Here is a 67,884-nt window from a genome sequence, read left to right on the forward strand (position 1 = left end):
GGGGGGGGAGAGAGGACAGCCTGTGGGTGGGGTCTAATGTAAGTAGCACTGGTCCCCTTCTCCAGGGTGTGTGTGTGTTCCGCCCTGGCCTGAGGGTACGGGGAGACAGAAGGGGGATCCCTGAGACCCCACTCTGCAGATAGATGGACTGAGGCTGTAGTGAGCAGTGAGATCTGGAAGTGTGGAGAAGGCCTGCAGGGAGGTCTGGGTCCCTGATGGGGTGGAGGAGGGCATGGGGGTGCCGGCTCAGCCTGTCTGGGGCAGGCCTCAGTGCTCTGCAGGAATAGGATCCTTAGGTTTTTTAGGTGGGGAGCATGAGGGGAGTGGCAGCGGACAGTGGCCTATAGGAGCAGTGGCCCTTTGGGTGATCTAGAACTCTGCAGTGGTCAGGATAGTGGTGGTGGTCTTTTATGTGCGTGTGTATTTTGAGGGGGGTTTAGCTGGTGAGCGACACATCGAGAAGAGCTTTTGACAGTGAGTCGGGAAACTTAGGGCCTAGTCCTGGCTCACCTTGTGCGACCTTGGGCAAGTAAGGTGACCTCACTGTGCCTTGGTTACCCTGTCTATAAAGTAGGGTTCAGTGAGCCCGGCTCCTTCCTCGGGGTCGCTGTGAGGACAGTGGGAAACAATATAAGAGACCACGGTGCCACCGGGAAGAGAATCCTTAGAACCAGCATGAATGGGATGGAGCTGAACTTGGGATGGAACTGAACTTGGGGTTGTTTGCCGAGACTCGGGGTCAGGCTTCCATGTCTTGGGGATTCCAAGAGGAATCTAGCTGAGACCAGCCCCTCCCCCTCGCCCCTCCCTTCCCCCCCAGGGAAGGTCACACTCCCTTTCAGTGATTTGCCAACCTTTTGCAGCCATGCCTCATTTTGATAAACAAAGAGCTGCTGCCTTTAATGTTTAATTGAGATTACTTTCAACTGTACAGGAGTTTTGTTTTCTTTCTTCTTTTAAACTTTTCAAAAATATCTTTGAACCACCAGGGACCCCACCCTTCTCTCCAGATTGGGGATGCACCTACCTNCACCTCCAGCTTCTGGTTGGAGAGATAAGACATATGCAGGTGCTAACTTACAAGACTAGAAACCCCGGCATATTACCAGTTTGCATTTATTCAATGCTTTGTGTGGCAGGCTCGGTGCTTGCTGCTGGGGATAAAAGAAGGAAGCACATCTGTCCTTAAGGCATGACAGGGCCGGGAGACCGAGGTGGCATGACTGACCTTCATACAGTGTGATGACTGAAGGTCACAAGCTTGGGCCACAGGGCTCAGGAGGGGCTGGAGGGGTCAGGGAAAGTTCTAGGAGGAGGTGAAGTTGAGAAAGGCCTCGAGGAGGGGCAGGATGTGATTTAAGGGTAGAAGAGAAAGAAGGGCTTTCCGGCAGGGGAACCTGGCTTGAACAAGACTGTGGAGGGGCGGATGCTGAAGTGTGGGAGGCCAGTGCAAGGTCCAATGTCCCTGAGCTTGGAGGCCGGCTGATCCTTGGATGCCCCCACGCCTGACTCCTCTCTCTCTCTCTCTCTCTCTCTCTCTCTCTCTCTCTCTCTCTGCTTCTATCTCTCCAGGGACTGGTGACTGCGGCTGGAAGTGCCCATGACAGAGCTGGCGTCCTCAGGGGGCGGGTCCCCTGCGGGGGACGGGGAGGAGGGTCTGGGGGACGAGCAAGGCCTGGTCATCCACCACCCCGCGGAGGAGCAGCCTCACCGCTGCCCGCTGTGCGGCCAGACCTTCTCGCAGCAGCCCAGCCTGGTGCGGCACCAGAAGGCGCACGCCGGGGTGGGCCGCGCGGCCGCCTTCGTGTGCCCCGAGTGCGGCAAGGCCTTCAGCGTCAAGCACAACCTGGAGGTGCACCAGCGCACGCACACCGGCGAGCGGCCCTTCCCCTGCCCGGAGTGTGNACCACCAGCGCACCCACGCGCGCATGCCCGCCCCGCACCCGCGCCGCCCTGGCGTGTTCGGGGAGCGGCGGCCCTACTTCTGTGCCCGCTGCGGCAAGAGCTTCGCGCGCGAGGGCTCGCTCAAGACCCACCAGCGCAGCCACGGCCACGGGCCCGAGGGCCAGGCGGCCCATTTAGGCCGCGTGCTATGATGCGCGCCAGGCCTGCCGCCGCCGGTTTCCTGCCCCAGAGCTGCGTCCGGGACTCCTGGAGATGGCGCTGGGCTGCGGCCCCCGTTCTGCATTCGATCCTGAGAGACGGGGAGGGCTGGCCTGGGGTCTGGAAGGCGTGGGCGGCTGCCCAGCCTGGGCCGCCTCTTTCCGAGTCTTCTCCAGCCTACGGCGNGGTTTTCCTCCTCTGGCTCACCCGGCCTAGCGTAGGTGAGACCCAAGGTTCCGCCAGACCCCGTCTCAGGCCTGGGCAGGGGTTGGGGGGGGCGGGGGCAGGCGAGGAAGGTGGTGTGAACTGGGCTCTGGGTCTATGACAAGCTTCTTAGTAGATCTTCATTCCCAGAATGTCAGCGTCGAAAGTCACCTGGAGAGAGAGGGCCACTCTCCACCATCCCCAGCACCCCTCTCCCCGCTCAAGGTCTCTGACTCCAACACTTACTATCTGGTGTACTTGAGAAGTTATTGCACTTTATGACTCAGTCTGTTCGTCTGTTTAAGTTGTGTTTAAGAGGGACTTCTCCCTGGGATACTGTGAGGATTGTAGTCAACATTACTAGATAAAAGAAGGTGACATCGCTGGTCTGGAAACATTCATTGAGCACCCCGGTGTGCCGTGCACAGTGCTGTGCTCTTGGGAGGGGGCACTAACACAAAGCCTTGTCATCTGAGGGCTGACACTTGGTGCTCACACAGGTGATGCAGGCCATCCTAGCGGACAAACCAGAAGGTACTCTGGGAGGTGGGGGAGGTGATTGGTGGCACCCAAAGTGGTTTGATGGCTTGAACTGGGTCCGGAGGGTGAATAGAGGTGCTCTAGGGGGAGCAAGGGAGTGGGGGGCTTCCGAGGTGGGGGTCGCATAGAGGAGCCTCATATTTGCCCTACAAGGCACTTTGTGGCCATAGTCAGAGGACACCAAGGTGTTTAACGAGAAGAGCGTGGTGATTCAGACACGGGGTTCGAGGAGTAATGGAAGCACCTGAGGACAGATCCGAGTGGGCTGAGCAGGAGCCTCGAGGGTTGTGGGGTCATCTGGGCAAGAGTCCCCACGCTAAGGGGCTTCACCAAGGGGAGAGCTGGGACCATCCCCCAGGCCCCTGATTCCAAGTTGGTGCTCCGAAGCTCAGGCTGCTGCTGCTGCTTCTCCTTCTTTTCCTATTTCTACTTCTCCGTTTCTTCCAGTTAATTTTATTTATTTTTAAATATAGTTTATCATCAAATTGGTTTCCATACAACACCCAGTGCCGCACAGGCTTCTCCATCCATTTGGCAGGTGAAGAAACTGAGGCTCGCCCTGGCTTGCCCCCAATCTCAGTACTTAGTGGGGTCACGGGGCAAGCCTGGCCCCCAAGACCCTTTGTCTCTACTGCCCTGCCCGTAAGAGCGGCTCTTACTGGGGGGGAGATGGAGCGCAGAGGATGTGGGGATGTGACCAGATGCCGCGTGGTAGGTCCTGGGCGGGGGGCGCCCCTGAATGACCGAGAGGGTCTTAGCAGCCATAGTAGCAGGTTGGGAGGAAGGGAGATGGGGGGCTCGGAGGGGACCTGCACTAACAGAGCCCTTGCTCTGTGCCCAGCCTGTGTCACCATCCTGCTAGGTGCTAGAGGCCTGTCCCTGCCCTTCCTTAGGGCTTTGCGGCTCCTTGGGGATCAGTGGCCCTCGGCCTGCCACCAGGTGGCAGCTGCAGTGGGGACCAATACTTAGTGGCAGAGGTGAAGTGATTAACCCGGGACTTGGGACATCTGGAGCCCACATGCCCTAAACCCAAGTTGTGTCGGGTTCACGGGGTTGATAATCCTGGGCTGCTCCGTAGGGGGCCAAGAGGAATGGCTGCAAGCCCTGGGCAAGTGCAGCGTGGCCCCGTGGACCGCTCCCGCCCGGCCCCAGAGGGGTGGCTGAGGGGTGGCCGGGCAGGGCCGTGTCAGAGCCCCAGGCCTGACCCTGGTCTCTTTGTCTCCATGAACAGATGTGGAGTGGGCAGGACCTCCGGGCAGCGTGCGAGGCACATCTGGGCACAGACTCTGGAAATGGGGCCCTCTGGGGGCCTGCCCACCGTCATGAGGACATGTCCCCTAAGAAGACCTACCTCGGGAGGTGCCGTTCAGAGGGGACCCGTGCGGCCTGGAATTGGAGGCCGGTTCTGTGCCCTGGTGGACAAGCTTCCTGAACCTGTTGGGAGTCACGGCCAGAGAGGAGCTCGTGCCGGCTGCCTGGCCACAGACTTCCACTCCCGTGTGGCATCAGGGACAGAGCCTGCGTGGAGAGCCAGCTTCTCTGCGCCTGCCTGGCCCACCAGAGACAGCAAGTAACTGGCCTAAGAGAACACAGCAAGTCGGTAGGAGGCCTGGCTCTAGAGGCTAAGCCTTTCCCCCAGGTGTGAACCATACCTGCAAGGCTCCGCTTTCCTTTCAGAGCAACGGTTCTCGAGACTTTGGGGGTGGGAAGCCCTTGGAAACCTGACAAACGATATGAATCTTCTGGAAAACGCGCATACTCCTGTGGACCCAAGAATCTACAAGCAAGTGCAAAGCTCCTGGACCTCCTGGCCGGGAATCTCGGCCCCAGGACCTAACCCGCCAGTCCTTCCTTACCTGCGACAGATCCCTGGGTCAAGGCCACCCCATGAGTAACATTGCTCCCTCCTCCTGCTGAACTTCCTTCCCTCACTCAGGAATAAAGAATTCTGAGGAGGGGGACCCTTTTAGTCACTGTCTTCTCCCAGGCCTCATGGTGCATCAGGCTTCTAGAAGGAACCTTTCTCCCCTTCCACAGATGTTGCTGGAGGCTCCCTGGCCTGGGCTCTGATCTCACTGTGAAAGTGGCGGAGAAGCTGGAATTTCCACCATGCAGGGTGTGCATGACCTTGGGCCTACCCGGTGGCCGGGGGTCCTGCTTCCCCAGAAGCCAAGCCTCTGCCAGACCAGGTGTTAGCCAGGCCTGACATGGGGAAGGCTGAGGGAGGTGGGGACGGAGCCTGGCTCCAGGTGCCCGCCAACTCTGGGGCCGGCTGAGCTTTTCTGTGGTCCGTGCATGGACGCGGAGGGGCAGAGGCCGGGCCAGCAGCCGGGAGAGGACTTCTGTTTCACCCTGAGCGGGTTGTCCTGGCGCTCACCGGCCTCCCCAGAAGGAACCACTCATCTGAAGATGTGTGGCCGATGAGGGCCGGGCTGGGGTTTTGATGACCTCCAGACCTCTTGATGCAGGTTTTACTTAGTGAAACCCTTGCAGGGAGGGGAGAGGCCCGTAGCCATGGATTTAGATCAAGTCTCGGCAGTCAGAGTTGTGGGGGGACACTGTGGAGTGTTCTGGTGGGAGGTCCCAGGGCCAAGCTGGGCTTTGGGCAGGGTTGTCGGGAGGCCCCCCTCCTCCCCAGCTCCTGGCCTGGGATCTTGCTTGTCTCATCCCCCTTGCAGTCTGGCACAATTCTGCCGTGTGTCGTGTGCTGGAATAACTAAGCACGCTGGGGAGATCCCAGAAAGAGGAGGCACTCTGCGCTCTGGAACCTTCCATTTGCTCTGATCCTTGGCCTGCCTGGAGGGAGTCTCCCAGATGCACCCCTTCCCTGCCGATCCTCAGCTCATCTCCCTCCCGTGTAACCATGCAGCCCTCATCCACCTTTCCGGGCTCCCCCTTCCCTGGTCTCACTGTGAAATGTGCTCCTCCCCCATCCTCCCCAAGCCCTCTCCTCCAGCAGGCTCCCCACCCTCATTCTCTGAACAGTCCGTGTTAACACACCGTCTCAGCCCTGGTGGCACGTGCAGCCTTGCACTCTAGCTTTCCGTGCACACGTGTGTACATGTATGTGTGTGCGTGTGTGTGTTGAGTCTCCAGCTAGACTGTGAGCTCCCTGAGGGCAAGGGATGTGCCATTTCCTCTCGAACCCCAACAAGGTCTGGCACAGGCTGGGCTCCTAACACTCAGGATATACTTGCCTACTGGCTGACGGGTCCAGTGCTGGAGTCTATAGTGTGGCTGGTGGTGAGGAGGAGGAGGGGGAGCATGAGTTCACACGTGGGTCCGTTTCGCTGGGCCGTGAGCTGGCTCCCCTGGGGACAGTGATGACCGCAGGAGACCTCAGGTCCTCACCTACTTGGGGCAGTGGGACAGGAAGGGCACCCCCATGGCCACGCAGGAGTGCGTGCAAATGGCCGTCCAGGCTGGATATCTCCGTCGGGCACCGATGCCTGCCGGGGCTGACCAAGTGGAATAAATGTTCTCTCAACATCAGCTGGTGTGAGCGGTGGTCTTTTGGGGCTCAGCCGGGAGCAGGGTGGAGGCCTCTAGCCGAAGGAGCTATTTCCATCGTTTGCCAAAGGCTGTAGCAAGCATAGCTTGAAAGCCACAGCAATGAATAGTTTGACCCCCTCCTCCCCACTTCAATCTGGATAATGACTGTTTGGATTTGGGTAATGGATATTGGGGCCCCTTCAAGCAGCCTTGACTGTTTGCTGAGCCTAGGGTGCGGCCAGACCTGCTGCGAGGCTGCGTGGTGATCCCCAGCCCGGCCTGAGAAGTGGACTGTTAGCAGTGCTCCGTCTGAAGACCGTCCATGCTCTGCTGCTGGCCACCTGCCCCCTGGGAGCCTTGGCCAGCCACGTGTCTTTCCTGAGCTTAGTCCGCTCACCTGTGACCGTCCAGTTGTTGCTGAGGGGCTGGCCCTGATCACGGGCGAGGCTCAGCCAGCACCTTCTGTCTATGTCCTACTCTGTGTGGCAGATCTGGGGCTGCATCGATGGTCTCTGTCGGCCAAGGGAGGTCCTGCGTGCCAGGAACCCGAGGACAGGACCTGTGGAAGCTGGGTTCGTCGGGGGTGAATCAGGCAGTTGAATTTGTTCAACTCAAATTGACTAATGTCTAAATGGGGAACCGTGGACTCAGGGGGCAGAAGTGCAGTGACTTGAGGGTGACAGCCGGGACCCAGCTGTCTTGGGCTCTGCCCTCCCTCCCCGGGGGCTGCCTCCCCAGCTCGCACAGGAAGAAGCCCTCTGTCTACCGAGGCCAGGTTTCTGCCCTAAAGGTCCGAACCAGCCGCAGGGCTGATGGGGTGGCAGAGGGCAGTGATCTGAACGGCCAGGCCCCAGGGCACACAGTGCCGCTGATGGGTCAGCACCCCTGGAGCCCGTGGTCTGTGAGGGGGTGAAGGCGCGGTTGGTTCAACAGAAGACAACCAGAGGGAGAAGGCGGTGAGGGTTTCCAGGTGGGCAGACCGACATCCTGCTACTGACCAGTAACACTAAGTCCCCTGGGGGCTTGTTCTAAATGCAAAATCGCAGCCCGGCTCCAGAATCTGAGTCAGCAACTGCATTTCAATAGGATCCCCAGCCAATTGCACATGTACACACAGGTGCTCGGCACTGTCACTTGCCTGTCGAGGTGGGCCTCTGACTCAGACAGGCCATCAACTCTTCCATCTAAAGGGAGGAGACTGAGGGGCACCTGGGCAGTGCAGTCGGTTAAGCGTCTGACTTGGTTTCGGCTCAGGGCTTGATCTCAGGGTTTGTGAGTTCGAGCCCTGCGTCGGGCTCTGCACTGACAGCTGAGCCTCTGTTCACTCTCTATCTCTCAAAATAAATAAATAAACATTTTTTTTTGTTTTTAAAGAGGAGATTGGGACATGGCATTCCTCTGAGGCAGGCTTGTGGGTGTAGAGGCAAGGTGCTGTCTCCGGCAGGGTCCAGGGCCCCGGCTACCCTCACCACATCCCGGGCCTGGGGGTCAGCGCTATCGTGACCAGGCCTGCCCAGCCTGGCTTTATGCGAATGTACTGTCAGGAGAGAAAGGCCCAGAAAGTGGCCAGTCCTGGCTGAGGAAGCAGGTGGCTCACCCAGAGCGATTCCTCTTCCCTGTGTGTGCACCCTCCCCACCCTCCCCCTACCTCCATATAAGCCCCTTCCAAACGTGGCAAGGCCTCAATCTCATGGCTGTAATGATACCCAAGTGAGAGGTTGTCGGCCCTGCGAGTGACTCGTGGCATTTCAGATCCCCTTTCCAAGCTGTTGTGAGTGTGGGCAGCTAGTGGTTCACAGCTGGGTTGCTCCCTGCCACGCCCCCAGGCGGGCCAGCTCTGAAGTGTAGTCCCGAGGAATCCGATGACACTAGTTTCCAGCTGAGACCACACCACTGGCTCTTCTCGCCACCCGATCCTGCTTCCCACTCCCCTTTCTCCAGAGCACACTTCGCAATAGCGCCTGTTCTCCTTGGACAGAATCCTTGCCTCAGGCTCTGCTTCTAGGGACCCAAGCCTAGGAAATACAGGCTCAGGAATACAGGCTCAAAGCACGACCAGTATCTTTATTCACTTCTGTGTGATGCGGGTTACCTGTAGGTTTCCAGCGAAGAACTGCCAGTAGATTAATGGCTTGGGATGGCCACCTCCTTTGTGAGGGGCCAGGCCTGAGGCCCTAGGTGCTGGTGTGGCAGCTCCTCACCAGCAGCTCTGAGGCCCCTCCCAGATGGAGATAAGGCAGAAGAATCTAGATCAAGAGTCAAGGGCTGGGGTCTAGTAGAGCTGTGTGGCTTTGGCCAAGATCCTTACCTTTTTGAACCGCAGTTTTCTGATCCACGAAATGAGCAGTGTGGACTAGCCACGCACTGACATTTCTTCGAGGGGTGAGATTCTATAGTTGCTTCCTGACTGCTTGTGTGTGGGCTCTTGGGGGTTGTAAGGGGCAGACACCACTCTGTGTGGCAAGGCCTCATGAGATGTGAGGGCGCCCGTGCACTGCTGCGCCCCCCAGGGGGGCATCCCTCTCCTTGGCCCCCACACTGTCCATGTGACTCAGCCCTGCCCCTTCCTACAGCCACCAACGCCTCTACTCTCTAGCACATGCTTGTGGGATGAGACCAATTTTGTTTTGTCTTTAGGCAAGACAGCTTGCTGCAGTTTCTAGCAGCAGAGACAGAAACACACCTTGGAGCAGACCTCTGTTCTGGAAGCCCATTGGTTAAACTCATGTAAAACAAATTCCCACTGCTGGTCTCAAACTAGCCTTGGGCTTGGGTGCAGATGCTGCAGCAAGCATTCTAGCTGCTGTGTTTAACAGCAATCATTTTAATGTTTATTTTTAAAATTTATTTTGGGGGGGCACAGGTAGGGGAGGGGCAGAGAGAGAGAGGGAGGGAGAGAAAGAGAATCCCAAGCAGGCTCTGAACTGTCAGTGCAGAGTCTGACACGGGGCTCAAACTCATGAACTGTGAGATCATGACCTGAGCTGAAATCAAGAGTCTGAGGCTTAACCAACTGAGGCATCCAGGCACCCCAATAGTCAAAGGCTATTGCTGGGGCACTTGGGTGGCTCAGTCGGTTAAGAATCCGACTTTGGCTCAGTTCATCATCTTGAGGTTTGTGAGCTCGAGCCCTGCGTCAGGCTCTGTGCTGACAGCTCAGAACCTGGAGCCTTATTCGGATTCTATGTCTCCCTCCCTCTCTGCCCCTCCCCCGCTCACACTCTGTCTCTCAAAAATGAACAAGCATTAAAAAAAATTTAAAAAGCCTGTTGTTTGGCAGAGCCCCTGGGAATAGGCGCCTCTCTCAAGTGTGCAAAGGACCTGAAATTCTTTCATTCATGAGGGGCTGAGCTGGTACCTCTTCCGGGACGTGGAAACCTGGTAGGGACAAGCAGGGTCCCCAGACATTAGGTTTAAAGCATGTGGGTCCAGGAGAGCCCTCGTTTGTGGGAGCAGCATGCACGGTGTCTAGGTGTGGGGCCACAGGGGCTCTGGAGAAGGGTGGCATGGGGTGCACATGGGGTGCAGAGAGGTGCAGAAACCCTGGAGGAAGGGGGCAGGCAGCCTCCTCCACTCGTGAGCACCCCCAGAAATTACCGGGTGTATGTGTGGCGTGGGGTCCCTGGGGGAGGAATGGCTCATGCAGAATTCTCCGGATCGGGGAGGGCTCAGTCTTGATTTGATCCTAAGAAGCGTATTGCAGGCTAGTGGAGGGGGTCGCCCTGGCCATCTTTCCCACCTCCTGTCCTGTGCTCACCATGGTGCCTGTGGTCTTGTCGCTAATGCTGCTTCCCACCCCTGCCTGCGGCTTCCTCACCGCCACCACCCTGTCTTTCTCTTTGTCTCACATGCAGAGTCCCCAAAGTAGATTTCGGTGTGATTGGTCACCATCGCTTTAGGGAGTCCCTGGGACACAGTCCGTTCTTCCGGGACTGATGTTGCCAGTGAGATTTGAGATGGTGCCTGTGGCACCGCGCGTGCTGGGTCCAACAGCTACCGCCAGGGCGTAAGTGCCGGCGGCTTTTGAGGGAATGCCCGAGCACGTGTCCCCAGATGAGGGTGAGGTGACAGCAATAGGGCTGGCTGGCTGTCCTGTCCAGCCAGTTCTCTGCTTCCTCCCTAACTTTTACTGTGCAAATCTCTCATGTGGCAGATTCAGGCATATGCCTTGTGCCCTTTTTCTTCGACGCGGGGCTCGAACCCCTGAACCGTGAGATCATGACCTGAGCCAAAGCCGGACACTCAACCAACTGAGCTACCCAGGTGCCCCACCTTGTGCCCTTTTTTATACTGTTTTCTTAAGATTTAATTTCTCATGCCTTTGGCTGATCTCCAATGACAGCATTTGTACACCGTCTGATAGCCCGATTTCTTGTGCATAAAGCCCTCAAGGACTTGGGCGCAATTCTGCAGGTCTCGGACCCCGATGTCCAACACTGGAAGCCCAGGGAACAGGGCTGGGGCTTGGACTCATCAACGTTGGTTTCAACTTGGACACGATCATGCTCTGCGGATAGTGCCAGAGCTGGAGCAGAAATATCGCCATGGGAGTTTCTCTCAGTTTCCTGGCCTCCCCCAGGTTGGCATGTATTTATAGTCACTTCTAGTGCTTGGAGATGATTAGAAAGTGGGGCTGTTTTCTTGGCCGGCCCTGGAGCATATTCATGAAATCTTACAAGAAAATTGAGAAACAGGCCCATAAATACGACATGTTGTCCCATTTATTAGGCAACTCGCAAAAAAGCCCCAAATAGCACTGAAAGATCCTATCGTGTGAATGCAATGCAATAACATTAAAATAGTTTTGGGGGGGGGTCCGGGTGGCTCAGTCGGTTAAGCGTCTGATTCCGGCTCAGGTCATGATCTCTTGGTTCATGACTTCGAGCCCCACGTCAGGCTCTGCTGACAGCTCAGAGCCTGGAGCCTGCTTCGGATTCTGTACCTCCCTCTCTCTGCCCCTCCCCTTCTCTCTCTCTCTCTCTAATGAACATTAAAAAAAATTTTTTTTACAAGAAATAATTGAGGCACCTGGGTGGCTCTTTTGGTTGTACATCTGACTCTTGATTTTGGCTCAGGTCATGATCTCAGAGTCATGGTATTAAGCCGAATGTCAGGCTATGTGCTGAGGATGGAGCCTGCTTGGGATTCTCTCTCTCTCTCTCTCTCTCTCTCTCTCTCTCTCTCTCTCTCCCCCCCCACCCCGCCTCCTCTCCCACTCATGCTCTCTCTCTGTCTAAAATAAAAAAATTAAAATAAAACAATAACTAGTTAAAAAAATCACAAATAAAAGTTTCTGTACATTCAGGGACTTAAACACACACTAATAGTTCACAGAGCACAGAAGAAACTGCAATGGACATGATGCCATGTTGATACACTGATGGCTATGAAAATACTGCATTTCACAACTTGTGCCGTACAATGAAAATAGTAATTAGAAGGAAATTTTAGCCTCAAAGGCACTCATTTGAAGAGAAGAAAGTTTGAAAATCAAAAAGTGAAGAGCTCAACTAAACAGCATTAGAAAACAAACAACAGAATGTGCCCAAAAAAGAAAGATAAAAGTTAATGGGATGGGGGTGCCTGGCTGGCTCGGAGGAGCGTGCAATTCTTGACCCCGGGGTTATGAGTTTGAGCCCTATGCTGGGTGTGGAGATTGCTTAAAAGTAAAATATTAAAAAAAAAAAAGTTAATGGGCTAGCAAACAAAATACTAGTAGAGACTCAATAAAAATAAAAGAATCAAAACTGATCCTTTGAAAAGAGAAATAAGAAGGACAAACTTCTGGCTAAAAAAAAAAAAAGAGAGAGAGAGAGAGGTGGCTTCAGTCAGTTAAGCATCTGACTTCGGCTCAGGTCATCATCTTGAGGTTTGTGACTTCGAGCCCCGTCAGACTCTCTGCTGACAGCTCAGAACCTGGAACCTGCTTCAGATTCTGTCTCCCTCTCTCTCTGCCCTCCCCCACTCATGCTCTGTCTCTGTCTCTGTCTCTCTCAAAAATGAATAAATATTAAAAAATTTTAAGAAAAAGAGAAGGCACATGTAAATAACATTAGAAATGGAAGAGAGGTTGTAGCTATGGGCACAGTAGAAATTTGGAAAAATCACAAAAGAATACCATAAACAATCGGTGAATTTTACAGTCACATGAAATGGAAAAACTTCTAGAAGAACGTAAATTACCCAAAGAGACGTAAACAGTCCGAATATACCTGTGAACACGGAGTAACTGAATCAGTCATCAACTATAACCCCATTCCTCCAAATTTTTGTCAACCTTTCATGAAGAGATGATCCCTCATCTATAGTCGGTTCCAGAGAATGCGGGGAGAACATTTCCAAACTCTTAATGAGGCCAAGGAAACCTTGAAAACAAATCCAGACAAGGAATACACAAGGGAGGAAGACTTTTAGGCCAATGTCACTTAGGAATAGAATCACAAAAACCCAAAACAAATATCAGCAGCTCAAATCCTGAAATATATTTTAAAAATACATCGCGGCCAAGAAGATCATCTTGAACAAATATACGGATGTTCAACATCAGAAAAATCTGTTAGAGAAATGTACCTCTTCAACACACTGATGGAGGAAAAATAATGATGATCTCGACAGATGCAGAAAAAGCTTTTGCTAAGATTCAGTGTATTTGTAATTAAAACCTCAAGCCAAAAACAAGTAAACAGGAGAAAACAAAGCCCAAACCAACCTCTTTTTCATGGTTTCCTCTGTTGTCTGTTCCTATTAATGATTTTAAGTGTAAATATATAGTTAAAAAAAAATTTTAATGTTTTTTATTTCTGAGAGAGAGAGACAACGTGAACAGGGGAGGGTCAGAGAGAGAGGGAGACACAGAATCCAAAACAGGCTCCAGGCTCTCAGCTGTCAGCACAGAGCCCAAAGCGGGGCTCAAATCCACCAACCGTGAGATCATGATCTGAGCTGAAGTCGGACGCTTAACCCGCTGAGCCACCCAGGCGCCCCTGTAATGAAATACTTTTGAGACTACATTTCAAAGTTAGCAAAGTTGGTGGCTCCTGGCTGGCTCAGCCGGTGGAGTGTGGATTGTGAATTTGAGCCCCATGTTGGGTGTAGAAATTACTTAACAAGAAAATCTTCCAAAAAAACCCCACCAAAATTAGTAAAGTTGATACATTGCTGGTTTAGACATTTCACTGAAGACTGATTGATTTTAATTTTGCAGATTTTTGGGGTATTTTTTAAATGTTTATTTATGTACTTTTGAGAGAGAGATAGAAATCAAGCAGCGGAGGTGCAGAGACAGAAGATGCGAAGCAGGCTCTTTGCTGTCAACGTAGAGCCCCATGCAGGGATGGAACTCGCGAACTGTAACATCATGACCTGAACTGAAACCAAGAGTCGGACGCTTAACTAAATGAGACACCCATGTAGGTGCCTCGAGATTGTTTTTGGTATTTTGAAATAAAAATAATCTCCAACGTCCTCGTAATTATACAAAACCCGTAAGCCCTAGGCATTGTGCTTATGTCTAATGGTTACATGGACCTGTGTGTGTGTGTGGGTGGGGGGATTATATAATTTCTATCTTTCCCTCTTTATATATGCATCTAATAAATGGAGTTCATTTCGTTATTAAGGTGCAAAATGTGTGAGAATCTTCATTTGGTCGACTATGTGGTTAGGTATCCAGAACCTGAATAAGATAAAGGGGCTAAGATTGATGTTGTTTAAGGTCTACAAGCTTTACATGGAGTAGAAAATAAGCCACGGAGATCTAACACACACTACACTGAGTATAGACAATATTGTACTACAATTATGTAAAGCGATAGACATCAGAACTGCAGTCATATTAAAATAGAGACATATATCAAAGCGACACATTGAACATCTTAAACTTCCACATGTTATGTGTAAGAAAACCCAACAAACCCTAAATAGGCTGCATAATCACCAGACTTTTGTAGCAGAGGCCAATGGGAAAGTGGTGCCCTCTAGCGCACGTTTGGAGAACTGACGCTGAGTGCCTAAGACTGCAACCAGGGCCGTTTTTCTGAAGCCCTATAGGCACCCCTCCGTGCAAGTCCGGGAGCACGTACACCGTCAATAAATATTTCTTGACTGAATAAATATAACCATGAGGCTTTCTGGAAGGCTCTGTGAAGGTGAGTCAAAAAAGCTGGCTTGTTAAAGCCAACTTGTCAAAGTAAATTGTCCCTTTAGATATGAGTTGAAGGTTGATGGCTGACGGAGGAGACGAGAAAAATGGAGGCACAGAAACCTGATGTGTGTTTCTTTCCTGGGTTTCCAGAAGAAATAAGAAGGAAACATAGAGTAACTTTCCAAAGAGAATTAGCCAAAAAAGCCAGCAATCGGGGCCTCTGGGTGGCTCAGTCAGTTAAGTGTCCGACTTGGGCTCAGGTCATGATCTCACAGTCCATGGGTTCAAGTCTCGCATCAGGCTCTGTGCTGACAGCTCGGAGCCTGGAGCTGCTTCAGATTCTGTGTCTCCTTCTCTCTCTGACCCTCCCCTGCTCATGCTCTGTCTCTCTCTCAAAAAATAAACATTTACAAATTTTCAAAAAATCCAGCAATCAAAGTTTGCTCCAAATTGCCTAATGCGTCCTAAAAGGGAATGGTTGTGAAATCCGGAGGGGCACGGAGTCCCTGGCTGAGAGGCCCAGGACCAGAGGTAGGGAAGCTTGAAATAAGAGTGTGGAAAGCAGTTACCGACTGAAGAGCTTGGGCTCTTTTCATCTGTGAATAAATCTTCAAAATGCAGAGGCTCTGGGGGAAGTTTGACACTTACTGTGTATTCAGTGATATGGTCTATTAGCTTCTTCTTAGTAAAGTAATAATTAGGTTATTGTGCTGATGCACAATAGATTAAAGATTGAAGATCTTTAATTTCAGAGATACACAGGGAATAAAATGCTGCGATTTGCTTCCACCTGGAGTGGGGGATGGGTGTGGCGGTGGGAACAGGTGTGGGCCACAGGGAACACGTGTTGATAATCTGAAGTCAGACAGCAGGTGCCTGGGGCTCATCTCATTCGACCAGTGTCGTGTGTTAGAAAATTTCCTAAGGATAGGGGCGCCTGGGTGGCTTAGTCGGTTGAGCGTCCGACTTTCACTTAGGTCATGATCTCGCGGTTCGTGGGTTCGAGCCCCGCGTCGGGCTCTGTGCTGACTGCCAGCTCAGAGCCTGGAGCCTGTTTCAGTCTGTGACTCCCTCTCTCTCTGACCCTCCCCTGCTCACGCTGTCTCTCTCTCTCTCTCCTAGAAATAAAATTAAAAACATTTAAAAAAAAATTTCCTAAGGACGATTTAAAGTGTGCTTGTACTTAATCCTTTTGCTCTTTTAAAATTTCCCATCCCAATACTGCTAGAAGAGCCAATGTTGGTGGGGGAGAGGACACGTTTGAGTTCAGCCCCTGCGCACCGCTCGGAAGGCAGGCTCGGGGCCATCCTTAGAAAGAGCAGCTGTAAAGAAACCCGGCACACACGGCCCGCAGTCTGTTTAAAATGGTAATTTCCTGGGGAAAGTCCAAGTGGTGGGGTGCCCATTCTGGCAGACGCCTTTACCAGGCTCTGCCGAGCCACCTGTGAAGGCTGACGGTTGTGGGGGGAGGGAGGGTCCGATCCTCCGATCCCCTCCCCTGCTGGGGAGGGGACGGTGTCCCATGGCGCCCCACGTGCCCTGCCAGCTGGGGCCTGGACCCCCGTTCCACTGCCCTGAGGCGCTGAGCGATCTCCACACAAAGGAGAGAAATGTGCCGAGAGACGATGCGAGGGCCGTTCCCACTCTCTGCTGGTCCCTTGGCCTTCGTTTGCTTTCGCAGGGCACCCGGGACCCGCTCCTAAAATTCAAGGTCCGCAAGCTTCACCAGCCCCTCCGTGCCTGCTCCGCACTCCCAGTGCTGGGGGTACACTCTGAGCTACCACGGCTAGGAATCCCCACGGAAGGGGCACTCGCCCGTTTCCCAGCGTGGTCTCCCCCCATCCCGCACTTTCCCTGTTTTATATGAGAGAACAAAGCAGTTAGCGCAGGAAGTGCCATTCACAGGGAGCAAAGACAGGGGCGCCTGGGTGGCTCAGTTGGTTAAGTGTCCAACTTTGGCTCTCACAACTCAGGAGTTCGAGCCCCACATCGGGCTCTCTGCTCTCAGTACAGAGCCTGCTTCAGATCCTCTGTCTCCCTCTCTCTCTGCCCCTCCCTCATGCTCTCTGCTCCCGCTCTCTCTCTCAAAAATAAACATTAAAAAAAATTAAAACAGGGGCGCCTGGGTGGCTCAGTCAGTTGAGTGTCCGACTTCAGCTCAGGTCATGACCTCATGGTTTGGTCTATGAGTTTGAGCCCTATGTTGGGCTCTGTGCTGACAGCTTAGAGCCTGGAACCTGCTTCAGATTCTGTGTCTCCCTCTCTCTCTGCCCCTCCCCCATTCATGCTCTGTCTCTTTCTCAAAAAAAATTAATTAATTAAAACATTAAAACTTAAAAAAAAAAAGGCAGGACTCAAATGTGACCCGACTGATTCCATCCAGCAAGCTGTTACCATGTGCATCAGGGAACACAGAAGCGTGTCTTACCTTCATTTTATTTGTATTTATTTATTTAAGTTTTTAATGTTTGTTCATTAAGAGAGAGAGAATGAGTGGGGGAGGGGCTGGTAGAGGGAGACACAGGATCTGAAGCAGGCTCCAGGCTCTGAGCTGTTAGCACAGGGCCTGATGTGGGGCTTGAACTCATGAACCGTGAGATGATAACCTGAGCTGGAATTGGAAGCTTAACTGACTGCACCACCCAGACACCCCTGGTCTTACCTTCTTTTTAGAAAGGGGGAACTACGCCTGGACAGTTACAGAAGGCTTTCTCCTTTCTCCCTAGCCCTTCTTGCCAGGTGCCCGGAAGGGGGAGGAAGTAGCTTTTAAATGACCACAGGTGGCCGCTAAGTCAGGATGACCTGCTGGTGTAACTGATGAGTGCCAGCAGGTGGCAGCAGAGAGTCCACCCTGGCCGTCAAGTGCTAAAGCAGAAAGCAGGAGTTGGGGGGGCCGGAGACTGAGCTAGAAGCTGCCAGAGTGGGGATCCAGGGCCACTGAGTGAGGAGTGCGGAGGCAGCAGCGGGAGGGGAAGAGGGCAGGCCGGCCCTGGGGACGCCCGCTCGGGAGTCAGGAGGTGAGGAGGAACTGGGGAAGAGGTTCACTGGGGTGCTCCAAGCTCCCACCTGGGACTCGGTGCCGCTTTACATGCCTGGAAGTCCGTGCCTTTCCAGCCGTGTTGTGCCGCCTCTTAGGCAGACTTTTATGGCCCTGAGGCTTATAGCTCACTGTGCTTCTGGAACCTCTGTAATCAGGTACAGCCAGCGTTCGGGGCAGCTCTTCGAGGCCCTTCGCTGCAGGGGAGCGCCCGCCCCCTCCAAGTCTGTCCCCGGCGTCCCTGCCGGCTGCTCTGGAATGTCCCTGGAGAGGCCATCGGGGGCCTTATGGAGGAGGAGTGGAGAGGGGGGGCGTGGGGGGTTCTCCCAGCAGCAGAGGCCAGAAGCACGGTTCTCAGGACTGTTTTCCCTTGGGAAGCGGAGAAGAAGGAGCAAATCACGCGCGCCCTGGGTCTGTGTTTTTGGGAGCAGCCCACTGGGCCCCTCGCTAAACACTCCCTCCAGCACCATCCAGCATCGGCAGCTCGGAGGCTTCCTGCTTGCCTGGGGGAGAGCGAGCTCAGCCTGGTCCTGCAAAGAGGTGCTCACCGCCGTGCTGAGTCTCCTTTGGAGAAGAGGGGACAGAAAAACAAGGATTTCAGGAACCCAAACCAAAAATAGCAGTGGGGGTGGGGGGGAGGGGACAAAAACCACTCAGAAAACCCCCTAACCAAAAACATACAAGAAAGAAAAAAAATTGAGAACGGCCCGGGGACACTGAATTGTCTTGAATTGGGAGATTGGAGGTGGCTCCCACCCAGAGGCTCCAAGGAGACAACGAGTTGGAAGAAAGCTCATTGCAAGTCCTGCTTTGCTTCTTTTCCAGCCAGCATCCCAGGCAGGGGCAGGTGTCCCGGGATACAGTCGAGGTGCTAGAAAAGTCCTTCCAGGTGCTGATGGAACCACTTGGAGCAGCCGCCTTTGTGCCCGACGTCAGGGCCTCCCTCCCCCACCTTGCCTGCCTGGGGGATTAAAGGTGCGGGTGTCTGGCTGGCTTAGTCCGGTAGAGCCACTCTTGATCTCGCGGTTGAGTTCAAGCCCCACGTTGGGTATAGAGATCACTTAAAAATAAATTCTGTAAGGGGCGCCTGGGTGGCTCAGTCGGTTAAGCGTCCGACTTCAGCTCAAGGTCATGATCTCACAGTTCGTGAGGTTTGAGCCCTGCTTCAGGCTCTGTGTCTCCCTGTCTCTCTGACCCTCCCCTGCTCACGCTGTCTCTCTCTTTCTCTCTCTCAGAAATAAATAAAACATTAAACATTTTTTAAAAAATTAAAAAAAATAAATTCTGTAAAAAAAAATAACAAAGCTTGGAAAGACTGCCTCTTCCCAAGGCCATCCTGAGTCTAGATACTGACGTCGGTAAAATTCGCAGTAAAGGAGAGAGAAGTCGGGCGGCAGCCGGAGGGGGGATTGGGGTAGGGGAATTTTCTTTTTTATTTCTTTTGTTTTGTTTATTTATTTCGAGAGAGAAAGAGAGAGAGCAAGCAGGGGAGGAGCAGAGAGAGAGGGAGAGGGAGAGAATCCCAGGCACGCTCTGAGCTGTCAGTGAGGAGCCCGATGTGAGGCACGTACTCACAAACTGCGAGATCATGGCCTGAGCTGAAAGCAAGTGTCCGACGCACAACCGACTGAGCCACCCAGGAACCCCGGGAATTTTCTTTTTTAAAGATGGGAGAACATGGCATGGTGGCACGCTGATGGCATTCGTAGGGGCCGCTTTGAGGCAGACAGGCTTGAGCAATGGAATGTTCAGGAACGTTGAAAGGGCCCACAATGACCACCGGGCTGAACACAGACAGGCCCAGCAGGCGACCACCTCCATATATCCGCAACTAACCCATGCGCTGCTTACAGCCAGGCCATTACCAATAAGGGGGAGGATTCCATAGGTGGCCATACCTCCTCATCTTCCCCCTTTATTTTATTTTATTATTTTCTAATGTTTATTTATTTTTGAGAGAGAGAGAGACAGAGGGGCAGAGAGAGATGGAGACAGAATCCGAAGCAGGCTCCAGGCTCTGAGCTGTCAGCCCAGAGCCCGACGTGGGGCTTGAACCCATGAACCGTGAGATCATGACCTGAGCCAAAGTCGGACGCTCAACCGACTGAGCCCACCAGGTGCCCTGGGAATTTAATTTTTCATTTGCCTTTGTTTCCCACATCACATGGCCAGTACTTAAAATCCCTTACATCTTGATAAGGGTGATATTAGGGCTCCAGGAAACGGAGTCTATAGGTTTCTGGAGATTAGGCTCTGGATAAGATTGCCTTTTGCTTCCAGTTTACTAAGTTCTCCGTAAACTGAAGGAGACTCCTGTCCTGTATGGCTGTGATCTCTATCCGTCAACCATTTGTTTTCTTTCCTTTATTTTTGGGCAGCAGGGAGTGTCCAAGGAATATCACACATATCCCACCTTGGGTGTGTGTGGGGGGGAGCTGTTAGCCTGTACTTTGCCCTCAGCCTGCCTTACATTCCCTCCTCACTTTTACCTCCAGCCTGACCCCATTTCCCCATGCCTGTGGGGTTTGCCATAACCCCTCTGCCTGAGTGTCCCTTGCAGGACGTTTCTACATGCCCTTCATGACTCAGGGTGGGCGTAAGCTCCCCTGTGTGGCAGTTTCTTCCTCTAGTGTGTCTTGTAATGCCCTCCATGAGAGGGCCTGCCACAGAAAACAAATGGTTCATGGATTTATTTATGAGTTTGTTTCCCCAGTTGGTTGTTTCTCCATCTTTTCTTTTGAATAATTTTTTAAAACTTTATTTATTTTGAGAGAGAGAGAGCATGAGCAGGGGAGGGGCAGAAAGAGAGAGAGAGAGAGAGAGAGAGAGAAGAGGAGAGAGAATCCCAAGCAGGCTCCCCACTGTCAGTGCAGAGCCTAACGCGGGGCTTGATCCCATGAACTGTGAGATCATGACCTGAGCTGAGAGCAAGAGCTGGGTGCTTAACTGACTGAGCCACCCAGGCACCCCTGTTTCTGCATCTTGGAGGACTTACGGCCCTTCCTCTTTGCTCCCCTGAACACATCTCCATGACAGCGTGTGTTCTATCTATTGTTCTATGACCTTAGGGCTCGGTCTCCTCATTTGACCGAGCTCCTTGAATGGAGATTTGTCTTGCAGGTCTCTAAGCCCCTGTCTCGCCTTGCCTGGTAGATTCCTCGTTTGCACAGTTTGTGCCTTCCAGGCTTATATGATTTCTAGAAGCCGAGTCCTCTCCTCACCCCCTCTGAGAGGAAGGGAGAAGGGAGAGCAAATGCTGAGGGAGTAGGTTTGCTGCCCTTGTCATTAGCCACAAAGCCACTAGGGGGCAGGGAACTCCCATCCTACCCCTGACCTGAGCACAACCAGCCTTCTGCGCAGAAATCCATTCTCCACAAGCCAATGCGCTAAAATATCAGGGGTTTTTTGTTTTGTTTTGTTTTGTTTTTTCTGCCAAATGGTCCACTCAGCAAATAATCAACTTGCTAAATCAATGAGGAGTTATTTGAAGCTGTGGTTTTACCCGAATGCTCCCCAAATGCTTAATATTTCAGAACAAGGGAGCTTTTTCTCCATTTACTGTTTTCTCTATTCTGGGGAAATGATATCCCACCAGGCGGTGACTCTCTGCCCCTGAACTGACCCTCGCTTCTGGAAGCACCACAGTTGGGATGATCACAGGGTGGGATTGCTGGACCCGTTGCGACAGAGCAGCCCCTCAAAACCTGGTCAGAGCCCCCACTGCTCCTCCTTTCGCAGGGTCTCCGGAAGTCTGCGTACCACCTGACACCTTTCAAAGACCAAGCCTACTGTGATGGCATGAGTTCAAGGCCTTGGATCATCAGACTCTGCATTCCCATGAAAAGTGCTGTCAGGTGGATGGACCTCCAGGACATACCCTAAGCGAAGAAAAGCTAGTCACAAAGGACAAACACCGTCTGGTTCCACTCCCATGAGGTCTCTAAAGCCCTTAAAATCACAGAAACAGAAAGTAGAGAGCTGGTTTGGGGAGGGGAGGGGAATTAGGGGCTAAGGAGTGCAGAGTTTCATTGTCGTGGGCTCGGAAAGTTCCCCAGCTCTTGCACAACCAGCGAAGGTCCTTGAGGCTCCTGAACTGTGCACTTAAAAATGGCTAAGATGGCGAGGCGTCAGGGTGGCTCAGTCAAGCCGAGGACTCCTGCTTTCGGAGCAGGTCCTAATCTCACAGTTCCTGAGTTCGATCCCGGGATCCTGGAGTTCAAATCCCGCTGAGAGTGCAGAGCCTGTTTGAGATTCTCTCTCCCTCTCTCTCTCTCTCTCTCAAAAATAAATTTTTAAAGATGGCTAAGATGGTAAAATTCTGTAATGTTACGGTGTGTGTTGTTGTTTTTTAAAAAAACCATAATGGGGTGCCTGGGTGGCTCAGCGGGTTAAGCACAGCGTTCTGCTAGGGTCATTATTTCTCAGTTCATGGGTTCGAGCCCCCTGTCCGGCTCTGTGCTGGCAGCTGGGAGCCTGGAGCCTGCTTCTGATTCTGTGTCTCCCTCTCTCTCTGCCCCTCCTCTGCTCACATTCTGTCTCTCTCTCTCAAAAATGAATAAATATTTAAAAAATAAAATAAAAACCATAGTAAAATAATAGTCTTTCTCAGTGTTGGGCTTCTGTAGTAGGCAGCCTTCGGATACTATTCCCACTCAAAAAAGGGTTTCCTTTATAAGCTATTGGAAAGCATGGAGGCTCCAGCATTTCAAATGTTAGCCTGGCTCTAGGAAGGAACCATTTAGCCTGGGAAGCAGCGCGTTCCCCAGGTCGGGTTGGAGGGTCCCCCAGGAGGGGTGTGAGGCCTTGCTGGAGGGTGGGGGAGGGGGAAAGGAAAACAGAGTCTCCCTGTTTCCTCAGTCTTGGGAAGGGGTCCCCGGGGTGCCGGACACCAGCCGGAGAAGAGCCGCCTCCGCACCGGCCAGGCTCAGCCTCTCCAGGCTCCACGTGCGTCCCGGGGACCGGGGACCGCAGCCTCCGCACAATGACCCCCTCGGTGCGGGGAACCCTCCCGACGCCCGGCCCAGGCCCCGCGGCGGCGCCGCAGCCCCCGGCCGAGCTTCCGNCAAGACTTCTGGTTTTACCTACATCGAAGCCCCCTGGGCTCTCACCGCTGCTTTTCCCGCCTCCTGATGACCGCCTGACCTGCGGGGTGGGACTGAGTCCTCCCCAGGCTGGGCTCTGGAAGCTTCTCTGGCCATCTCGTGGGCGTGAGCTGCCCCGGGTACGCCACAGATTCCCCGCCCCGTTGGGAGCTTTGCGTGGACGGCTGAAGCCACGTCCCCCTTGGCTGTATCCTGAGGACAAGTGCAGGTTGATGCTGGAGAGCATCAACTATATCTCTGGAGAGAAGGTTCTCTTTTCTCTCTCGGTTGCCTGGCTGGGGTCCCCAGACTGCTCTGGGAGATGGTCAGAGGGGAGCGTGGGTAAAGGAGAGAGTGAGGGAGGGGGGAGTTTTGTTCCCTTTTATCCTCAGAAAATTTTTTAAAGGTATTTATTTTTTTATTTTATTTTTTTTTTTTTTGAGAGAGAGAGAGAGTGAGCGGGGAAGGAGCAGAGAGAGAGAGAGACACAGAATCCAAAGCAGGCTCTAGGCTCTGAGCTGTCAGTACAGAGCCAGTTGTGGGGCTGGAACTCATGAACTGCAAGATCATGACCTGAGCCGACTGAGCCACCCAGGCACCCCTTAATATGTATTTTTGGGAGAGAGAAAGAGAGAGAACAAGCATGGGAGGGGGAGAGAGAGACGAGGACAGGATCTGAAGCAGGCTCAGCGGTGTCAGCGCAAGGCCCCACACGGGGAACCCAACCCATGAACCTTGAGATCATGACCTGAGCTGAAGTCAGCCGCTCAACCAACTGAGCCACCCAGGTGCCCCCTTTGCTCTGAGAAAATGCGGAAATTGACAGTTCCCAAGGAGGGGGGTAGGTTGGGTGGGCTCCTGATTCAATATGGCAGCATCTCTGGAAGTAGCTTAGCAAAGGCTCATTAATTTACTCACACTATGATATGTAAATGTATGATGTATGATATGATATGATCATGTAAAACAGGGGTACTGCCTTGGGAAATAAATTCCTTTTCTCTTTAGACCTGCTGGAGGCCTCTGCTTTCTTTAGCAATTTGCCCACTAGTGTCTTTTTTTTTCTTAAAAAAAAATTAATGTACAAAAAATATCACGTCACTGGCTTGGGATACAATGTAAAGTTACTTCTCTTTTATTATTCAAAGTGACACCGCTTGAGTCACCATCTTCATTTCTCAAAACTGTTTTTCTTCCTTTCCTCACCCCTCTACCCCATGATCATTCATTTAACACCACTTATTAAGTCTATACTGTACGCCAAGCACAATATCAGGGACTAGGGACACAGAATAAGACAGGCATGGCCTCTGCTCTTACAGAGTTTCATCCCGAGGGCGGTGGAGAGAATACCGAAGTTAGACGAAGTAAGTACTATCAGACGGTTCTTATCGAACACCTTCTGTATGTCATAGATATGATGGTGAACAAGATAAAGTGGGCCTTTCTTCTCCTGGCACTTACTTCTCAGTGGTGGGGAGACAAAAAAGAAAGCAATAAGGAAGTAAAAGCACAATGTGAAAAGTGATTGCAGTAGTTGCTGGGTAGGCGGTACAGAACAGGGTGTGGGGGATGCAGAGTGCTGTTGGGATGCAGGGGGGTGGTTGCTCTTAAATGTAGGATGACGGAAGGCCCTCTGTCCCACAGGGAGGTGAACTCGCCTTGCGCGAATCTGGGGGAAGAGTGTTCTAGCTCAGGTGAGCAGCCAGCACCACGCCCCAAGGTTGCACGTTTGGGGAACAGTAGGGAGATCCATGTGACTACAGTAGACAAAACAGGGTGGAGAGGGGTGGCTGGGGGAGGAGATCAGAGAGGCAACTAGAACCCAGATGGGGTAGGGTCCTGTCAACCACTGTAAAGGCTTTGCTTGTTGTTTCGAGTCAGGGGGAAGCCACTTAGGGACTTTGAACTGATGAGTGACGTTATCTGTCTCTTGTTTGAGTAGGAGCACACTAACTGTTGACAGACCATAGATTCTAGAAGGGTGGAAACGGGGGGACCAGTGATTCTGTTACTGCAGAAGTCCAGAGAAGAGCTGATGATCAGATCAGTCTGGAAAAATCACAAAAGTCTTGACCCTGAGTGACATTTCAGCTAAGAGGTGTTGAGTGGGATGGAATTTTCCAGGCAGACAGGAGCGTGGTGCATGCTGGACCTCTGGGGTAGTGGAGCTGAGGTAGCAGAGATGAGGTGGGGTCCCTGATTGTGAAAGGCGCCTGCAATACAGGCTACACGTGCTTTTTATATTTATTTATCTATCAATCTATCTATCTATTTATTTCTTTATGAGTTTGAATTTTTTGTTATGGCCTTCTTTATTATTTTTTAAAAATTGTTTTAACATTTATTTATTTATTTATTATTTCCTTAAATAGTTTATTGTCAAGTTGGTTTCCATATAACACTTGGTGCTCATCCCAACAAGTGCCTTCCTNATGAGGAACTTCAACACTGTTTTCCAGGGGGCCTGCACCAGTTTACATTCCCACCAACAGTGTAGGAGGGTGCCCGTTTGTCCACATCCTCGCCAGCATTGGTAGTCTCCTGATTTGTTCATTTTAGCCACTCTGACTGGCGTGAGGTGGTATCTCAGTGTGGTTTTGATTTGTATTTCTCTGATGATGAGGGATGCTGAGCATCGTTTCATGTATCTGTTGGCCATCTGGATGTCCTCTTTGGAGAAGTGTCTGTTCATGTCTTCTGCTCATTTCTTCACTGGATTATTTATTTTTTGGGTGTGGCGTTTGGTGAGTTCCTTATAGATTTTGGATACTACCCTTTATCCGATATGTCATTTGCAACTACCTTTTCCCATTCCATTGTTCCCTATGAGTTTTGTTGATTGTTTCCTTTGCTGTGCAGAAGCTTTTTATCTTGATGAGGTCCCAATAGTTCACTTTTGCTCTTGATTCCCTTGTCTTTGGAGATGTGTCAAGTAAGAAATTGCTATGGTTGAGGTCAAGGAGGTTGTTTCCTGCTTTCTCCTCTAGGGTTTTGATGGTTTCCTGTCTCACTCAGGTCCTTCATCCATTTTGAGTTTATTTTTGTGTATGGTGTAAGCAAGTGCTAGTTTCATTCTTCTGCATGTTGCTGTCCACTTTTCCCAGCACCATCTGTTAAAGAGGCTGCAGTGACAAATATTTTATACAGATGTTGTTCTCTGGCCATAGAGTAATAATGTTAGAAATAAACAAAAAGATAGCAAGTTTCCCAATACATATTTATTCGTTATTTATTATTTTTTAATGTTGTATTTATTTTTGAGAGAGTGTAAGCAGGGGGAGGGCAGGGGAGAGGGGGACAGAGGATTCAAAGTGAGCTGTGTGCTCATGAGGGAGCCTGATGTGGTGCTCAAACTCATGAACCGTGAGATCATGACCTCAGGCAAAGTCGGATGCTCAACCGAATGAGCCATCCAGGTGCCCCTCATTTTTAAATTTTGTAATCACTTCTCTTAATTTATGGATCAAAAATAAATGGTTGAAATTAGAACATATTTAAAACGAACCAACAAAAAGAGCGGAGAGAACAACACTATGTGGATGTCCATTCTTCTAAAACTAAGCCACAGGGACGCCTGGGTGGCTCAGTCAGTTGGGCTTCCAACTCTTGACTTCAGCTCAGGTGATGATCTCGCAGTTTGTGAGGTTGAGCCCCATGTTGGGACTCTCTCTCCCCTCTCTCTCTCTGTTCCTCCGTGATTCGTGCATGTGCACGCTCTCTATCTCTCAAAATAAATAAATAAAACTTAATAAAACTTTATAACTTAATAAAAAAATAAACTAAGCTACAAATTCAGTGCAGTGACATTCTAGATTTCAATAGGATTTCCTAAAGAAAATGAAAACTGATTTTCGGGGCGCCTGGGTGGCTCAGTCGGTTAAGCGCCCGACTTCGGCTCAGGTCATGATCTCATGGTTCGTGGGTTCGAGCCCCACATCGGGCTCTGTGCTGACAGCTCACAGCCTGGAGCCTGCTTTAGATTCTGTGTCTCCCTCTCTCTCTGACCCTCCCCTGCTCACACACTCTCTCTCAGAAATAAATAAAACATTAAAGAAAATTTTTAAAAAACCTGATTTTCAAAGTTCTACAGGAGATTAAAAAGCCAAGAATTCCACAACAATTTTGAACAATAGCAAGGTGTTGAGATCTGCTCTATCACGTAATGAATCTTATTTTAAAGTTATATTTTTAGTAGGATAATACTAAGTCATTTTGGTTTTAATAATTCAGACTTCCTGGTTCAAGGGGCACCTGGGTGGTTCAGTTGGTTAAGCGTCCGACTTCAGCTCAGGCCTGCATCTCACTGTTCCTGAATTCAAGCCCTGTGTGAGGCTCTGTGCTGACAGCTCAGAGCCTGGAGCCTGCTTCGGATTCTGTGTCTCCCTCTCTCTCTCTGCCCCTCCCCAGGTTGTGCTCTGTCTTTCTCACAAATTAATAAACTTAAAAAAATAAATAAAAAGAAGGAGGAGGAGGTGAGAACAGGAGCTCCCTACTTGGGTCTGCCTCTATCATCAAGAAAACAATAGCATTCCCAAAAGGCCTAGGCAAATGTTCTCTCAACTGTCATTGGGTAGAACTGGGTCACATGGCCTCCCCTGGTTGAAAGGAAGCTGGGAGAGAGAGCTATTAGTTTCCTCTTGCTGTTGTAACAAATTGCCAGAAAGTTAGTTACTGAAAACCCATCAAGTTATTATTTTACAGTCTGGAGGTCAGAAGTCCTAAAATCAAGGTGTTGGGCAGCATCCTTCTGGAGGAGGCTGTGTGGGAGAAGCCATTTCCTTGCCTTTTCTAGCTTCTAGAAGCCACCTGCACTCCCCTTGGCTGGCGGCTCCTTATTCCATTTTCAAAACCAGTCGTGCAGCATTTTCAAATCGCTCTCACTCTCTGACCTCTGCTTTTGTCTTCACATCTCCTTTTTCTTACTCTGACTTTCCTACCTTCCTCTTGGAAGGGCCTCTTTGGGGGTGATTATATTGGATCCAAGATCCAAGATTACCTCTCCATCTCAAGATCCTTAATCACATTGGCAAAGTCCCTTTTACCATGTAAAATAACATAGTCACAGATTCCAGGGATTAGCACATGGACATCTGGGGAGGGGGCATTATTCTGTCTATCACAGTGTCTACGTTTTCCCTAGCATGTATAATGGGTGATGGATATAGACAGGGTTGGTTTAGTGAGTCAACAGTGTTGGATGTCTCTTTTTCAAATGTTTGTTTATTCTGAGAGAGAGAGAGAGAGAGAGAGAAAATTATAGCACGTGGGCAGGGGAGAGGAAGAGAGAGAGAGAGAGAGAGGAGAGAGTCCCAAGAAGATTCTGTGCTGTCTTCGCAGAGCCCCATTTGGGGCTCTATCCCAGAAACCATGAGATCATGACCTGAGTTGAGATCAAGAGTTGGACTCTCAACCAGTTGAGCCACCCAGGCACCCTTACAGTGTTGGGCGTCTTACCAATATGGATTTAATTCAGAGACAAGAGCACAGAGAAGATTGTGGGAAACAGGATTTCTTATCCGGATCTAGTCTGAGTTGACTTCAGTAGCCCACATCCGTGGGGAACAAACAAAAAGAATGCATTTTTCTTGCTGTTCCTCTATCCAGTCTTGCATGGGTTGAACACTGATGTGCTGCTTTTTGTCCCAGCAGAACCAGCCAGAGCCTGTGCCAGGAGAGGGGACCAGAGCCAAGCTGCCCCATGCCAGAACTGAGGCTTCTCCTCTTAGGCAAAAGAGGTGCAGGAAAAAGTGCCACAGGAAACACTATTTTGGGCAAAGCTGCGTTTCTGTCCAAATTCAGTGACCAGAGGGTCACTAAAACATGCCAGAGAGAGAGTGTGGTCACAAAAGAGAGAAGGGTTGTGGTCATCGACACCCCTGACCTTTTCTCCTCAATGTCTTGTGCCGAAGAAAAGCCACGTAACATTGAACACTGCTTCGAGCTCTCTGCTCCCAGCCTCCACGTCCTGCTTCTGGTAATCCCCATCAGCTTTTGTAAGGTTGAGGACATAGAGACAGCCAGGGGGATCCAGGAGGTGTTTGGAGCTAACGCCAGGAGGCACGTCATTGTTGTCTTCACTCGGAAGGATGATTTGGAGAATGTCTCACTGCAAGATTGCATTGAAGGTCAGGACTCCCTTAAGGAGTTGGTTGAAAACTATGGAGGCCGATACTACGCTTTCAACAACAAGGCAAGTGAGGATGAGCGGGAGGTCCAGGTGAGGGAGCTCCTCGGCATGGCCCAGCGTTTGGTGGATGAAAACGGAGGACCATATATCGTGAACCTCAGAAATGAAGGCGGTGGATGCCTGGTAAGAAATGCTTAAGGTCTGGATGTTTGTGGTTAGAGCTAGTGGGTTGAAGACAAGCACAGAGAAGTGAAATGTCACATTGTGTGGTGGAACGTAGGCTTTAGTTGGGAGCTGTGTATCCAGGATCTGGAAAGATGAGGCTCCAGACGGTAGGTTGCTTTGAGTATCACCTTTTGGGCTTTGAAATTTATTGGCAAGTTAATGGATACGCTTGGGTCCTTACTTAAGTTTTTCCCTCACAGTATTGGACACACAAATAGACCCTTTCTTCCCTTGGCTTCAATACAGCTACACTCTTGTTGGGTTTTTTCTTCCTACTCTTTCTGCTTCCTCCAGAGATTGCTGAGTTCTCCTCACACAGCCTCTAAAAGTTGGCATCTTCAGGGTGTGGTTCTAGATTTCCCCAGTCCTCTGCCTTCCAGCTTTGAGCTCCATCAATTGCTAATGATTTCCAGATATGTCACTCCAGTCTAGGCCTCTCCTCTGAATCCTGTTGCCGTTTGATACCTCCACTTGGCTCTTCTACAGGATCTCAGGCTTCTCAAGGTCAAAACTTTTGGTTTTCCCTCTGAGATCTATGAGACTTCAGTTTTCCTCTCACCTGGGTAAGTGGTCGTGATGCTCATTATGCTCCTTGAACCTAAACCCGGAGGTCAGCTTTGCTACTACTACTAGCTGGCAGCTGATATTCGAGAAGTCATTAGGTCTGCTGTGATAGATCCCTGGAATTCATGCACTTCTCTCCATCTCCACTGCCCCTGTCTGGTTCAAGCCAGCTTCCATTCTTGCCTGTACTGTTTTACAAACAACCTTCCCCTCATCCATTCTTGTGCCTTACTCCTCAATCCATTTCCCCTTTTTAAAAAAATTTTTTATTGTTTTATTTATTTCTGAGAGAGAGAGACAGCATGAGCAGGGGAGGGTCAGAGAGAGAGGGAGACACAGAATCTGAAACAGGCTCCAGGCTTTGAGCTGTCAGCACAGAGCCCGACATGGGGCTCGAAACCACGAACCAGGAGATCATGACCTGAGCTGAAGTCAGATGTTCAACCGACTGAGCCACCCAGGCGCCCCTCCTCAATCCATTTCCTACAGGACAGCCACAGTGGCATTTTATTTAATTTCTAGACTTGAATGGAAAATGTATTTGTAACAAAGGAGGATACAAAAATTCAGGCTTTTGTCTCTGAGGACCTCACGCTTCTGTTTGAGTGACTCATGCATGAGACACGAAGCAGTTCCTGATTCAGGGTAAGTAAATGAATACTCGTACAGACGAGTCTTTAAACACAGTATCCACGGCTGTAAAGCAAGCAAAAATCCAAAGTGGGGGCAGTTTTGGTCAGAGTGAATCTTCGAGAAATGATGAGCGTTGAGCCCAAACAGGATGGAAATGACTTGAAGGAAGGCAATATTTATTGAGCACCTGCTAAGTTCCAGACCCACAGACTGACCAACTCTTCATACCCACTCAGTGTACTGATGTTCCATAGACGAGGACCTTGAGGCTCAGGAGAACTTGTCACTCTCTTATCTCCTAGGCCTGACATCCCTCTCTCTCTCCTGCATAGCCTCTGTCTCTCCCCTGAAGGCTATATGGAGCAGGGATTCAGCAGAGAGGATAAAGGAGCACAGAATGAGCTCTCTGCAGTGTAGCCGGAGCACCACTCCCTCTTGTTTAAAATGCTGCAGTGGCTGTCTGCTGGTCTTCAGATCAAGTTTGGAATCCCTGACCTGAGCTGGCCCCGCACCCTCTAACTTGCTCTTCATGTGTTGATCCCACCGGCCTTCCCTGTGTGGTCCTTGACTTGACATGCGTGCTCTAGAGCTTCGAACACGGGGTTTTGTCCACTGGGCCCTTCCCCTCTCCCGCCTACTCCGTTCCAGGTCTGCTTTTGTGTATCCATCTGCCTCTCCTCGAGCTCCCTTCCTCCGAGAGTCTTCCCTGCGGGTCCCTGGGATGAGCGCCTACAGCCCCCTTCCCTCACGGCGCTCCTCCCCATCATGGCGCTCCTCCCCCTCATGATGCTCCTCCCCCTCACGGCGCTCCTCCCCCTATGGCGCTCCTCCACCTCATGATGCTCCTCCCCCTCACAGCGCTCCTCCTCCTCACGGCGCTCCTCCTCTTCACGTCGCTCCTCCCCCTCATGGCGCTCCTCCCCCTCATGGCGCTCCTCCTTCTCACGGAGCTCCTCCCCCTCATGGCGCTACTCCCCCTCATGATGTTCCTCCCCCTCACGGCGCTCCTCCTCCTCACGGCCCTCCTCCCCATCATGGCACTCCGCTCCCTCATGATGCTCCTCCCCCTCACGGCGCTCCTCCCCCTATGGCACGCCTCCCCCTCATGATGCTCCTCCCCCTCACGGCGCTCCTCCTCCTCACGGCGCTCCTCCACCTCATGATGCTCCTCCTCCTCACAGCGCTCCTCCTCCTCACGGCGCTCCTCCTCCTCACGTCGCTCCTCCCCCTCATGGTGCTCCTCCTCCTCATGTCGCTCCTCCCCCTCATGGCGCTCCTCCTTCTCACGTCGCTCCTCCACCTCATGGCGCTCCTCCTTCTCACGGAGCTCCGCCCCCTCATGGCGCTACTCCCCCTCATGATGTTCCTCCCCCTCACGGCGCTCCTCCTCCTCACGGCCCTCCTCCCCATCATGGCACTCCGCTCCCTCATGATGCTCCTCCCCCTCACGGCGCTCCTCCCCCTATGGCACTCCTCCCCCTCATGATGCTCCTCCCCCTCACGGCGCTCCTCCCCCTATGGCACTCCTCCACCTCATGATGCTCCTCCCCCTCACGGCGCTCCAACTCCTCACGTCGCTCCTCCCCCTCATGATGCTCCTCCTCCTCACAGCGCTCCTCCTCCTCACGGCACTCCTCCTCCTCACGTCGCTCCTCCCCCTCATGGTGCTCCTCCCCCTCATGGTGCTCCTCCCCCTCATGGCGCTCCTCCTTCTCACGTCGCTCCTCCACCTCATGGCGCTCCTCCTTCTCACGGAGCTCCTCCCCCTCATGGCGCTACTCCCCCTCATGATGTTCCTCCCCCTCACGGCGCTCCTCCTCCTCACGGCCCTCCTCCCCATCATGGCACTCTGCTCCCTCATGATGCTCCTCCCCCTCACGGCGCTCCTCCTCTTCACGGCGCTCCTCCACCTCATGATGCTCCTCCCCCTCACAGCGCTCCTCCTCATGGCGCTCCTCCTCCTCACGTCGCTCCTCCCCCTCATGGTGCTCCTCCCCCTCATGGCGCTCCTCCTTCTCACGTCGCTCCTCCACCTCATGGCGCTCCTCCTCCTCATGTCGCTCCTCCCCCTCATGGCGCTCCTCCTTCTCACGGCGCTCCTCCCCCTCATGGCCCTCCTCCCCCTCACGGCGCTCCTCCCCCTCACGTCGCTCCTCTCCCTCATGGCGCTCCTCCTCCCCATGGACATCAGCCAGTCAAGTGGTTGCTGTGTATATGCTTTAATGGCTGCCTCCCCACAGACTTCCTGAGGGACAGAACTAACCGTTTTGTTGACCACAGTATCTTATTTTTCTGTCTTCGGTAAAACTGAAATAATGCCATGTGTCTCAGGGATTTCTGTGAGGATTAAATGAAATGAGAGAGAGAGAGACAGCGTGAGCAGGGAAGGGTCAGAGAGAGAGGGAGTCACAGACTGAAACAGGCTCCAGGCTCTGAGCTGGCAGTCAGCACAGAGCCCGACGCGGGGCTCGAACCCACGAACCGCGAGATCATGACCTAAGCGAAAGTCGGACGCTTAACCGACTAAGCCACCCAGGCGCCCCTAATTTTTTAATGTTTATTCTTGAGCGAGAGGGAGAGAAAGCTCACAAATGGGGAGGGGCAGAGAGAGATGGAGACAGAATCAGGAGCTGGCTCCAGGCTCTGAGCTGTCAGCACAGAGCCCAACACAGGGCTGGAACCCATGAACCGCAGGATCATGACCTGAGCCAAAGTCAGAAACCCAACCGACTGAGCCACCCAGGCGCCCCAAAGCTGCCATTATTGTTACTGTTATTATTATTATTGACGTGTATAAGGTTCACATAAGTTACGGAGACATTAAGGACTTTAACAACCCAGAGACTGAGCAAGATTTCCACTTTTAGGACTCTGTTACCAAGAAATGAAAACATTCATATATATAAAGATGTATGTATAAGAATATTTATCATCATTGTACCTTTTGAAATAGTAAATCCAGAAATAAGCTTACGATCTGCCAATAAAGAAATTGTCTGGCTTGATCGGTAGAACACACGACTCTTCATCTTGGGGTTGTTAAATTCAAGCCCCATGTTGGGTGTAGAGATTACTTAAACTAAAATCTTTAAAAAATAAAGGAATCGTTACAATAGTATTAAATGTTCCTTATCCATGCTGTGGAGTAAATAGCATCTCCTAGAGAAATGGGGTTGATCAATATGTGCTGATTTGTACAGATGTACAGGACATAGTATTAAGCAGACTGTAGAGCAAAAAGCCTAGCAAGTTCCCCTTATGTGTTAATATATGCTTGTGTGTATTTGTATAAACTTAGAAAAACATAGAAGGATGTATGTGAATTAGGCACTGTTCCTTTTGTAGTGGATTGGGAATTTAAAAATTATTAATTTTTAGGGGCACTTGGGTAGCTTAGAGTCAGCTCAGGTCATGACCTCATGGTTTGTGGGTTTGAGCCCTGTGTCCTGCTCTGTGCTGACAGCTTGGAGCCTGGAGCCTGCATCGGATTCCGGGTCTCCCTCTTTTCGCTTCCCCTCCCCTGCTTTCACTCTGTCTCTCTCAAGAATAAATAAACATTAAAAAATTATTAATTTTTAGTTCATACACATTTGCATTGTAACAATGTTTTGCATTTAAAGAACATGAAAGAATTTGAGTTGTGCCGTGTAAGACGAAAGAAGTAATATAATCAGAGCTGAATGGAAAGGGCCCAGGGAGGGAGATGGTGGAAGGTAGCAATGTTTTGGGGTCAGGTCGGGTAAGAAAGCAGAGGGAAAATTTCCTTGGCTGGCATGGAAATTTAACAAAGATAAAGTTAAAATAAAGTATTGGACACTTTTAAGAGTAGCAGCATGGTGTATCATTGTTTTTACCTTCTCTTTTGACTTCATGACAATTTAAATTTGGGGAGCGAGTCTAAGGCTTGGTCGGGCAGGGGAAGGGAATACCAATTCTGTGTTTGGCTTTCCATCCTCCATTGTCTCCATTTGCCCACCTGGATGGAGAAGGTTCCAATTTTCCTGGCTCTCATGTCAGAAGAAGCATCATCTCTGTACTGGGGGCGCGGTGCAGGGAGAAGGCACCGGAGATGTGTGGGGAGCTTGACTCCCAGTCTCCTCTCTTCCCCTGGTCCCTCAGATGCACATCACAGACAGCATTGGGCTAGTTTCTTTTTCTGGGGAGTCCACAGCTTTCCTTAAGCCTCTGGATTTTCTCCAGGAACAGAAAAATCTCTGGAAGACTTTGGAAGGGATTGCCATTAGTACTGGGGACCAGGGAGAAGGAAAGTTAGAACTTCAGGATCAATGCCTCGGTGAGATGGCATTTGGGGGCTCCCCTGAGCAAGAACAAGACCCATCTTCATATTTCTGGGAAGGCTGTTGTGGTGGCAACAATGGGGTTTCAGAATCGACTGTCATTATGGACGGGTCTACAGAAGCCAACAAGGAATATGACCATGGCCTTGATTTGACCACATCCCAATCATCAAATTACTCTGAATTATATACTTGTATCTCCATTTCTTTACTTTGTGAAAAGATGAGATTTTTGGTCTCTGTGCATCATTTTCTCCTCTATTTTCTAGGATCCTGTGACTGAAGACACATCGCAGGTGGAGGACAATCCACATGGTAAGAGGATCCTTAAAACTGTTAAGCTCAGGGCTGCCTGGATGGGTGGTTGGACGTCCGACTCTTGATTTCCACTCAGATCATGATCTTACAGTTTGTGAGTTCGAGCTCTTCATCAAGCTCTGTGGTGACAGTGTGGATCCTGCTTGGGATTATTCCTCTGTCTCTGTCCCTCCCCTCTCATGCTCTGTCTCTCAAAATACACAAATAAATGCAAAATTAAAAATTAAAAAAATGTTAAGTTCATATCTATATTCTTTTGAATACATTATGCATCAAAATGAAGTGGAAAACATTAGAGAAGGAGGAACAAAGATGTGCTCTGGAGGTCTCGCTCTGGTTGGTGTCCCCCAGGAAACTCCGAACACTTGGGAGTAGCCACAGTAGCAGCAAAGGTCATGGACATGGAGTGGGTGTCCCTGGCCTTCTCAGAAATGTTATAAAGCTGGGCTTGTCTTTCGTGACTTCTTTCCTGACTCACCCTTATCTCCCTGGGCCTCCATCCAGGACCATACAATGTTGATTCCTACTGGGAAAGCAGAGATTACCTTCATGGAGAACACTAATTTACAGAACTCAGTGATGGAGCTCGGTACCCATGTAATGATTGCCATGAATGATCCAACCTGCACACTGCACAAGTCAGGATGTAGCGATCTACCTCGTGCTGTTTAGTAGATACAATTTTGTCCCCAGAACGGGCATACATGCCTAATTCAATCATCCCTTCCTTCCTCCCTCCTTTCCTTTCTTTTTTATTTATTATTCTTTTAAAAAATCAGGCTCTTTTAAAATTTTGAAGTTTATTTTGAGAGAGAGAGTGAGAGAGCACAGAAGGGGCAGAGAAGGAGAGAGAATCCCAAACAGTCTCTGCACAGACACCAAGTGACCATCCACACTCTTAGCGCCCAGGGTGCCTCAGACTCTGAATATGTCCCGTAATGCGGACTCTGCCCTTGGCTCAGCGTGGAGGTCTCGTGTTGACCTGGGATCCAGAGAAGTGGTGGGGCAAGGGCGCGTGTGCGCAGATGGTTTTGTGACACAAGTTTCTACAGTCACGTATTGAGGTAGAATTAATGTAGAGTGAAATGCACAGACCTTAAGGGTAGAGCTCAGGGACGTTTTCTGTATCTACACACATGTGACCATCCTCTACATAAAGATCTGGAGCATTCCTGTCACCTTACCTCGGTCCCTGTTGCCTCTCCCCGAAAGGGAGCTGCAATCCGAATTTCTATCCACATAGGTTAATTTTGTCTGTTCTTGAACTTCATGTAGTGGAATCAGATAGCATGTGGCTTCATGTCTAGCTTCTGTCATTGACCGTGTTTGGAAGATCTATGCGTGTTGCATATCAATACCTCACTTATTCCTTCATTCGCTTTGTTTTGTTTTGATTGCTGAGCAGTATAAGATTTTATGAATATACCACCAAGGGGCGTTTTAAACTCAGATTCTCCCTTGTCCTGCATCAGCCCACGGACTTCATGCCCCTGGCACTTACCTTTGGTAGCAAAATGAAAGGAAGTCTAAGGACCAAGACCAGTCAAGGGCAAGCATACCCAATTTTCCTGTTCCTAGGAGACCTTGGAGCTTGTAACATATCTCCTGATTTATTCACGGCCTCCTTTGTGGCTTTTAGTTGATTGGCTGAGTGACTTGTGACCCAGGACTACAGTCCTGCTGCTCAGAGCATTACTGCCATTCTCTGTAAAATCTGGCAAGGATGTGAAATCATAAAACCTGTCCACATCTGCATATTCGGCCACAGGAAGAGACCTTGAATCTGCTCTTTTGTCCCACAGGCCCAGGGGAGAAGCTGCTTCAGGCCACTGGATGCGAGCCAAGCCCCGCGATGTTGGAACTGAAGATCCTGCTTGTGGGGAAGCATGGAGCTGGAAAAAGTGCCGCCGGGAACAGCCTTCTGGGGAAGCGGGTCTTTGAGACCAAATTCAGCGAAGAGTCAGTGACCCAGAGGTTTGCGTCAGACAGCAGAATCTGGAGAGGGAGGAAAATTTGCATCATTGATACTCCAGACATCTCATCTTCAAAGGACATTCAGGCTGAGCTTCAGGGACACGTCCTTCAAGGCCCCCATGCCTTCCTGCTGGTGACCCCGCTGGGCTCTTTCACCAAGAAGGATGAGGCCGTGCTGGGGACCATCCGAAGCACTTTTGGAGACAAATTCATTAACTACACGATCGTTCTCCTCACCAGGAAGGAAGATCTGGGGGACCAGCATCTAGAGATGTTCTTGAAAAGCAGTAACGAAGCTCTCTACCAGCTCATTAAGAAATGTAAAGGCCGGTACAGCGCCTTCAACTACAGGGTGACAGGGGCGGAGGAGCGGTGCCAGGTAGAAGAGCTCCTCCAAAAGGTCGTGGACCTGGTGCATCAGAACGGGGCCGAGCCGTGCGTCTTCAGAGAGGAAGGTGCATACCGTGTCACACACACTTTATATACGCTTTCAACAGCTCGATGTGAAGTGTGCAAGAGCTTTCTGTTTTCTGAAGGGCATAGAGAAGACCAAAGAGACAGGTCCAGGCTCTGGACGAGCTTTTCTCTTTCTCCCTCCTTTCTCAAATGTCCCGAAGGTTATGAGCCTCCCCCTGCATGCTGTCCACACCTTAGATCTTTAATTCTTCTTTCCTGACCCTTATCCCATCTCTCCAAGGGGATGGTGGAGACGTTGAGGGAAGGAGTTGAGCTTTTTCCAATCTCTTGTTTCCCCCATGGTGTATCTGTGGCTTAGGGCTCAGGACTCAGCGCTGGTGATGAGATAGTCCTGGGCCATTGGTTTGCTCTTTTCTTTCTCTTAAGCCTACTCCACCTCTCTCTCCCTCTCTTGACTTCTTGGTTCTCTTTTTGTTTAAGGTTATTTATATATTTTGAGAGAGAGAGAAAGTGAAAGAGAGAGGTGCGGGAGAGATAGAGCAAGCAGGGGAGGGGCAGAGAGGGAGAGAGTTGAGAATCCCAAGGAGTCTCTGCACCATCAGCATGGAGCCAGATGTAGGGGTCAAGCTTACGAACTGTGAGATCATGACCTAAACTGAAGTTGGTAGCTTAACTGACCGAGCCACCCAGGTGTCTCCAACTGTCCCTTTATTGATGGACTCTCAGGTTACTTCTGGGCTAGCTCTGTGCAAGCACAGAATATTCAGCAATGAATAAGCTACATGAGATCTTTGTCCCATAGAACTCCCCCAAATAATAATGACAATAAAATAATAATAATTATTAAATTAGAGTATTTAATAAAAATTTTAGGGGCGCCTGGGTGGCTTAGTCGGTTAAGCGTCCGACTTTCCGACTTTCGCTTAGGTCATGATCTCGCGGTTTGTGGGTTCGAGCCCCGCGTCGGGCTCTGTGCTGACTGCCAGCTCGGAGCCTGGAGCCTGTTTCAGTCTGTGTCTTGCTCTTTCTCTGACCCTCCCCTGCTCACGCTGTCTCTCTCTCCTAGAAATAAATAAAACATTTTAAAAAATTTTATTTATTAAACAAATTATTACTTTTATTATTATTTCCATTTTAATAATGATAATAATTGCCATTGACAGTATGTGCTGGAAAGATATATAGAAATAATTCAATCATCCCAGCATATAAGTATAATTCTCATTACAAGTATATATTCTTAATAACCCTAAAGTATTTTCCTCATTTCAGCCCTAGGAAGAGGGTGGTATTATTGTTAGTCTCATCTACATATGAGTAAACCTAGCCAGGAAGATGTAAACTAAGGCGGATGTAGGGATTTAAAATTCTCCTGATGCCCAGATGCAGGAACTTACTTGTTGTGGCCCCAAATTTTGCCTCGTGATGGTGAGAAACTAGCACACCACAGGGAGGCATAGGGCAGTTCAAAAGGTTGTAAGTGACTTTTTATGGGATGTAGCCTTGTGTGAGGTGATTTGAGGGAAAGTAGGAGCTTTCCCAAGGCAATGTAACAAGGACGTGGTGTCACTAGCATTTTAGCGGCATCTTTAAATGCCACCTTCATTCCACCTCCCAGAATTGGAGGCTGAGACGCCAAGTGACCATCCACACTCTTAGCGCCCAGGGTGCCTCAGACTCTGAATATGTCCCGTAATGCGGACTCTGCCCTTGGCTCAGCGTGGAGGTCTCGTGTTGACCTGGGATCCAGAGAAGTGGTGGGGCAAGGGCGCGTGTGCGCAGATGGTTTTGTGNTGGGAGGGAGAGATAGAGCAAGCAGGGGAGGGGCAGAGAGGGAGAGAGGGAGAGTTGAGAATCCCAAGCAGGCTCCACACTGTCAGTGCAGAATCCAGTGCAGGGCTTGTACCCAGGAATTCTGAGATCATGACCCAAACTGAAATTAAAAGTTGGATGCTTACCCAAGTAGCGTACCCAGGCACCCTTGTTTTTTTAAGTTTATTTATTTATTTTTGTGTGGGAGTGCGGGAAGGGGCAGATCGAGAGGGAGAGAGAAGATCCAAAGTGAGCTCTGTGCTTACAGCAAAAAGTCCGATGTGGAGCTCGACTGCATGAACCACAACACCATGACCTAAGCTGATGTTGGATGCTCTACCGACTGAGCCACCCAGGCACCATTTGACTTCTTGGTTCTTTACTCTTCTCTTTTTGGAGAGAGGAAGTCATTTGACAGAGAGGAGGACAAGGATTAGGCCTGAATGCTCACAACGGGTGATGCTAACATGGTGCTAGATGGGTTTTTTTCTTAATGTTTGTTTATTTTTGAGAGACTGCAAGTGGGGGGAGGTGTGGAAAGAGGGGGACAGAAAATCTTAAGTGGGGTTTTCATTGACAGCAGTGAGCCCAGTGTGGGGCTAGCACTAACAAACCGTGAGATCATGACTTGAGCTGAAGTTAAGTGCTCAACAGACTGAACCACCCGGGTGCCCAGCTGGATGGTTTCTCAGCCCAAACACACTACCTGCTCCTTTAGCAGAAGTCCCCATGCCCTCTGTGCTACAAGCTCTATTGCCCCAAGCTGAGATTCTTCCAGGCCAGCATGACTCATCCCATTTGTCCCATGGCAAACATCCTCACCTGAGAAGAACACAGACTCAAATGACCCCTTTCATATTTGTCATAGAAAGCCAGGTGCCGGGAGCCTCTGGAAGAAGATGTACAGGAAAGTTAGGAGAGGCTGCATGGAGGAAGTCCAGATTGAAATGAGCTTTGGAGAATGGGCAGGGTTTGGCTGGCTGGCAGGAAACTGGAAGACATTGCAGAGGGCACCCTAGCAATCTGGAGCAATGACGGAAATGGAGGGTTCATGCCTCTACACAATGTGGGAGGTGGGTTACAGCCCAGATCACTGAGGTTCTTGGGAACCACCCTCTGAAGGTATGGAAGCAGGGACCGAAGTCTGACAAATGTGGGAGTGTGGGACGATTAATCTCAGGTTCAGCCTTTACGCCTCACTATGAGATGGTGGGTTCAGGATCAGCAGTTCAAGAATTTCCCCTAGAAGAAACAGCACAGGGGTTAGGCTTCCCTCACTCTTCATTTCGGGGTGGATATTGGTAACTTGGCCAAGAATGCCTAATTGAGGAGAACTGTAGAAAAAGGCAGTGTGGAAGAGAAAGATCACAGGTCAAGTGCAACGTTATAAGGAGCCCCCAGTAGCACATTCTGCAAGGGCTCTGTACACCTGCCCTTCCATTTAGAGGGACATCTGTTCTCCATCATAGCCGCACAAAACAGTGGGAGTGTGTTCACTGTTATAGCCACCAAGTGCTTTTGGACTCCTCGATGAAAGACACAATTCAGTTTAATGTGGTTTTTTTTTTTAATTTTTTAATGTTTTTATTTATTTCTAGGAGAGAGAGAGAGAGAGACAACGTGAGTAGGAGAGGGTCAGAGAGAGAAGCAGTCACAGACTCTGAAACAGGCTCCAGGCTCTGAGCTGGCAGTCAGCACAGAGCCCGACGCGGGGCTCCAACCCACGAACCGCGAGATTATGACCTAAGCGAAAGTCGGACGCTTAACCGACTAAGCCACCCAGGCGCCCCCAGTTTAATGTGGTTTTAATGAGACATGAATTGTAGCATGATCTGAATCAAGGAACTAGTAATCTGTTGATAAGATATGTAGTTGCTTTTTCATGAAAAGTCAGTTCTATGGCATGATTTTTCAAATACATCCAGGAGATTTTGCTGCAGTTATAGCACTGGTGGCAATAGGAAGACATAGTTGCAGCAGGAACAGAAGCCCAAGGGATGAGATGTGTAGCCTGGATGCATCTGAGTAGGTGATGGGCCATATAACCGGTGGCACCCACGAAAGTCAGAGAAGGTACCAGAAAAAGGGAGCAAGTTCAGAGATAGGGATAGTGGCCATGTCATGGGTGAGCACTGGGCAGAGATAGTGGTCCAAATCGTGCTTGTGGGTTCACAGGGTGCTTGACAGGAAGAAGCCATCCCCCCACCATGCTTGGGGATGGAGCTGCTAGGTAAGGGGGTCGCCATGGTGCTCTCTGAGCATCCTCTGCTGTGACATCTGGCATCACTTTGAAAGTTGCACATGGACCTGCCCATGGTCATGAATCTTTCCTGCTTTCCTTTTGACAGAGACGCTGAGCATTGTCCTCGTGGGGGGCATTGGCACTGGGAAGAGCGCCACTGGGAACACCATCCTCGGGAGGCATGCCTTCTCTGATCAGTTACGAGCACAGCTGAACACCAAGAAGACCCAGAGCGACAGGAGGATGTGGGGCGAGCGGAGGGTTGTGGTTGTGGACAGTCCCTTGCTCTGCCAGATGGCCAGCACTAAGGAGCTTCCAATCTTGCTGGAGGAGGTCAAACATTGCTTGTTCTGTGAGGAAGGGAACATGGTTCTGGTCTTGGTGTTCCAGGTGGGACGCTTCACTGAGGAGGACAAAACGGCAGTGAAGAAACTAGAGACCATCTTTGGGGAGGACGTTTGGAAGTACACAATTGTGCTGTTCACTCGGAAGGAAGACTTGGAAGGGGAGACTCTCAATGATTACCTCCAGGAAACAGATAACAAAGCTCTTAAGAACATAATTAAGAGGTGTGAGGGGCGAGTGTGTGGTTTTAATAACAAAGAAACTGGCCAAGCCAGGGAAAACCAGGCAACGGTTCTTTTGACAATGGCCAGTGAACTGGTAAAGAGCCACAGATGGCGTGGGTACCCTTATTTGAGAATTGGCAATCGGACAATGTCAGCAAAGTCATTAGAAATTTCCTGGAAAAGAATAATCCCAAAAGCCTACTGAAAAATTTAAAAGATATCATAGGTAGCTGATGTGCGTGGGGTCTCTTTAAGTTAGAGACACCCTCAGTTGGAGACAGGTGGGAAATAGGGCTGGTGGGAGGGGAGGAGGGTCCATGACTTGGAGGACTTTAGAGGCACATGCTGGTTACCTTGCACTGCTTCAGCGCTTAGTAGGTGAATACATCGTCAGGCTGGGGCAGGGGATTAGAAAAGAGAAAGGAGAAATTAGGTGGGGAAATCTGGAAAAAGGCTCCTGAGATTGGGTGGCCAGTGAGGGTCAAAATTAAGTCACAAGAATCATCTCACCTGTGGACATAGATTGGAGTCAAGACAGACACTGTGACCAAGGCCAAGGCCAGCCTGGGGTCAGAATACAGACTAATACCCAAGAACCAGGGGATCCAGACCCAGGAGGGTAGAACAATGAGCAGTGTCCAGCCATCTCCTGGCGTGGCCAAGTGGACAAGCTGGATCCCATGGGCTTCCGGGTGCCCAGGGCTGCTTGCCAGGCCTGCTGGTCCCCTGAGCTGCCTTGTTGCCACTGGGGCAGGACTCAGGGCCAGCACATTCCTTTCCTCATGAGGCAGATATTCCTTAGTGCTGTCTTCATTCCAAGCCTGAGTGGAAAGTGGGCCCCAGTCTACTCTTCTTTCTTGTCCCTTAGGAAATGAACATGAGTCTGTGAGGTTTCCAAAGATTTTATTGCTAACCATTACAGTGAAATAGAGTAGAACAAAAATCCAAAATGTGATAAAATTGCCAAGATCTTCTTGTTCCAAGAACAATGTTGCAAAGTTCCAAAATTCTAGGTAGAATTCTAGATTGCCTCTAGAAAAGTTGAAAATTCCTTTGCACCTCTCTCTCTCTCTCTCTCTCTCTCTCTCTCCCTTTAAGCCCTCAGGGTTAAGAATTGGGGTAAAGATCAGAGAACTCAAATAATAATGTCTTGAACACACTAGGGGCTTATTTTGTCTCTCATCAGGAAGTCCAAGGGTAGGTAGTCTGAGGCTGGTGTGGCATGTGGCCTCCACACTTAAAGTTGCTTCTCCATTCCAGGACGGTGGTGTTCTCTGTCATCTGAGCAGATTATGTTGAGGGCCACCTGGTGCAGGCAATATATGAGATGAGAATCATAGGGTCTTCTTCCAGGTAGGTGTAGTCAGATGCTTTCAATATTAACTGTTTTTTATACGCTTTGAGGACAGGATTGACGTCATCCATATGCTTTTATTTTTGGAAAGTTATCAGTTGCCTTCAAGATTAACCCAATGATCAGAGCATGGACCGTCACCATCAGTACTGTTGTACTTTGCATAACCCTGAATATGACAAATTCTGGAAAATGTATGTATAAGTATATTCAGTTGAGTGAAATAATAAAGATGAATTATGCTATAAATTCACACCTTCTGATTTCTATTTTCCTGACTCAGGGGCAGAGCATGCCTCCATGGAGAGGCAATACAGATGTTTTGATACCTTGACTCTGGTGAGGTTTTTGCATCTTGGGTGCATGAGGACCTTAGAGCGGGTGACAGTCACTTCATGAGGGCTCTGCCAGATCAGGAATCTTCCACTCTGGGCATTTCACTAGAGCAAGGAGAAATAAATTAGAACCAGGAGCATGGGAGGAATAAAGTCTAGAAGGCATTTTGTGCCTCTTCCCAGAGCCTCCCTTCTGTTTGAAGGCATAAACCGCAGTATGCCACCCTAGGTTGACCAGGTGACATTGGAGCTGCATGAGGTGGGGGATGAGTGGGCTAAGCAATGGGGTGTTTTCTCCTGGAGAAGGACCTAACACCCATCTCCACTTTCCTTTAGGACCACTCCTGAGACACGCAACTATACTGCCATGCTGGTTCTTCCGAGAGGCACATGCTGAGAGTTAGGAGTGTCAGAGGTTTACTGGGCACAGGGGATGACGCCACAGCAGTTAAAGACTAATGAGGAAGAGAGGGCCACCTGGGTGATTCAGTCAGTTAAGCATTTGACTCTTGGTTTCGGCTCAGGTCGTGACCTTGTGGTTTCGTGAGTTCAAGCCCCACATCTGCTTGGGATTCTCTCTTTCTCCCTCTTTCTGCCTCTCCCCTGCTCGCCCTGTCTCTGTTAAAATAAAGAAATAAACATAAAAAATATCTCAAAACAATAAAGATGGAGCAGAATAGGTCTGAGAGAGCTTTCACGCTGTGATGCAGGGCTGACACGTGGGAGGAAAGGGGGGAGGCGCTGCTTGGGTAGGGAGAGCTGCACATCCGAATAGTGAGTTCTAGGGCAAAGACTAACTCATAGTGATAATACCCTGCATTGGGCAGACACTGGCAGCCTTTGGGTAGGGACTGGCTGGGAAGGGCATGACTTTGGCTCAAAGCTGAAGTGGGTCCTGAAAGTGTCATAGCTGGAGGCTGTCAGCTAACTGCTGTCCTTGGAGCAGGATGGAAGTTTCCTCTCCTTTCTTCCCCCTCCTCTCCTCTCCTCTTCTGTTCTTTTTTTTAATTTTTAAAAAATGTTTATTATTTTTGAGAGAGAGAGAGAAAGAGAGAGAGCAAGCAGAGGAGGGGCAGAGAGAGAGAGAGAGAGAGAGGGAGACGCAGGCTCCAGGCTCCAAGCTGTCAGCACAGAGCCCAGTGTGGAGCTCAAACCCACAGACTGTGAGATCATGACCTGAGCCGAAGTCGGATGCTTAACCGACTGAGCCACTCAGGTGCCCCTATCCATTCATCTGTTGATAGATCCTTAGGCTGTGTCCATATCTTGGCTATTGTGAATAATGCTGCAGTAAACTTGGGGTGCAGAAATCCTTCAATATCCTGATATCATTTTCTTTGGATATACATCCAAATGTGGAATTGATGAATCATATCGTAGTTCTATTTTTAGTTTATTTTTTAAAGATTTTATTCTTAAGTAATCTCTACACCCAGCGTGGGGTGTGAGCTCACAACACTGAGATTAAGAGTCACATGTCCTGCTGACTTAGCCAGCCAAGCACCCCTATTTTTAATTTCTTGAGGAACTTCTATGTTGTTTTCCAGAATGGCTTCACCAATTTATATTCCCACCAACAGTGTACAGGGCTCCTTTTCTCCACATTCTCGCCAACATTTGTTATTATCTTATTTTTTTAAAGTTTATTTTGAGAGAAAGAGAGCGAACATGAGTTGGGTAGAGGCAGAGAGAGAGGGAGAGAGAATCCCAAGCAGGCTCCTTGCTGTCAGTACATAGCCCAATATGGGGCTCAAATTCACAAACCTGAGATCACGACCTGAGCCGAAGTCTGATGCTTAACCGACTGAGCCACCCAGGCGTACCTCCTTCCCTTTGTGGTTTTGATTTGCATTTCCCTGATGATGAGTGATGTCCAACACTTTTTCATGGTCTTGCTGCCCATTTGTATGTCTTCTTTGGAAACATATCTGTTTAGGTGCTTTGCCCATTTTTAATCAGCTTTTGTTTTTGTTTTTGTTTTTGCTATTGCATTGTATGAGTTCCTTGTACTCATCTGCAAATATCTTTTCCCATTCTGTACATTGCTTTTTCAATTTGCTAATTGTTTCTCTTGCTGTGCAGAAGCTTTTTATGTTAAGATTATCCCACTTGTCAATATTTGCTTTTGCTGTCTGTGCAAAAAAATTATTGCCAAGGCCAATCTCAAGGAGTGTTTTCTCTGAGTTTTCTTCTGGTAGTTTTTATCATTTCAGATCTTAAACTTACATCTTTAATTCACATTGAGCTAATTTTTGAATAATATAAGAGTCCAGTTTCATTCTTTTGCATGTGGTTGTCCAATGTCCCAATACTATTTATTAAAGAGACTATCCTTTCCCCATTGAGTACTCTTAGCTTCCTTGTCAAAGATTACTTGATTAAATTTTCTTTTCTTTTGAAAAATGTTTCTTTGTATTTAAAATTTTATTTATTTATTATTTGCTTGGTTTTGAGAAAAGAGAGTGCTAGTGAGCAAGGAGCAGAGAGAGAGCGAGAGCGAGAGAAATCCATGAAGGCTCTGCACTGTCAGCATGGAGTCTGAAGCTGGGGCTTGAGCTCACGAACTATGGATCATGACCTGAGCCAAAGGTGGGTGCATAACTGACTGAGCTACCCAAGTTCCCCAATGTTTACTTATTTTGGAGAGAAAGAGCAAGGGAGCGTGCAAGCTAGGGAGGGGCAGAGACAGATGGGGAGGACAGAGGATCCAAAGCAGGCTCTGCACTGATAGCAGAGAGCCCAATGCGGGGCCCTAACTCACAGACTGTGAGATCATGACCTGAAGCTGGATGCTTAACTAACTGAGCCACCTATGTGCCCCAGGTGACTAATAGATTTTCTTGGAGGGAGACCTTCGAGACTGGTGCACCTTCTTGGCTGTCACATCTGCTGCCATGCTCCATACAGATCCACATCTCCATGTATGTTTGGAGATCGGTTCCTATGGGGTTCCACAGGGTCTCTCTTTCTGTGAGGTGACTAAAAGAGGAAGATTTCTAGACTGAACTGCAGCCCTTGTCACTGAATTTAGTCTTGGGCTGCAACCAACATCCTTCCTCCTCCACCATCCATCTTCCTTTCCCTCACACTCAGCTCTCATTGCTGTTCGTGTCAGTGTTTGCCTGTTGTGCGACCTAAACCCTTATTCCTGAAGGATCTAAGACCTGGTAAGACACCAAGACTCTCTCAAGCATATGTGTCTTAATAACGCCACTCAATGCTGGCCATGAATTGTTCATCCTCCCTGTTGAGTGAGATATCATGGGTGTCACATGGTGGCTCCCAACCGGGAATGATTTTGCCCCACAAGTAGGCTTGGTAATCTCTGGAGATGTTTTTGGTTGTCACAGCAGGGGGATGCTACTGGCACGTAGTAGGTAGAGGCCAAGGATGCTGCTAAACATCCTGCAACACATAGGACAGTCCCCATGTGACCCCATATGTCAATAGTATTGAGGCTGAGAGACCCTGATGCAATGGATCAAAGTGGTGTATTGAAGGGTGTCTAGATTCACCAGCTGTCTTTGGATTACAGAGTGAGAGAAGTAGCTTTGAAGGAAGTGTTTTTTCCTTATTCACAATGTTTCTGTTTGGCTAGTGCACTGAGTGTGTACCAGTTTGTCACACTGGATCATCCGCATCCCCAGACTCCTGCCACACACACAGAACCCCCTTCCTTACAGCGACTTCACTTCCTGTTCTCTCTCTTCCTGCCCTGAGAAAGGCATTGCTCAGAATATGGCTTTTGTGGTGAGTTCAGTTTTTAAGAGTAAAAAAAAAAAAAGTGTGTTTTTTTTTTGCTGATTGCAAAAGACAGGAAATCTGAAAAAAAAACAACACCTCATCTTCCTATCCCATCATTACAATTGTTTGTACCATGGACCCATTGGCCCAGCCTTCCCTGCTGCCGTATTATCCTCGTCCCTAACGGACTTGGGCATCAGCATATCTCATCTTCTATTTTACCAGCAGAGGCAATGTGATGCTAACAGGAAAACTTTGTGGACCTAATTCTTGTGTTTATTTCTGAGAATAGACACAGATGTACTTACCAGATTAGTGTGAAAACCTACCTGTGAAGAACATGATACATTTTGATCTTCGGATGCAAACATTTCCTGTTTACTGCTTTTCACCTAACACTTCTTCATATGTGTTAGGGGATGGTAGTGTGGCGGGCCTGTATTTCCTGACCTCCAGGTCAGAGGACAGTGTGTGGGCTAAATGAAAAGGGGTCAAGCCTGAGCTAAGTGGTGTTATACCCAAAAGAGCCTCTGGAAATAGATTTGTAATTTGTCTGTAATAAGGTTATAGTAAGTTCAAAATGAAGTCATTTAAACATTATAAATGTTTTCCTAGCTTTCACTCTTCCTACTGGGGCAGCCCTCCAGAGCCCCCACGAGTTCTGATTTTGCTTGAATATATTTATGAAGTTCCCCAAAGGTTGAATCCCATTAGCTCCTGAAAACTTCTGTGATCTGCCATGTGGTATAACCATGTTTTTCTTCTTTCCCTGGTATGAATCCACTGATGAGTACTGCCTAGAAGGCACTGTTGATCATCAAGCATGACTCTCAATCTCATTGATCACCCAGGTTCTCAACATTGCCAGGTCTACTGGGGACTGGAGCCTCCGCCAAATACCCCTGGTATTTCTTTAACTGTCTGTTTCCACTTGGGCAATGAGGTTCTCATGGGCACCACTACTGGCTCCACTGGCCACTCATCCCCTTCCTCCCTGGGTTGCCTACATTGGAAACGGTGACACTCCATGGAGGTCCATGCCAAGAACCTTGACTTAGGCAAAAATCCTCAACAAAACACTAGCAAATTATAAGTCAGTCAGAGAAAAGCAGGTATCGTGTTTTCACTCATATGTGGAATTTGAGAAATGTAGCAGAAGACCATGGAGAAAGGGAAGGGGAAAAATAGTTTCAAACAGAAAGGGAGGCAAACCATAAGACACTCTTAAATACAGAGAACAAACTGAGGGTTGATGGGAGGTGCGGGGGAGGGGGAAATGGGTGGTGGGCATTGAGGAGGGGCACTTGTTGGGATGAGCATGGGGTGCTGTATGTAAGCAATGAATCAGGGGAATCTATCCCTGAAGCCAAGAGCATACCGTATACACTGCATGTTAGTTAACTTGACAATAAATTATATTAAAATATACATATATATAAAAGCAGAAAAATACTAACAGACTGAATACAGCAACTTATAAAAAGAAAAGTAGACCATGAGAAGTACGTACCATCTAAAAACATATCTACCTGGGATTTAACCCTGGTTCAATATATATCAGTGTATTTTACTCTATTAATAGAATGAAAGATAGAAATCACATGATCATCTCAAAAGATGCAGAAAAAACATTTGACAAGCCCCAACACCCATTTATGCTAAAATGCTCAATAAACTGGGAAGATAAATAATCATGATGTGCTTCACAGTTGTCCAAACTCTTTGATATTTTAAGCAAAGCTATTCATATTGTGACCTCTGTGCAACTCTCTGCTCACAATTCTTACTTCCATAGTCACACCCCAGGGTTCTGCCCTTCAGCCTGCAGTGCTTCCTGTAGCAGCCCCCGCCACCTCCCCCGCCACACACGTGCTGAGGATGACCACGCCAACTCATTGCTTAGACTTAAGGATTCACCTTACAGCTCATATTCTTTTTTTTTTTTTTTTTTTAGAAAAAGAGGGCACAAGTAAGGGAAGAACAGAGAAAGAGTCCCATGAGGGGCAGAGAGAGGGAGTGGGGGTGGAGAGAGGTTGGGCTCACCCAGGGTTCATGTTTTACCCAAAGCTGGGCTCGAGCTCACTGGATGAGGGACTCGAACTCATGAGCTGTGAGATCATGACCTGAGTCAAAGTCAGATGCTTAACGACTGAGCCACCCAGGCACCCTGACAGCTCATTTTCTTTTTCTTTTCTTTTTTTTAATGTTTCATTTATTTCTGAGAGAGAGAGGGAGGGAGAGAGAGAGACAGCATGAGCAGGGGAGGGTCAGAGAGAGAGGGAGATATAGACTCTGAAACAGGCTCCAGACTCTCAGCTGGCTGTCAGCACAGAGCCCGACACAAGGCTCGAACCCACAAACCGTGAGATCATGACCTGAGCCGAAGTTGGACGCTTAACTGACTGAGCCACCCAGGCACCCTGACAGCTCATTTTCTTAAGGAAAGTTTTCTGATCCACCCAAGGTTGGCTTAAGTGTCTGTCCTCTGTGACACCCAGATCAAGTGCTTACTATCTTGTCTATATACGCAAGTACATTGTAAAATCCTTGGTGACAGAAACTCCTTGTTGGTAAGTTATATCCCAATATTTGATATGTACAAGGCCCTCAGTTTATTTATTTATTTATTTGAGAGACAGAGAGAGAACATACGAGAGGGGCAGAGGGAGCGGAAGAGAGAGAATCCCAAGCAGGCCCCATGCCCAATTTGGAGCATGACTCAATGGTCAATCCCACAACCAGTGAGCTGAAATTCAGTGTCCAATGCTTAAATCACTGAGCCACCCAGGCACCCCCAAGGCCCCCCTCAGTTTTGAATTTGTCACTCAGATGTCAGTTGAGTATCCCCTACTCCTTGATGAATTGGTTAAATTTGGTCTAATCCATCATTACCCAGTATGTGAGGGCTCAAAGTCCTCCTTCCAATTTCTAAGAGTTCCCTGCTCTCCCTCAGCCTTTTCTCTGTTTCCTCATTCCTATGAAATTATGCACTGTTTCAGTTTCAGCCTATGTCTCTGAATGCCTAAAATTCAGTGTTTTTACTGTTTTTTAAAACTGGTATTCACACACAAAATTATTCATATTCAGCCTTTCTTCTTTTTTTAATTTTAGAAACATTACTGGAGATTTGCACAGAGCCCAAGAGTCAGTCCACAGCTTCCTCTTTCATTTTGAGCACTCTCTTCTCTTTGCTCTCCTCTCTTTTAAAGAATTTTTCGGATGCTTTTACTCATGTGTATGAGATCCTGTCCCTTCGTGGACAATGAATACATTTCTCTTTCAGTCTGTCAAGCTTTGGTGTAAACATTCCCCAAGTACCCTCCCCTGCCCCTGCATTCTATTGAAAGGGAGGAAAAGTCAATTTAATATGCTTCAATTAAAATTTAAAAATTTCCCACATATTCAGAACACTGGATAGAGGATAGATAAACATCAAGTGTGGACCAAAAAATATTGGGGTGCCTGATGGCTCAGTTGGTTGTGCATCCGACTTCGGCTCAAGTCATGATCTCACGGTCTGTGAGTTCAAGCCCTGCTTTGGGCTCTGTGCTGACAGCTCAGACCCTGGAGCCTGCTTCAGATTCTGTGTTTCCCTCTCTCGCTGCCCCTCCCCACTCACACTCTGTCTCTCTCTCAGAAATAGAATAAAAACATTTTTTAAAAATGTTCAGGGTACTCCATCAGGTTCAGCAAGAAGATCTATTTGTACTTCTTTTTGGTATCCTGCTTATGTTCTGTGAATAGTTAAAAGACCCCATTGTAAATCTTCTAGCACCTGGAGAAAGGCTGTCTCTTTTCAAATGTTCTCCAACAGGTTTTTCATCTATTTTCTGGCTGCTGCTTATTATTTCCGTCATCAGATCGCTGCCAGTTCCTTCTCGAGGCTCTCAGTTTTTCCCCTTTCCAAGGGTCTCATGATGTTGGCTGTGAGAAGATATTTTGTGTTGTGCTTCTTGTTTTTCAGCCTTTGGCCTTGTTCTTTCTTTATATTTTTTAGGAACTGTTTTTGATCACAGCTTATTACTTTGCTCCTGTGGGTCCATATTCTTGGGTGTCCCAAGGTTGAGAACAGTGGCTTGTTGGTTTCTTACAGCTGGAGTTCTAAAAGTCATTTCAATATTGGCTCCTCATTGGGTACTTTGCTTAGAACTGCTTCATAAGTTACTGATTTCATTAGAAATACTATGTCCAAAGATTTCTGCTAAGAGAGCATTTCTGTATTTCTGCATTTGATAGCACATTATTCTTAGGCAGGAAAGCACTAGTAAATGCAAAATCTTGCACCTTTTCTCAGCATGTGTCCTCTCTCATTGGAGCACCAAAGTACAGTAAAACCTTAAACTGCGAGTGACTTGGTCTGCGAGTGTTCTGCAAGATGACATTTCTAATAAATTTCTAATAAATTTTACCTTGATAAATGAGTGATGTCCTGCAATACGAGTAGTATGTGATGCCGAACATCACATGATCACAACTGACTCAATAATTCTTCTCTCTCTCTCTCTCTCTCTCTCTCTCTGTCTCTCTGTCTCTCTCTCTCTCTCTCTCCCTCCCTCCCTCCCTCTGTGGGATTGTGGATGATCCTCTCCCATGCTCGGATGCTGGTCTCAGGCCACGGTGTTTGGCAGAAACCAGTGATTTTTTTCAGAACGTTGGAAGGTGCCCACAACTGGCACTAGTGTATTTTTTGTCACTTCAAAGCACCGATGGACAGTCCTTTGTTTTTCCATTCAAGCGTAAGTTTAGGGATGCTTTGCTTCGTTCTAGGTCAGGCTGCCTGCAGATAGAGACCCTTTCCTCTGCTGCCTTCTTGCCAATTACATTAAATACAGTATATGACAAGAGTTTATTAATTCTGTACTGTAGCCAACATCCATGTGGGCATATACAATGGCCCGGGTGCAGAGAAAGGTTCCACTGAACCAATAGATGGCAGTGATTCCATTAGTGATAGTAAAAGTTGTCTTACGCAATAACCCTCCTCTCTCTTGTCTCCCTTACACCAGCCATGAAGGTTTCAAAGGGAACTGCAGGTTAATTTGTTTATTTTTCTTTATATTTTGTATTTTCTTTATTATTTTGCATTAGATTACAGTATTGTAATCTTTTTTATATGAATATTTTTGGGTTGTAGAACGAATCATCTGAGTTTCCGTTATTTCTTATGGGGAAATTCGCTTTGATATACAAGTCCTTTGGATTACAAGCATGTTTCCAGAATGAATTATGCTTGGAAATCAAGGTTTTACGGTATGTTAAACTAGAGGCCACTGGTTTGGAGATAAGTTTGCATTTTTAAACACCTCACTGGCTTTTGAGTCATAGTTAGGAAGACCTTCCACATGCATACTTGTCTGTTTCCTTCTAGAACTTTTTTGATTTCTTTTTTGCTAACATTTAAATATTTTATTCATATGTAATTTATCCTGGTATTTATCAAGCATTTATCTTGCCTTTCTAGCATCAACTGTACTTCAGGTTACTAAGTAAGTGAAGAGAAAAACAATATCCTAATACAATGGAAAAGAAATACTAGAATAGAAAATCACCATTTTGCAATACTTATTTAAAAAGTTGATTTATTTTGAGAGAGAGAGTGAGCAGGGAAAAGGCAGGGACAGAGGGTGAGAGAGAATCCCAAGCAGGCTCTACACTGTCAGTGCAGAGCCTGATGTGGGGCTTGAATTCTGAGCTCAAAAACTGAGCCACCCAGGCACACTTGCATTACTTATTTAAATAATGGATCTACACAGTGATCATCAATGACTGTTAATATAAAAAGAGATGAAACAATACACTATATCCCCCGTGATGGAAAGATAGGGCACCATTGTAAAAACTCTCTTGGGCCAAAAGGTGAGGGGCTTGCAAATGAGGAAATATCAAACATTGTTTGATCTCAAACTCTATTCTGGTCACAGGTCAGGGGTTGAGCAACCTAGCTCTTCCTGGCTCTAGCAAGCCCCTGAAATGTAAATCTTTGATGAACATTGTGATTAGAACGGTCAAACATGTTCTTCAAGCAAGTGTTCAGCACCCTCCATCTCTAACTGCAAAATTCTCGCTTCTGTACACCAGCTTCGCCCCTCTCCCTATATAAACCCTGAGCTATGGCTCAGTGGGGCGCTCTTCCGAGGACTTTTCGGGTGCTCAGGAGGGGCCATCCGGCTGGACTAAAAAAAAAAAATCCTGAATAACCAACTCCTTTTGTGTTTTGTGGGCTTTGTTCTCAATGATTCTCCTTTGGAAAGTGAGGTCTAACACCATTTATAAGTAACATTGTAAAAAAAAATTGAACTTGATTCTGATATGTCCAATCAAACCAACCACAGCTAAGTTCCAGCTTACAAAAATGTTTGAGACAAAGGAACGTACTAAAAGATATCGTGATGATGAAAACAGCAAAATTCCAGAATGTGGGAAAAGCAATAGTACAAATGTCTAATGTCTTGGATAAGCACTTTGCAAAAGAAGATGGGGTGGGGTCTTCGGTTTCAGGCCATGATGGAATAACCAAGGTTATTATTTACCATCCATCCTGTGATTTATAAGAAATATGTATTTGGGGGTGCATGGATAGATCAGTCAGTTAAGTGTCTGACTCTTGATTTCGGCTCAGGTCTTGATCTCACAGTCCTGAGATTGGGCCCTTGGGATTCTCCCTCTCTCTGTCCCTCCCTGTTCTCTCTCTCTCTCAAAAATAAATAAATAAACTAGAAAAAGAGAAATATTTACTTGATCAAATGATCAAAATATATTTCTCATATGTATTTGGTCTTTGTCTATGACTCATAGTTCACAGCTTCTAAGACCCTTGAAATTTCTTGTGATATAGATGATAAAGGTGTCTTTGTTATGTTAATGAAGGACCCACCCAAGGCAGGGCACTTGGAGGACCAACAAAGTGATTATAGAGAATTGGAACTTTCAGCACCCCCCCACCCCCAGACCTCCCAGGATGGGATTGGTGAGGGCTGGAGGTTAAATCAATGGCCAATGACTTCGTCAATCCTGACGAGGCAACAAAGCCTCTATAGAAAACTCAAAGGTCTAGGTTTAAATATAAAGTCACAGATATATTAAAACATAAATTACTTAATTTTTAAAAAGCGGGGAGGGCACCTGGGTGGTTTACTCGCTGAACCTCCAACTCTTGATTTCAGTTCAGGTCATGATCCCAGGGTCGTGGGATTAAACCCTGCATTGGGCTCTAGCTGAGCATAGAGTCTGCTTAAGTTTCTCTCTCTCAAAATAAAAAATAAAATAAAGTCACAGATAGGTTCAAGTTGAAGAACTGAAAAGGATATAACATACATAAAGTATATGAAACCTGTAGTGGCTTATATTGGTATCAGACAAAGTAGGCTTCAGAACAATACCATCTGTACACCAAGGATAAAGAAGGGCCCTCATAGTGATAAATAGGTTAATTCATCAACAAGACACAATCATATTGAATGTGCATGTACCTCATAAGTAACAGAGTTGCAAAAAACCAAGAGAACTTCAAAATTGAAGAAGTAAAACTGGTAGTAATGAGTGGAGAAATAGACAAATCCGTAGAATTGGAGATTTCAACACTCCTTTCTCAACAGTGTACATTTTTTCCTCAAGACTGAGCATAGACAAGGGAAGAAAAGTTTCACAATTCAGATTTCTTCCCATCAAACTCTGACTTGTGGTTTCATTTCCATATTTCTTACCATTATCAATCTTATCATTGAGTAGATGGGGTGGGGTCTGGTTAGGTGTGAGGAGGGACAGAGGAACAGAGAGGAGATGAACTGTCAGACTTCAATTATGGTTTCAGATCTTACACAAAGAGGGGCTTGGTATATGCTATCTAAGCTCTACAGGCCTCAGTTTTCTCTTTTGTTAAAACAAAAAAAAAAAGCCATCTTTCTCCTGGGTGAGTGAAGTTGGAGTCCCTGAGATCCTTGTGAGTGGATGGAGGAGGCTGTTCACAGTGCCTCAGCGATGTGAGCTGTGGTGTTCTCAGTGTCCTGTTAGGCCTATTCTCAGCATAGCCTGGAAGGTGTCTGTCCCTGACCAGGAAGTGTTCTCAGCATTTTCACCAAAGAGCCAAATTACATAGTTAAGTTGATTGTGCCCAGAGGGTTGGCTAAGTCATGACTGGTGGGCAGAGGCTGGCCAAGGGTGAGTAGACACTGGGTTTGTCCATTCTTGAATAAAGTCATCTGTCCTCAAGGTGAAAAAGGAGTAAATGTTGGAGGAGGGGACAGACGTGCAGTAGGGAATGTATGTTCCCCTCTTCTCTTCAATGGCAAAGGAAGTTGGCTCTAGCAATGGCTAAGAAAAATAAAGACGAAATGGCTATTTCATTAGTAAGGATACTAACCCTTAATCGGATATGTCATTTGCAAATATCTTCTCCCATTCCTTATGCTGGCTTTTAGTTTCACTGATTGTTTCTTTTGCTGTGCAGAAGGTTTTTACTTTGATGAAGTCCCAATGATCTATTTTTGTTTTTGTTTTCCATGCCTCAGGAGACGTGTTTAGTAAGAAGTTGCTAAGGCCTATGTCAAAAAGGCTGCTGCCTGTGTTCTCCTCTAGAATTTTAATGGTCTCCTGTCTCACATTTAGGTATTTAATCTCTTTTCAATTTATTTTTGTGTATGGTGGAAGACAGTGGTCCAGGTTCATTATTTTGTGTGTTGCTATCCAGTTCTCCCAACACCATTTATTGAAGAGACTATCTTTTTCATTGGAGATTCTTTCCTGCTTTGTCATATATAGTGTTTTGGGGGTGCCTGGGTGGCTCAGTTGATTGAGCATCCAACTCTTGATTTTGGCACAGGTCATGATCTTACAGTCATGAGGTCAAACCCCATGTCTGTTCTGCACTGGGCATGGAGCCTGCTTGAGATTCTCTCCTTCCCTCTTCCACTGCTCCTTTCCCATTTGCACACGTGCATTCCCTCTCTCTATTAAAAAAATATATATACTGTTTTTTAAATGTCCCTCTTTGAGTAACTATTATATATATAAATAATATATAAAAATATAATGTAATATGCATAATATATAATATATAAATATATATTCATAATATATATGAATAGTATATAATTTTACATACGACTATCACCATCCATTGGTGTTATCATTTTACCAGCCAGAGTGAAGTATATGAACTTAACTTCCTTTCACAACCCTTTAACCTCCCCTGTTTATAATGTTTTCGCTTTAAATTTATTTCTTCTACATAAATTTAGAACCACATCAGATAGTGTTGTAATATTTTCTTTAGTCATCAAACAGAACTCAAGGATAAGGAAAGTCCATTTTCCCACAGTTTTGTTACTTTCTTCCTTCCTGGTGTCCCAAGGTTCTTTCTTTTATTCTTTCCTTTCTGTTTCAGAACTTCCTTAGTCAGCCTTTCAGAGGTCTGCTGGTGACAAATTCCCCTAATTAGTTTTCCTTCACCTGAGAATGTCACGAGTCCCCTTTCATTCTTGAAGAATATCTTCTCTGGCAGCAGAATCCTGGGTTGACAATCCTTTTCTTTCAACACTTGAAAAATGTGTTGTCACTTCCTTCTGACGTCCATGGTTCCTGATGAATACTCTGAAGGTGACCCTGTACTGCCATGGAGATAGAGCATGATGTACCTCTCCAGAGTCTGTCACTTCTATGTCCCCTGTCGACAGAACAGTAGGATCCAGGATCCCAACCCCCACCTCGCTGTGTATTTAAGGTCAGGTCCTTCCAGTTTGTCCTTATGTATCAGCTACTCCACGATCACCTTGTGTTTGAATGTCACTCAGCCTCGCAGGGGGTCTCAGCTTGCTTTGATTTGGACCAACAGCTGCCCCTTCGGGACTGATGTCCTCCCTAGTCATTACTGATACTCGGCGACCATTCTCAGAGGAGGGTGATGTGGGGGCGGTCTGCACTTCCTTACTGCCCTGCTTGCTCACACCAACGTGTGACCTGACATTTCATCTCCTTTAATGGCACGAACATGTAATTAATGTGCGTTGACCAGGGTTAACTAGAAGGAATCACAACATGAAGGATGTTCAGTTGGCCCGTGGACAACATGAGTGTGAACTGCGTGGGTCCACTTACACAGGGATTTTTTTCAATAAATACTGTACAGTACTGTATGGGGCACCTGGCTGGCTTAGTTGGTGGAGCATGTGACTCCTGATCTCAGGGTGTGGGCTCGAGAACCATGTTGGGTGTAGAGATTACTTAAAACTAAAATCTTTTTAAAAATACTGTACAGTGGGGCGCCTGGGTGGCTTAGTCGGTTAAGCGTCCGACTTTCGCTTAGGTCATGATCTCTCGGTTCGTGGGTTTGGGCCCCGCGTCGGGCTCTGTGCTGACTGCCAGCTCAGAGCCTGGAGCCTGTTTCAGTCTGTGACTCCCTCTCTCTCTGACCCTCCCCTGCTCATGCTGTCTCTCTCTCTCTCCTAGAAATAAATAAAAAATATTTTAAAAAATACTGTACAGTACTGTAAATGTGTTTTTTCCTCCTTATGATTTTCATAATAACATTTGCTTTTCTCTAGTTTATTGTAAGAATACGGTGTATAACATACATACTATACAAAATATGTGTCAGGGCGCCTGGGTGGCTCCGTTGGTTGAGTGTCTGACTCTTGATATTGGCTCAGGTCATGACCCCAGGGTTGTGGGATCAAGCTGCACAGGCTCTGTGCTGAGAGCATGGGGCCAGCTTGAGGTTCTCTCTCTCTCTCTGTCTCTCTCTCTCAAATAAAAAAATCAAAACATGTGTTAATCAACCACTTACATTATTAGTAAAGTTTTGGGGGGAGTCCAAAGTTAAACTCAGATTTTTCACTTGGGGGGAGGGGAGGAGGTCATTGCTCCTAACCCCCCATATTGTTCAAAGGTCAACTATATTAGTTTCGTAGGGCTGCTGTAACAAAGTGACACAAACTGGGTGGCTAATAATGACAGACATTTAATTTCTCACAGTTCTGGAGGCTGGAAATCCAAAATAAAAGTGTTGGCAGGGCCAGGCTCCCTCTGAAGACTGAAGAGGAGGATCCTTCTCGTCTCTCCCAGCTTCTGATGGCCCCAGATGTTCCTGAGCAACATGACTCCCATCTCTGCCTCCATATTTACATGGCTGTCTTCCCTCTGTATGTGTCTGTGTCCACTTTCCCTTTCTGATAAGGATACCAGTCATATGGATTAAGACATACCCTAATGGTCTTATCTTTTTTTTTTAATTTAAATTCAAGTTAGTTAACATATGCTGTAGTATTGGTTTCAGAAGTAAAATTCAGTGATTCATCACTTACACATAACACCCAGTGCTCATCCTAGCAAGTGCCCTCCTTAATGCCCATCACCCATCTAGCCCATCCTCCCATCCACCTCCCTCTGTCAACCTTCAGTTTGTTCTCTATACTTAAGAGTCTCTTATGGTTTACCTTCCTCTCTGTTATTATTTTATTTTTCCTTCCCTTCCTTCCCCTATGTTCATCTGTTTTGTTTCTTAATTTCCACACAGGAGTGAAATCATATGGTATTTGTCTTTCTCCGATATATATATATCTTCTTTATCTCTTCATCAGTCGATGGACATCTGGGTTCTTTCCATAGTTTGGCTACTGTTGATAGTGCTGCTATAAACATTGGGGTGCATGTGCCCCTTCAAAGCAACACTCCTATATCCTTTGGATAAATACCTAGTAGCACAATTGCTGGGTCATAGGGTAGTTCTATTTTTAATTTTTTTGGGAATCTCCATACCGTTTTTCAGTGGCTGCACCAGTTTACATTCCCACCAACCAGTGCAAAAGGGTTCCCTTTTCTGTGCATCCTCACCCACATCTGTTGTTGCCTGAGTTGTTAATTGTAGCCATGCTGACAGGTGTGAGGTGATATCTCAGTGTGGTTTTGATTTGTATTTCTCTGATGATGAGTGATGTTGAGCATTTTTTCATATGTCTGTTAGCCATCTGGATGTCTTCTTTGGAAAAGTCTATTCATGTCTTCTGCTCATTCACTGGATTATTTGTGTTTTGGTTGTTGAGTTTATAAGTTCCTTATAGATTTTGGATACTAACCCTTTATCAGATATGTCATTTGCAAATAATTTCTCTCATTCTATAGGCTGGCTGCCTTTTAGTTTTGTTGATTGTTTCCTTTGTTGTGCAGAAGCTTTTTATTTTGATAAGGTCCCAATAGTTTATTATTGCTATTGTGTTTCTCTTGCCTCCAGAGACATGTCTAGTAAGAAGTTGCTGTGGCTGAGGTCAAAGAGGTTGCTCTCTGTGTTCTGTAGGATTTTGATGGTTTCCTGTCTTACATTTAGGTCTTTCATCCATTTATTTGAATTGATTTTTGTGTATGGTGTAAGAAAGTGGTCCAGTTCATTCTTCTGCATGTTGCTGTCCAGTTTTCCCAACATCATTTGCTGAAGAGATGGTATTTTTTTCCATTGGATATTCTTTCCTGCTTTGTTGAGGATTAGTTGGCCATATATTTGTGGGTCCATTTCTGGGTTTTCTATTCTGGTCCATTGATCTACATGTCTGTTTTTGTGCCAGTACCATACTGTCTTGATGATGACAGCTTTGTAATACAGTTCAAAGTCTAATGGCTTTTTATTAACAATTAAATCTTCAAAGACTTTATTTCTAAAAAAGGTCACATTCATAGGGACTGGGGTTTAGGACTTGAACATATCTTTTTTGGGGGAGCACAATTCAACCCATTAGTGGGGAGAAAAGCTTAAAAAGTGAACTGAAAATAAATGTTAACAGAATACAAGGAACTAAATCTAAAACCCTCTTAAGGACACTCTCATGAGCCCACTCAAGTTTCTGGACATTCCATATAAATGGAATCATACTTTTATGTGATTTTTTTGTGCCTGGTTTCTTTCATTTAGCATAATGCTTTCAAGCTTCATTCAGGTTGTAGCATGGATCTGTACTCCATTTCTTTTTATGGCTAAATAATATTCCATTGGCTAGATATATCATATTTTTGTTTATCCATTTATCAGTTGATGTACATATGAATTGCTTTTTTGGCTATTATGAATAATGCTGTATATGAACATCCATGTACAAATTTTTGTGTGAACATGTTTTTAGTTCTCTTGGATCTATACCCAGGAATGGAATTACTGAATCACATGGTAACTCTATGATTAGCTTTTTGAGGAACTGCCAGACTATCTTCCACAGTGGCAGCACCATTTTACACCTTTACCAGCGATGTATAAGGGTTCAGCCTCTCCGTATCCTCACTAGTATTTGTTAGTTTTTCTTTCTTTCTGTTTTAAAAATTATAACCATTCCATGAATGTGAAGTGATCTCTTATTTTGGCTTTGATCTGCATTTCCCTAATGACTAATGATATTGAGCATCTTTGTATATGTTTGTTGACTATTTGGGAATCTTCTTTGGAGAAATGTCTGATCCATTTAAAAAAAAAACTGAGTGATTTGTCTTTTTATTGTGGAGTTGTAAGAGTTCCTTATATATTCTGGTACTAGATCTTTATCAGACATGTAATTTGCAAATATTTTCTCCCATTCTGTGGGTTGTCTTTTCATTTCTGATGGTGTTCTAAGATGGGCAAAAGTTTTAAATTTTGATGAAATCCAGTACATCCATTTTCTTTGGTTCCTTCTGATTTTGGTGTCATATATTAGAAACTATTGCCTAACTTATGGTTGTAAAGATTTACACCTGTATTTTAAGAGTTTTATAGGTTTTTTAAAAAAGTGTATTTATTTTGAGAGGGGAAAGGGGCAGAAAGAGAGGGAGAGAGAATTCCAAGCAGGCTCTGCATTGTCAGCACAGAGCCTGACATGGGGTTCCATCTCACAAACCAAGAGTGAGATCATGACATGAGATGAAATCAAGAGTTGGACACTTAATCAACTGAGCACCCCAGGTTACCCTGTTTCAGATCTTTTTTCATAGCAGGCTCTATACTTTCACATATATCCCACATATATAGACATACTGCCCACAGACACACTCTACACTGCCCACAGACACACTCTCTTCCCAGTATGTCCTGGATCTCAGGCTTAGTGGGACATACTGGCCCTCTGGGAGCCCCGGATGCTCCTTCCCACAATCCCATCAGCTCAATCACTGCCCCTTAGGAGCTCCCTGGGCTCTCAACATCCCCAACTAAAGAGCAAGAATCCAATGTTTCTCACTATTTGGGTCATGAGTTAAAAGTTTCCATTGTTCACACTGGACACTTTGTTATTCTTTTTTCACATTCATTTTTTGTTTTCTCCCCCCCCCCTTCTTTCTGTTTGATAGGTGAACAAGACCCAAGTCAAGATTCCTTATCAGGGCTTCTGCTGGGATCTGTACACAACCTCTTAAACCAAAATGACTTTTGCAGCTGAGGGAATTTCAAGTCTCAGCACTTGGCATCCGTGTTCTGTTCGCATCTGCATGGCTTCCATACAGGCGTGCGCGCCTTTCTCTGTGATTCGTGCTCAGCTGTTGCAGATGATTTCCCCTTTTTTATGCATCTCATTAGTAATCTGAGGTCATCAGTAACCTGAGAATCCCTGGCCATCAGGACAGACTGGCAGAGGCTACTGAAGTGAAGAGATTTGGAATTGCATTGCAGTATCAGAGAGGGGGCTTGACTGTGTGTGAGCCTGGAGACCTTGGAGAGAAAGCAAGTGTGGGTAGAGCTAGGGAGGCACAGTTAGGATGGACAATAGAGGCTAACCTGGCTCATTTGACCTGGACCAGAGAGTGGACCCTTCCAGAGGTGCATGGAACAGAAGGAGGCCATTCTGCACCTCACATCATCTCACTAGTTGGCCCACAAGTCTGTTTGCCCTCCCCCCTTTTTCTGAGATTGAAATAAAAGAAAAATTTCCAAACCTCTTAAATGTTTACTTATCCCTGAGTTAAAAAGTGTATCCTTACCGTGTGAGTGTGTGAACCAGGGGAAAAGAACTCCTGTTTGGAAGTCGACTTTCTGCAGGGTCTCACTGGCCCCTAGGGAATGGAGCCTCTATTTTTATACTCCTGGGACTTGTAGAACCGTCTGCCTTCAAGCTGCTGAGGGCTGGGAATGGCCATGCCCAAGAAGACAGTCCCTTGCTGGTATAGATGCACAGTTCTAGTCCAGTGTATTCTGTTCTTATGACTATGTGTCTGAATATGTGTGTGTGTGTGTGTGCGCGCGCTCATGGAGACATATGGTTTTTGCAGACTGGGTCAGGAATAACATAGTGTCTGTTCAATAGGCATATAAGGCAGAACAAACATCTACCAGCTGAAGGATAGCCATTGAAGAGGACGCTTGTTGGGATGAGCACTGGGTGTTGTATAGAAGCCAGGTTGACAATAACTTATATCTTTAAAAAAAAAAACCACAAGGTGATTGTTTAGTGCTTCATTTATTCAATTCAGATTCAACTCAAATAAACGAGTCTGGCCTGAGTCTCTGCTCTTTGTTGGCTCTCACCCTTGGACCTGCGGGGAGTCCAGGGACAGGAAGGCAAAGACAGGGGTGAAGACAATTCAACGACAGGGATAGGCGGCCTGAGGTTGGTGGAAATCAGACCAACGCAACCATGGTTGTTTGGCTTCACTGAAAGGAGAGGGAGCTCAGGGAGGGCCACGACCTCTGGGAAAGACTGTGGGAATTGGGCTAAGGCAAGGCTCTGAATAGGAGGGAGGAAAGAAGAGCTTGTGGGCCCTAGAGGCACACAACACTACCAAGGGAACATGCTCTTCAGCTGATGGGTCAAGTCCTTCTAACAGTGTCAGGACTGACCTCTTCCAAGGCCAGGGGCCCCCGCGGGAAGAGCAGCAGGCCCAGCAGCAGAGCGCCCCCCAGCAGCATGACCACCAGCCACCACCTCCGCNTCCGGCCTCCCATGCCTACCTGAAAGAGTTCCAAACACAACCTGTTCGTTCCTTCATTCATGCAGTCATTCATTCATTTATCGAAGAGACATAACTATCTCCGGTGGCTCCGGCAAGGTCCAAAGAGGCGGTGACAGCCCAGGGAAACGGTCATGGTTCCTGCCCTCCCCTGAACAGCGGGATTTGGGGAAGAACCCCGGAAGGACCCGGTTGGCGTTGGAGCGACACCGTGAGAACACTTGGTGAGCCCTTTTCAGGGGCCCCGAATGCAGAAGACAGAGGGGAGGTGATACCTCGTCCTCCGTGTTAGTGAGGGAGCCTTAACTGTTAATTTTCCAGGGAGTCTATGCAGTGGCATAAGCTGTAGGCACAAAGATTTCCCAGGAGATTCCGCAGCCAGAGTCACTTACGAAAACCCTGAGAATTAGCTAATCTGCTCAACCACCTTAGGGCGATTGGCCTGGGGGAAAAATATAAGAAGAAATTTTGTATTTTGTTTTGGAATTTGAAAAAGAAGCCAATCTCCCATGCTGATCTGAAGAGCCTGTGATCTGCTCTCAGAGAACTAAATAATTCGGCTCATGTCATCTGTGTAGATACGACCTGTGTGCTGGAGAGATGGGTCACTCCCCTCTGGCTTCTGCTCTTCCTGCCCCAAATCTGAGGCTTCTCAGATAAGCGATGATACTCAGGTCCAGCAGGATTTCCTACAGTTGGCCACTCAGCCACGAAGTGGGTCCGATCTCACGACGACCTGGACACAAGGGCACAGCTCTGCTCCGTCTTCTCCTCCAGCCCCGTGTCCCACTCACTCCCCATCGCGGTCAGCTGCTCTGCAGAGGACAGGTTCAGGGCCTTTCCCTGCCCGCCTGTGCGCTCACCCCCACGACCACTGATTCTCTCCCAAGTTTCTGTCTGAGTCCTGTCTGTGCTCCACCAGCCATTTCAAATATTACCTCTTCATGGGGACACCTGGTTACTACAGGTGACCGTGCTGTGTCCCAGGGGCACCACATAAGGACAAGCAAAGGGAGGGGTTGATTGATAACTTGTCTCTGAGCAGTTAGATGACAGGTTTGCCTTCTGCGGTAACCCCCTTGCCGGCTCCCTAACGCCCTTGGTAAAGTTCATCCCACAGGCCTCAGGTGAGTAGTGATCTTGTGTGTAAAAATCAGCAAACTCCCATAACTGACCACACAACAGAACTGAAGAAACAGCCAGAAGATTCAGTGCAAAGAACAAGAATTTAGCTAAAGCAAGAAGTCCCTGTCAATGATGGATGGATATAGAACATGGAGACGCCTATCATCTTAAATGGGGTTGGAGATTACTTAGTCCAGTGCTTCATGAGCCTGCTATCTTTTGGAAGTATCTACAGAGTGTATAAAAAACATATTTGACATTTCAATTCACAGATCTGTAGTTAGATAGAAAAATATGGAGGTGCCTGGGTGGCTCAGTCTATTAAGTGTCTGACTCAAAATTCAAGTCGGTGGTGATCTCATGGGTCATGGGCTTGAGCCCTTCGTTGGGCTCTGTGCTGACAGTGCAGAGCGTGCTTGGGATTCTCTCTCTCCTTCTCTCTGTGTGCCTCCCTTGCTCACACTGTCTCTGTCTCTCAAAAATAAATAAGTAATTAAGTGTTAAAAAAAAAAACGGTATATCTCACCCCTCCACCTGAATGATTCTTTTTTTTCATTAAATTTTTTTCTTTAATGTTTATTTATTTTTGAGAGCACGAGCAGGGGAGAGGCAGAGAGAGAGGGAGACACAGAATCCAAAGCAGGTTCCAGGTGCTCAACTGACAGTACATAGCCGGACACCGGGCACAGAGCTTATTGGACNATGTTTGTTTTGAAGTAGTATTGGGGGAGTTGTTGGGGGTTTTTGCATCTATAGCACTGGTTACTTTGAACAAATAAAAGCTTTCTGTAGTTGCTTCCTTCATCGAAAAGACTATTTGAGACCATAGTATATTATTCCCCTGCTTTAGAGAACACGTTTTCTAAATGTTGGAGGAAATCTTCATAGTTGTTACTCAATCAGGATTTGTGTTTAGCTCCTATATGCCTAAGGACCATTCTGGGTTTTTTGTTTATTTGGGGGTTTTTTGTGTATATACTTAAAATACATACTTAAATGGTTTTCTTTTTTCTTTTTCTTTTTCTTTTCNATAAATAGTTTTATATTCCAAAAATAAATAAATAAATAAAATAAAATTCCACATAAAAGTGATATCATACGGTATTTGTTTTTCTCTGTCTGACCTATGTCGCTTACGATAATGCCCACAAGTTCCACCCACGTTGTTGCAAACGACAAGATGTTCTTCTTCCTTTTTGCAGAATAATAACCCTTTTTATCCCCTCATCCATAGGTGGACATTTAGGTGTTTCCGTAACTTGGCTGTGTGAGTAAAGCTGCAGGGAGCTTGCAAGTGCAGATATTTCTTTGAGATCCTACTTTCGTGTGCTTTGGATAAACACCAGAAGTGGGATTGCTGGATCACCTGGTAATTCTATCTGTAATTTCTGGAGGACCCTCCTTACTGTTTTCCACAGTGGCTGTACCAATTTGCACTCCCACAAACAGTGCACAAAGATTCCCTTTTCTCCACATCCTCCCAAACATGTGTTATTGTTTGTCTTCTTGATGATACCCATTCCAACAGGTGTGAGGTGACACCTCATTGTGGTTTTCATTTGCATTTCCCGTGTTGATGGTGACACTGAGCATGTCTTCATGTACCTATGTGCCATCTTTAGGTGTTCTTTGGTAAAATGCCTATATAGTTCCTCTGTCCTTTTTTAATTGAATTGCTCATTTTTTGTCATTAATTATATGAGTTCTTTATATATATTGGATATTAACCCTTTATCAAAAATATGATTTACAAATATTTTCTCCCATTCAGTGGGTTGCCTTTTGTTTAACTGACTGAGCCACCCAGGTGCCCTAGTGTGTTGCCTTTCATATTGTATGGTTTCCTTTGCCGGCAGACGCTTTTTAGTTTTAAGTAGTCTCCGTTGTTCCTTTTGCTTTTTGTTGTCTTTGCTTTTGGAGTCAAATCCAAAAAATTATTTAAATCAAAAAATTATTACCAAGACTGAGGTAGAGAAGCTCACCCCCTATCGTACTCGACGATTTCAAGCCTCTTAGATTTATCGAGGCTCATTTTATGGCCTATTGCTCATATTTGGGAGAATGCTCTTTGTGTACTTGAAAAGAGTACATATTCTACTTGGTTGGGTAGAGTGTTCTAGTGTTAGGTCTAGTTGCTTTATAGTGTCGTCACATCTTCTGTTTCTGTTTGGAACTTCTGACTAGCTGTTGTACACGTTGTTTAACGTGGAACATTGACGTCTACAGCTTGTTGTGAATTTTCTATTTCCCCTTGACATCTGTTATTTTTTTGCTTCCTACGTCTCAGGGCTCAATTGTGAAGTTCATGTATGTTTATGATTATTACATCTTCAAATTCGCTGATTCTTTGTTCTGGCAGCTCAAATCTATGGTTGAGCCCCACCAATAAAATTTTCATTTCAGTTATTATACTTTTCAGCTGCAGAATTTCTATTTTGTTCTTTAAAAAGGCAATTTCTGTATTCTTATTGACATGCAGACAAGAGCACCTCTAGGCCTAGAAAAACAGAAAGGAAATGAGTATCCAGACTCGCTACACCATGTCACCTAAAATGCTCAGTTTTTAACAAGAACTGTAAGACCTACAGTGAAACAGGAAGGTGAGACCCATATACTGGAAAAATCAGGCCACAGGAATCGCCTAGCAGATGCCCTGGGTATTGGATTTGAAGACAGGGCTTCCAAGCAGCAATTCTAAGTATGTTGAAAGAACTGAAGGAAATCACAACTAGAGAAATAAAGAACGCTGCGGAGACAGTATCCCATCACGATAGATTCAGGAATAGCATTGGGCAAATCTGAAGACCCTTTCATAGTAAAACCCCTCAACCAACTAGAAATCGAGAGAAATGCCCATAGCTCAGTGAAAGGCATCTGTGAACTTTCCCACCACTGGTTCCATACTTGATGACAAAAGATTGAGAGCTTTGCCCCTGTGATCAGAGATAAGGCAAGGATATCTGCTCTGGTCACTTCACTGCAACTTTGTGCAGGGGGTTTGTGTGTTTGGCTGGACTCTCCTGGTGAAGTCTGTTTCCCCTGCAGGATGAAACCTCTGGTGTCACTCCTCAGAGGGTGCATCCTGGACCTGCACAGTCCCCGAGGGTGACAGTAGTCTTAGCACTACTCCATGTGTCTTTCCCTAACTCCTCTGTCTGTTTGTACTATACCCGGCAATTAAGCCTATTAACTGCCAGCTGATTCCTCTCAAGATGCTCTTCTCTTGCTGGGAGGCTGAGAGGACAGGGAGACCCAGCTTCTCAGCCACACCTGCCTGAATGCAGTTCCTTCCAGAGGAGCTGAGCCTGAGTTGGAAGGGAGGAAGCAACTTATGGCTAAAGTGGCATAGACTCACTGTTGTTAGAAGATTTCATAGATTTTTTAAAAAATTAGTCCTTCTTCGAATGGATCAAGAAAATGTGGTTTATCTATACCATGGAATACTACATGGCAATGAGAAACAATGAAATCTGGCCACATGTAGCAACATGGATGGACCTTGAGGGTGTTATGCTGAGCGAAATAAGTCAGGCAGAGAAGGACAAATATCATGTGTGGACGTATAGGAGGATTAGGAGGAACTTGACGGAGGAACAAGGGGGAGAAGAAGGGCGGAAATGGTGGGGGAAAGGGAGAGAGGCAAACCATGAGAGACT

At 47.6% G+C, this 67,884-nt stretch overlaps 2 protein-coding genes across 2 annotated transcripts in view; both read left to right on the top strand.

The window, feature by feature from the left end:
* Positions 1 to 2,285, top strand: part of LOC144242964 (zinc finger protein 48) — a 2,760-nt gene extending 475 nt beyond the window's left edge. Inside the window, 2 exon segments of the mRNA XM_077778000.1 lie at positions 1,573 to 1,902; positions 1,904 to 2,285. Coding sequence (XP_077634126.1) covers positions 1,601 to 1,902; positions 1,904 to 2,096 — 495 coding nt within the window. The 5' untranslated portion in view covers positions 1,573 to 1,600 and the 3' untranslated portion in view covers positions 2,097 to 2,285.
* Positions 2,286 to 10,370: 8,085 nt separating this feature from the next.
* Positions 10,371 to 43,389, top strand: GIMAP8 (GTPase, IMAP family member 8). The gene is given in 8 exon segments (XM_077778051.1): positions 10,371 to 10,398; positions 17,415 to 17,499; positions 28,253 to 28,913; positions 34,720 to 34,765; positions 36,571 to 37,197; positions 41,320 to 41,909; positions 41,912 to 42,006; positions 42,008 to 43,389. Coding segments are annotated over 8 exon segments (2,166 nt in total). The 3' UTR covers positions 42,042 to 43,389.
* Positions 43,390 to 67,884: the final 24,495 nt, after the last annotated feature.

The sequence above is a fragment of the Crocuta crocuta genome, unplaced genomic scaffold (genome assembly GCF_008692635.1).
Source record: "Crocuta crocuta isolate KB4526 unplaced genomic scaffold, BGI_CrCroc_1.0 scaffold128, whole genome shotgun sequence".
Classification (NCBI taxonomy): domain Eukaryota; kingdom Metazoa; phylum Chordata; class Mammalia; order Carnivora; family Hyaenidae; genus Crocuta; species Crocuta crocuta.